The 51,901-nt window shown below is 33.2% G+C and overlaps 2 protein-coding genes and 1 long non-coding RNA gene across 3 annotated transcripts; 2 read left to right on the forward strand and 1 right to left on the reverse strand.

The window, feature by feature from the left end:
• Nucleotides 1-12,857: 12,857 nt before the first annotated feature.
• LOC136036997 (uncharacterized) lies at nucleotides 12,858-50,729 on the reverse strand. Its single transcript, XR_010619846.1, has 3 exons — nucleotides 50,538-50,729; nucleotides 30,029-30,218; nucleotides 12,858-13,061 (listed from the first exon to the last, which is right to left on the reverse strand). It is a non-coding gene; the product is annotated as an uncharacterized LOC136036997 (long non-coding RNA).
• Nucleotides 19,525-24,139, forward strand: LOC136036995 (uncharacterized). Its single transcript, XM_065719396.1, has 2 exons — nucleotides 19,525-19,646; nucleotides 23,429-24,139. The coding sequence occupies exons 1-2, from the start codon at nucleotides 19,632-19,634 to the stop codon at nucleotides 23,861-23,863; spliced, it is 450 nt and encodes a 149-aa protein (XP_065575468.1). The 5' UTR covers nucleotides 19,525-19,631; the 3' UTR covers nucleotides 23,864-24,139.
• On the forward strand, nucleotides 38,998-45,037 carry LOC136036994 (uncharacterized). The gene is made up of 2 exons (XM_065719395.1): nucleotides 38,998-39,133; nucleotides 44,334-45,037. Exons 1-2 carry the CDS (start codon nucleotides 39,119-39,121, stop codon nucleotides 44,790-44,792), a joined length of 474 nt encoding a protein of 157 aa, XP_065575467.1. The 5' UTR covers nucleotides 38,998-39,118; the 3' UTR covers nucleotides 44,793-45,037.
• Nucleotides 50,730-51,901: the final 1,172 nt, after the last annotated feature.

The following is a 51,901-nucleotide window of genomic DNA, read 5'->3' on the forward strand; positions in this document are numbered from 1 at the left end:
GAGGATTTCCAGTAGCAAGGTATTTTCCGTGAAGAGTATTTTCCAAGAGGTATTTTCTGGGGATAAGCGCTAGCCACTGAATAATATATCTCATCTTCAGTGTTTGAGCCATGATAAATAAACAGAAAAGACGATGGATAAAGTGCCGTAAAGCGGTACTTAAAGGACTCAAAATGGTATTTGTAAAGCAATCAATTAATCTATTTACATAGAGCAGAGAAAGCCCCATTGAGTGGTATATTTATTTTTTACCTAGCAAAGTAATCGAAAAAAAAGAGATGATAATATTTACCCCCTTAAAAACTCACTAAAGTACCAAGCCATCGGACGCCAACAAGGCCCTCCTTCAGTTTAGCTTATTCAGATATTTACTGTTTATACATCTAATAAATCTCAAAATTCTTATAAACCTGCTGTTATGATATCTTCTCACCCATTTGGATGACCTACTTTAAACCCAGTTTAATAATCACTGCATGTTTTCTATTTTGGGAGGGAAAATTCATATAAAAAAAAATAAATAAATTTGCTAGCAGCCCTGAATTGCGTAGAGATTATTTGTTAGCGTTTTCAAGTTTTCAAAGCAAAAACAGATGAGGAAGAGTAATATTGAGAACTCGGAAACTCATAAAATGTAATAATATTTATTCTGTAAAGTAGAATTTTGCCATATGTCAGTTTTTCCTCCTTGACAATTAAAACCCTTATTTATACAACTAAACAAGTTTTATTGTGTCAGAAATTATCGCTTTCATACAAAAATAGGGAATCAATTACTGGGAAGATTCGCAATAAAACAGAACGCACTTGAAAAAGAACAAATAATTGTCCTGTAGATACAGATGACCTTTTCCAGAGCGTCATTTTTGAGCAAAGTAATTGATGTCTATGAGTATAACAGCACCATCATGCTTTCCCTATCTTTCCATCTATTATCATCATCATCATGATCATCGCCATGCTGGTGTCTTCTTCTAAAGCTCTGTCGCTTCTGACGATGAACCTCTATTTCTGGTTGACTGGTTTCTAAACTTGGCAACGTTGTATGGGAAATTGTAGTTTCAGCCTCGATGGGAGCGGAGCCAGCTAGACCCGCAACGAGTAGTAGAGCAATTATGACCTAGAAAAGAAACTTGTTAAACAAATGAAATCGTTTGGATGTTCTAAGTATCTATGGTAAGGTTTAAACAACTTCTCAATGGTCCTCACTGTAATTAATACATTTATTAATATATTATATATGCAGCTGATAATACAATTCTTTTCTAAATAAGAAATGACTTGAGATAATAACAGCACATATTGCTATTGCATGGGTTTTAATTTTTTTGCCAATTTATTTTCACATCCTTTTCCCTGTTTTGTCCTGGGTATAACAAGCATAGATAGTTAACAGAATTTTTATGCTTAGAGCTTTACAGTTTGTGTTTTTGGAGGAAGGCTTTCATTGGAAGACTTTCTCTCAGTGCCAACAAAGTTTTATTTCTGGTTTTCTTACTTTTTTTACACATGTAACTTGCATAATAATTTTCGCGAGGAATGATCCCTTTGGATCATTCCAGGTTTCCATATATCGGTTTCCATACATCTGTACCTTTGATTATTACAACCCTTTTCAACTCGATCCACTTAACTGTATTTTTCTTCAAATCAATCCACGTTTAAGTCAACCCCCACGTAATTCAAACCCTGTCTAATTCAACGCCCTTTCAGCTTAGCACCAATGCAACTGTGCCCTCATTCAACTCGAACTCCCCCCCTCCAAAGTTCAACCCTTACTTAACCAAATCCTTTTTCACTCAACTCAACCAGCAACTCAACCCGCCTGAACTCAACTCCCGTTTAGCACAAACCCAGTTTTACTTAACTCCAAATTTCACTCAACTTCCATTCAATTCAACCCTCGATCAACCCAATCCTAATTGACTTAACCACCATTCAGCTTAAGCTCCTTTAGACTAACAACATAAATGGAAAAGATAATTTAGTCGGTTTTGTTGGAAGTCATTAAAGCTGACTCGAATGAAATGGAAAATTTGTCCTCCTGTGTTATATATTAGGTATTAGCAAAGTTTTTCATGCCCAGGACTCGAACAATCCTGATATCCATGGCTGTCACAGTAGGTGCAAAGTAGCAGAAAGAAATCTACATAGATCAATTCCTTAAAGTTTTTTTTGATTTGGAATAATTTCAAGGTTAGCCAGACTGCCAGATGGGTAAGCTTTAATTAATTTGTTAGTTGGACTACTTTCAGCTTAAACCATTCGATTCACCATTCAATTTTGTAACTGAATATTATGATTGTTGCCTTCACAATTGCGTCCCAGACCTAATACCCCCTGATGCCAGGACATAGCACTAGCCAATAAATACAAAACATGGATGATTTTTCGTTGTTGTTTGTTTATGGTGTTTTATTATCAACAGTCAATTTATAATACCAAATATTATCAACAAAAAAGCACTAACACACACAAAATAAATCAGCGACATTTTGAACATAGCCTAAGACTGCATTAAGGTATTGGGGGAGCTGGGACAAAATTACTTGGTGGCGATAGTTATATTTTGGATAAGCATTAGATGGTAAATTGAATAGCATGTTCACCTTTCAACTAGCCATTTAATTGAGCGTTCGATCTGAGACGCAATTACGTCGAGGCGATTGTTACATCTGGAAATCCCCGTGCTAGGTATCACCCTCGAAATATGTTTCGAAATATACTAACAGTTTTTAGTTGGAAAGCGAAAAAACGCATTAGACTTAAAATTCCTTTTCTCCAGACAGGCCTGAAGGATATTTCACTGAAAGTTAGTAAATTTAGGCCTACAAACGCAATTTTGATGTTTAAGCCATATCGTTAAACCCTGCTAATCAACTCTTAATTATAGCCTTAAAGTTGACATACAGCTATGTAATCTTAAAAAATAGTCTTAGCTTGATTAAATAATGAGGCTTTCTGTTAAAAATAAATGTTAGTTTAATATGAAATTTATCATCCAGGGACAAAATTTACCACAGTATTCAATGTTCTCAAAAACTGAAAGGCTCTGACTGATAGGTTTATGATAGTTTTGACATACAATAAAAAAAAAATGATTAGATTATTATAATTTGATAAAACAAAACAATTAGATAAGAGAAAGATTGAAATTTTTGCGAAGAAGAATTTTTTCACCCTGATTTTGAACGCAGCCATGTGGGTAGCCTCATGAATGTTTTCAGGATTATATTCCAAACATGCGGCATAGAATCTTTAATAAAACATGATGTACGAGCCTCCAAAACACATTTTTATACTAGGTTCCTCTTGTTCTAAAGGAATATGGCTATGATTTTCAATCTGATTGGGGCAAAATGTTCGTTTCTTGGACCCTAAACACAGCTCTTCCCAAGAAATATGCAATCCTCTTAGCCTAGCAAACTATATCTGAAAGTTTCAAGATTGCAGAAAACAGACGGAAAGTATGAAGCCATATTAGAGTTTGTCAACGTTCTAAATTTTGCACGAGAGATTTCATCAAGATTGCTCCGTGTTGGGGGAATTTTTTCCCTTTGCAAAATTTTAAAATAATTTCCGCATTTAATTATGTATTGAATTAAAAAATAGTTGTTCATCTGAAAGTAAGGGGCAATATTAAAAATTAAGACGAACAAGAATTATCCCATATTTAAGGGGACTTTTCCTCCCTACCCTTTACCCTTAACGCCAAAGTTCGACTACATTCAAAGAAATTTTTTCATCTAAAAGTAAAAACTAACATTAAAACTGAAAGTGAACAAAAATCATTCTCTACATGAGGAGGCTGCCCCTTCCTCGACCCTCACTCTATAAGTTAATATTGGAGTTCTTCAAAAATATATTCTATTAAAATTAAACGGCCCTTGTAAATAAGAAGTCCTTCTTAAAAATTTATGATGAAAATTCAAACTTTAGCGTATAAAGATAGAGGGTTAAGGAAAAGGTGGTCCCCTAATATAAGGAATAATTTCTACTTGTTATAAGTTTTAATCATGCTCTTTACTTTCAGTTAAAACCACTTGTTCTTTTTTATTTAATTCTTACCGTTTCTCAAATAATGCCCAGAAAGCCCCTTCCCTCCAGAATGATTCCTCCCATTGAAAAATTCTTTCTGTTGAAAATCTATCACACAGAAAATAAAATCTTTCACAGAGATGGATAAAAATTCATCTCTTTTGATGTGCCTATTGATATAATTTTTCTATATTTGTTTTATAAATCTTGTTCAATATGTAATCCTTATTAATTGTTGGCTCATTATTTGCTTGATAATCAGATCATCAAACAGTAATATCACAATTATTAAACACGATATAAAAAAAATAACGTATTCTTAATCTGAGTTTCGCTTGCTATTACAGTTTATTACCATGCAAGGCAACTTACCGTATGAGTATTCATATTGTACCCACATCGAAACTTTCGGATGGACTGATAGAGAGCGTTTGACAGTTTGGTGCTTTTATTTAGCTTTACAAAGATAAGAGAAATAAAACCGACTCTCCAGTAGGTTATTAGAATATTTCCGAAAGAATGACGTAATCTGTAACATTTTATTAAGACCACGAGAATTTATTAAAAATAAAATTCTTGCTTTGATTTCGTCACTAATTCCAGTTGCTAATCAGTGATGCATTGACGTAAAACCAGATTAAAAGTTTTCAGATCCGGTTATGTGTCAAGTTATATTTTGAAACAGTCGTATAATTACAATTGCATAGCGAGCTAAAGGGATCGTCATGGGGAAATGTTTAATTCTGACAACTTAGTTTAGAAGAATATTATTATTATCAATAATTCAAATTTCTTTAAATTAATAATTCAATAATTCAAAATTATTTTATTAATTGAATTTTATATATTAATTAATTAATTTACTTATTAATTAATTAAAAGTAAATTTTAAAAAAATTCACCACTTATTATTTAATTTTATTTATTTCTTAAATTGACAAATTTATAACTAAAGAGCAATTAATAATTCCATTAATATTATCCAAGCATCTTTAGATGCAAACAAGTGCATCAGAATGTTTCGTTTGCCAGGGAGAGGGAAGGCGGAAGAAGTTTTCTGGTAGAGATTGAGAAGTAGACTTTAGGCTACTAAAAAACTAAGACTCAAAAACTTTTTTTTCTTTTACTTGCTTGAAATTTATGTATAATCAGGCTTTGTGTTCTTTCCGCCAGCTCAAAATTTGAGTTTTTAGCAACTGGCATGCAACATTGTTGACATGCCTTTCAAATGTGGGCGTGTCGGGGCTTTCATCACCGCCAATCAGTTTTGCAAAAAAAATTATTTTGTGTTAGTTTTTATTAATTATTATTTTTATTAATAAATATTTATTGATAATTATTTTCCTAATAATCATTTTATTAATAATTAATGTATTAATTAGATTTTATTAATAATTATTTTAATTTTGATGATAATTAAAAATAAATAATTAAATTTCTAAATAATAATCATTTCAAAATAAACATTTTATTAAAGATTAAATTTTAAGAATGAATATTTATATTCATGCATTAATAATTAATTAATTTGTATGAAAATTGGTTCTGTATCATTAAAAAATTTATTTATTAAGGATGGTAAGAAAATAGAGTTGGGGGGGGGGGTATTTAGTTAATGTCACTTTGTTGGCATGCAACAAAGTTAAAAAGTAGGGCTAATGTACTATCCTGGTATAACACGGTATAATGGCAATAATCAAGGTATAGACTCTATTTTGGTTTATTTATCTAAGTCAAGTTTGAAAATTTGTCAGACTGACAAATAGATCCAGTGTAAATTCCCACTCCCATCTCCAAGAAAACAAAAAATATAGGAAACGGCAAAATGTTGTAGAACTGGAAAATATTGATCATCGAGAAAACAGTCCTGTTTCAAACATTCGGCCCCCTCCCCTGTGGATTTTCTTAGACTGTTATCAACTTCAACTCCCCATTCTGAAAATTTTCCACTTGTGCACAGGTATATTAGTAATATTAACCTTTAATATTAAAAATAATAATATGAAAATAGAATTTCAATTTTAGTCGATTAATTTAAGAAAACAATTGTGTACATAGGACGGAGGGGGATCCAAGGCTGCAGTCTTTAGAAAATCTTAAGATCGAAAAACTTCTCAAACTTTCGATGAAAGCTATTTCTTATTTAGTTTGACTGGGGTGACTCGTTTGATTCTCCGTCCGGTGTATAAAAGAACACCAACTACTATTGAGAAGGGGCTAGGGCTCCCGAAGCTTTAGAAAGTGCTTAATATTTTAACTGAAATTTACTATCTTTCCCTGAAAACCCACCTCAAATAATCAATTAGGGGGGAAGGGAATTGTGTTTTTATGTAGCATCCTCCCCAGGTAGTGGAAAGGGGTTTCATGTATTGAAACTTTAGGTACTGTTTTGATATGGAAGTAGAGACTATTGGGAAGAGACTCCAACCTAGGCTCTGGGGAAGGGGTCTAAACAAGTTTTGTCTCTCCAATCCACTTAAAAGTTTTTGCACTATAATCAGCTTGACCAAAGCAGAATTGTATGTAATGTCCTGTTAAAAACTTAAATGATTAAGTTGAAATATGTAGGGAGTGTTTGGGGTGACAAGATGACTTTGAATTTTAACTCAGAAGGAAGAAGGGGGACACAAGGATTTTGTCGCCAAGTTTGTATAGAATTTGACACTATTCACAACGTCTAAGGTCGTTAGTCAAAATTTCAGTCTGATTGTATATAATACGATTCCCCGCTCCCGTCCTTAACCCATTGTTCTTAAAGCAAAAGTTTAATACTTATAGATAGCAATTGTGTGTGCAACAAATGCACCAACAATTTACAGAAAGCCCTTACAGAAAGCAATTGTGGGTGCAGCAAATGCAGTTAATGACCAATTGCAAGTGTTTTATTTTTGAAACACCTTTTCAAATAGTTCAACTGAAAAAGATAAGATTTATTTCAACAAAGCGGCTATCACAAGCCCAAAAGGGCCGAATTCGCAATTTAGTGTCAGTGCAAAATCATAAAATTGCAATCGATAAAATGCTTAAACATTTTGAGCATTTCCCAAATAAATTCCTACATTTTTAATAGTGTGCTTGTCTTATTAAACGTTTCCTAGAAAGTTCATCGACTAACGATATCAGAAAAAAAAAAATCCAATTGAAAATATCCCTTATTTTTATTGTTTAAAGAAAAATACCAAATTCTGCAGAACATTTTATTAAATTTTTACTTGCCTGCATTGAAAATAGAAAAGAAATTTGAACTTTCCAAATCACCAATATCACACTATCACACCGTAAATCAAATTTTGTTCTCTAAAACCGCCTTAGAATTCAAAGTTCTGGGAAACTAGTAAAAGATTTCCTTGTTCATTTTCACTTTTTGGAACGATTCTGTAGTAATTCAGCTTTTTCAAAAAAAAAAAGTGTGATTTTTCTTAAAAGAAGCCATAGTGTGGAGTTTTTTCTTGCTCTCTGTTTACTAAATATTATAATAAATGCAATTTCGTGTATACATAAATACAATTAATAAATTATAATAGCAATTGTAAAGAATAGAATTTCAATTTCTAATATTATTTCTTACTAGTCCCTGCTCCTCACGCTAACCTATGATTCATAGACAAATTGTTTAAACATAGTAGAATCTGCCTACTGTTAGAGTACTTTTGGCTCCCCGATTTCTCAATGAAAGTTTGTATACTTTTGTTTTACAAGCTGTATTTTATTAGTTGCAATTAATTATTAATTATTACTAATTATTAGTAATTAATTATTAACTTGCAATTCTCTCTCTCTCTCTCTCAAAAAAAAAGTTGTTTGCTCTGTCAGCTTTATCATATCCCAAAATAAAAGTATTTACGTAAAATTGAATAAATTTTATAAATTATATATTACCTCAAACAACTTATTATGGCATGCCTTATTCACTTATTCTATTCGTAAGGCTAAGTTAAATTGCTGTTATGTGGTTTATTGTCATTATAATGGTTAGTATTTGGTTAGTTAATTACTAACCATTATAATACTTACCATTATGATGGTTAGTATTATTATGAAATAAAAGTATTCACGTAAAATTGAATAAATTTTATTAATTATATATTGCCTCAAATAACTTATTATGGCATGCCTTATTCACTTATTCTATTCATAAGGCTAAAATAAATTATTGTTATGTGGTTTATTGTCATTGTAATGGTTAGTCTGAAAATTAAAAATAGAACAAAAACGTAAAGAATTTGAACCCGGCATGAAAGATATTAATTAGCTTTCTTCCATTCTATTTTTAACTGAAAGTTTCAAGTATTCAAGTCTCGTTCAATACTGTCATTCGGAAGGCAGTGCATTTTGAACAAGTTGATAACGAGTACTAATTATTTTCGTCTGTTTTATTAGTAGAATTCAGATTAAGTTAGTAAATTACGAAAGCATGGGGAAAAGAAAAATGACATTTAAAAAGTTCAGATCTAAAATTAGAATATGCTGAAGAGTTTGATTCTCCTTCCTTTCTCTTATTGTATTCATAAGGCTAAGTTAAATTATTCTTATCTGGTTTATTGTCATTGCTATGGGTAGTCTAAAATAAAACGAAAACGTAAAGAAATTTAACCCGACATGAAACATATTAATTAGCTTTCTTCCTTTCTATTTTTAACTGAAAGTTTCAAGCATTCAAGTCTGGTTTGACATTGAAATTTTGAAGGTTAAAACGTTTGGAATGAGCTAGACACGTTTTTTTTTATATATAATTGTTATGTTATTGTTATATTATTATATATTATATTAATGTTATATTATTATAATATATTATTGTTAATAAATCAACATGTTTTACTAAAAGTGTCGAAGATGTATTTATAAAGTGACAGAGTCTAAAAATGTATAGATTTTTAAAATGTATAACAAAATTAAAAAAAGTAAAATAAGTTATATTTTCTCGGACGATCCGTCGTGAGTCTAGGCATGCACAGTATTGGCTTTCACAGTATTTTTAAAAAGGGTTTTAATAATCTATACTTGTTTTAATGTTGAAAATCTTAAACTAGATGAATACGTAAAAGGATTCAATTTTTATATTGCGATGTTATAGCTCGAGAATAATTTTACCAAGAATAACTGCTTATAGGCTTAATATTAGGCTTAAGAAAGTTTAAACTAAAGTTTCTTCACAAAGCGTTGCCCAGAATTTTCTTTTGACAGAATAGGTAGTATTGTCATTTTGAATGAAGATTTATTTCACATCAGAAGACGAATTTTTGGCCACGAGATGGACAAAATATCTTTAGTGGGTAAATGTTCGATTTTTGTCGGTTGAAGATTTGAGAGGTTGCATCTTTGTTTTATCGCAGATAAAAATATCTTTAATATATATATATATATATATATATATATATATATAAACCCTTCTTGTTTGTGCAGTGGTAACTACTGGTATCTTGATTTAAATGTGTACTAAAAATGTTTTTTTTAGGAATTTTAAAAACTATGTTTTTATTTGGATATTTTCAAAAGTATGCAAATTTTTCTGCAATAATAGCTTTTGAGAGTCAAATATAAAAATAAGACGATAAATAATAAATTTTGCAGCTGTATTTATTCTAGTCAAGATTTTTCTTTTTACTGTATGTGTTTCTATCAACAAGTGTCACTTTTCACGTTCAGGTTGTTAGTAAGAACTGCTTAATCCAATGATATAGTGAGGTAGAATACTAATCCCTCTTTTAACTCAGGTTTTTACTATCAGGTATATTATTAATATGATAGGGCTTCGAAAATGATTATTATCATCCCTGAATAAGAGTCTTCCTAATTTGAAGCCTCCTTAGCCTAAGGAACACAAGCCCGGAAGGCTCAATTTCATTTCAATGCTTTTGATAAAATATAAGGTTTTTTACATATAATTTGTTTGATCTTAGATGTCAAAAATATAATATCAAATCTACTCGTACTAACGCGCTTACCAGCATTGATATCATTTGGCCAGTGTTGGAGAGGAATCTTTGAAAGTTTGGAGGTTAAAATGGGAAAATATGACATCTTGGTCCGGAAATGATTGCACCATTTGGGAAAGTAGACACCCCCACCCCTCCGAGCTTTATATAGCAAATAGTACAAATCGTAACCTACGAGAAAAAAACAGAAGCAAATCGAGTGATCATGGGAGAGGTAACACATTTATTTTTTTTTTTTTATTTATCAAAATGGCAGTTGAATGACCAAACACAGCGTCAATAATCTATTGCTTTGATATTCTAGTTAATAATTATCATTATAAAATTAGTTACTTTGAAAACTATTATGGTCAAAACACCAGAGAAAATATATGAGTTTTCAAACAGTTCGTGGTAACGAGCTGTAGTAAGGAGCGACCCGGCTCAATAGTAAACGAAACTCTAAAAACACCCCCTAAAAGTCATAGGATCTTAACGAAAATCACACTATCGTGTTCAGCGTATAAGAGAACTCTATAGCATAAATTTCAAGCTCCTATCTACAAAAATGTGGAATTTCGTATTTTTTGCCAGAAGACAGATCACGGGTGCGTGTTTATTTGTTTTTTTGTTGTTTTTTTTTTGTTTTTTTTTTCCCAGGGGTCATCGTATCGACCAAGTGGTCCTAGAATCTCGCAAGAGGGCTCATTCTAACGGAAATGAAAAGTTCTAGTGCCATTTTCAAGTGAACAAAAAAATTGGAGGGCACCTAGGCCCCCTCCCACGCTCATTTTTTCCCAAAGTCAACGGATCCAAATTTTCAGATAGCCATTTTGTTCCGCATAGTCGAAAACCATATTAACTATGTCTTTGGAATGACTCACTCCCCCACAGTCCGTGGGGGAGGGGCTGCAAGTTACAAACTTTGTCCAGTCTTTACATACAGTAATGGTTATTGGGAAGTGTACAGACGTTATCAGGGGGATTTTTTTTTGGTTTTGGGTGGGGTTGAGGGGAGGCGGCTATGTGGGAGGATCTTCTCTTGGAGGAACATGTAATGGGGGAAGAGAAATTCAATGAAAAGGGCGCGGGATTTTCTAGCATTACTATAAAAAAAACAATGACAATATAAACACGAAAAAGTTTTTCAACTGAAAGTAAAGAGTAGCATTAAAACTTAAAACTAACAGAGATTATTACGCATATGAGGGGTTCTAAAAATGCTTTAGCATAAAGAGCGAGGTATTTAGGAGGAGATAAATACCTTGCTCTTTATGTTAAGTGTTTTTAGTAATTTCAACTACTTATACCACCGCCTTTCTGATTCAGGGGTCATTCTTAAAGAATTGGGACAAAACTCAAGATTTAGTGTAAAAGGCGAGGTATTAGCGAGGGTACAAACCCCCTCGTATACATAATAAAAACATAAGATTATGAAAGTTTGTTACGTAAGTTAATTCTTAAGTTACGTATATTTTTTACTAATAAAAACGAGGGGACAAACCCCCTCATATACATAATAAAAAATATAAGAGCATAAAAGTTTGTTACGCAAGTTAATTCTTAAGTTACGTATATTTTTGACTAATAAAAACTTTAGTTAAAAATTAGAAGTTCTAGTTGCCTTTTTAAGTAACCGAAAAATTTGAGGGCAACTAGGCCTCCTCCCCCACCCCTTATTTCTCAAAATCGTCTGATCACAACTAAGAGAAAGCCATTTAGCCAAAAAAATTAATATGCAAATTTTATTTTACTAATTAATGTGCGGAGAGCCAAAATCAAAAATGCATTAATTCAAAAACGTTCAGAAATTAAATAAAAAAAACTAGTTTTTTAAACTGAAAGTAAGGAGCGATATTAAAACTTAAAACGAACAGAAATTACTCCGTATATGAAATGGGTTGTCCCCTCCGCAATCTCTTGCTCTTTACGCTAAAGTTTGATTCTTTGTCACAATTCTACTTTTTAAAGCAATTAAAAACTTTGGCGTAATGAGCAAAGGATTGCGGAAGGGACAACCCATTTCATATACGGAGTAATTTCTGTCCGTTTTAAGTTTTAATATCGCTCCTTACTTTCAGTTTAAAAAACTAGTTTTTTTTATTTAATTAATATTTGAGGCAGAATGTCAAAAAGACGAAAATAGAGCTATGTAGCAGGTTGAATTTACAAAAACAATTTTATCCGTGAATTTACAAAAACGTTTATCCGTGATTTTTTTGTGAATTTACAAAAAAAATTTTTGGTTATCCAAATAAAAACATAGTTTTTAAAATTCCTAAAAAAAACGTTTTTAGTACACATTTAAATCAAGATACCAGTAGTTACCACTGCACAAACAAGAAGGGTTTATATATATATATATATATATATATATATATATATATATATATTAAAGACATTTTTATCTGCGATAAAACAAAGATGCAACCTCTCAAATCTTCAACCGACAAAAATCGAACATTTACCCACTAAAGATATTTTGTCCATCTCGTGGCCAAAAATTCGTCTTCTGATGTGAAATAAATCTTCATTCAAAATGACAATACTATATATTCTGTCAAAAGAAAATTCTGGGCAACGCTTTGTGAAGAAACTTTAGTTTAAACTTTCTTAAGCCTAATATTAAGCCTATAAGCTGTTGTTCTTGGTAAAATTATTCTCGAGCTATAACATCGCAATATAAAAATTGAATCCTTTTACGTATTCATCTAGTTTAAGATTTTCAACATTAAAACAAGTATAGAATATTAAAACCCTTTTTAAAAATACTGTGAAAGCCAATACTGTGCATGCCTAGACTCACGACGGATCGTCCGAGAAAATATAACTTATTTTACTTTTTTTAATTTTGTTATACATTTAAAAAAACCTATACATTTTTAGACTCTGTCACTTTATAGATACATCTTCGACACTTTTAGTAAAACATGTTGATTTATTAACAATAATATATTATAATAATAAAACATTAATATAATATATAATAATATAACAATAACATAACAATTATATATAAAAAAAACGTGTCTAGCTCATTCCAAACGTTTTACCCTTCAAAATTTCAATGTCAAACCAGACTTGAATGCTTGAATATTTCAGTTAAAGCTAGAAAGGAAGAAAGCTAATTAATATGTTTCATGTCGGGTTAAATTTCTTTACGTTTTCGTTTTATTTTAGACTACCCATAGCAATGACAATAAACTAGATAAGAATAATTTAACTTAGCCTTATGAATACAATAAGAGAAAGGAAGGAGAATCAAACTCTTTAACATATTCTAATTTTAGATCTGAACTTTTTAAATGTCATTTTTCTTTTCCCCATGCTTTCGTAATTTACTAACTTAATCTGAATTCTACTAATAAAACAGACGAAAATAATTAGTACTCGTAATCAACTTGTTCAAAATGCACTGCCTTCCGAATGGCAGTATTGAACGAGACTTGAATACTTGAAACTTTCAGTTAAAATTCTTTACGTTTTTGCTCTATTTTTAATTTTCAGACTAACCATTACAATGACAATAAACCACATAACAATAATTTATTTTAGCCTTATGAATAGAATAAGTGAATAAGGCATGCCATAATAAGTTATTTGAATACTTTTACGTGAATACTTTTATTTCATAATAATACTAACCATCATAATGGTAAGTATTATAATGGTTAGTAATTAACTAACCAAATACTAACCATTATAATGACAATAAACCACATAACAGCAATTTAACTTAGCCTTGCGAATAGAATAAGTGAATAAGGCATGCCATAATAAGTTGTTTGAGGTAATATATAATTTATAAAATTTATTCAATTTTACGCAAATACTTTTATTTTGGGATATGATAAAGCTGACAGAGCACACAATTTTTTTTTTTGAGAGAGAGAGAGAGAGAATTGCAAGTTAATAATTAATTACTAATAATTAGTAATAATTAATAATTAATTGCAACTAATAAAATACAGCTTGTAAAACAAAAGTATACAAACTTTCATTGAGAAATCTAGGAGCAAAAAGTACTCTAACAGTAGGCAGATTCTACTATGTTTAAACAATTTGTCTATGAATCATAGGTTAGCGTGAGGAGCAGGGACTAGTAAGAAATAATATTAGAAATTGAAATTCTATTCTTTACAATTGCTATTATAATTTATTAATTGTATTTATGTATACACGAAATTGCATTTATTATAATATTTAGTAAACAGAGAGCAAGAAAAAACTCCACATTATGGCTTCTTTTAAAAAAAATCACACTTTTTTTTTGAAAAAGCTGAATTACTACAGAATCGTACCAAAAAGTGAAAATGAACAAGGAAATCTTTTACTAGTTTCCCAGAACTTTGATTTCTAAGGCGGTTTTAGAGAAGAACAAAATTTGATTTACGGTGTGATACTGTGATATTGGTGATTTGGAAAGTTCAAATTTCTTTTCTATTTTCAATGCAGGCAAGTAAAAATTTAATAAAATGTTCTGCAGAATTTGGTATTTTTCTTTAAACAATAAAAATAAGGGATATTTTCAATTGGATTTTTTTTTCTGATATCGTTAGTCGATGAACTTTCTAGGAAACGTTTAATAAGACAAGCACACTATTTAAAAATGTAGGAATTTATTTGGGAAATGCTCAAAATGTTTGAGCATTTTATCGATTGCAATTTTATGATTTTGCACTGACACTAAATTCCGAATTGGGCCCTTTTGGGCTTGTGATAGCCGCTTTGTTGAAATAAATCTTATCTTAACACACACCATATGTGAACAATAAACGAATTGCCTAATTTATAGCCCTTGCCCTAATGGACGTAGGGGATCTGACATTCCTAAAGGCATAATACCTCACCTTTCAACAATGTTAAGCAAAATAGTTGTCTCAAAATTTTGATTGAATGACTTTTGAGAAGGTAAAGGTGTTTTGAAGGGGGGAAGGGCTTCATGCCTACTAATCACTTTTGACCCAGAAAAAGGGCACTAGAATTACCGACTTTTCCAATCAAATGAGCCCCGGCTCCATCCAAAGTTTATACGACCACCCATTCCAATATAACCTTATTTGCCTCTAGGGCATAGCTCATAACCCTTACTTCTGAACTTTGGAGGGTTTTTTCAACTCTGTAAACATTGATATATCTTCTTTGGACTATTTTGAACAAAATAGTTATCATAAAACTTCAATCAGATGCATTATAGGAGAAGAGAGCTTTGTGGGGGGGGGACTAGTTGCCATGCAAAACTTGGATCTCATTCGTGGGAACTGAAAATTTAAATTTCCAATCAAATGAACCTCCCTTAGAATTTATCTGTTCACTCCATCTAGCAGAATTTCATATATCCCCGGAACTTAATTTACAACCCTTGCCCCCAAGCTCTGGGGGTTTGTCTTGATCCTGAAGTGCTTTGAGCTATTTTGAATAAAAATGACCGTTTCAAAATTTCTATTGGATGCATTTGGGGGAAAGATGACCTGGGGGGCTAGTTATCCTCGGATCACTTTAAACGGCACTAGAACTTCTGATTTATAACAGAATGAGGCCCCTCCGAAGTTTACACGTCCATCTCTTCCATAAAAACTTTGTATGTTAATGATGAGCAGTGAGTACAACTTATAGCCTTTGTCCTGATGTCTGTGGGAAGGAGATCATCATTGCTAAATAGATAATTACTGGACGTTTCAACTATGCTTAACAGAATAGTTATCTCAAGTTTTTGATTGAATATGTTTGGGGAAATGTTATGAGTGGGTGGCTGGTTGCCCTTCCAATCACTTTTGGCTCTTGAAAGCCACTAGAACTTTCAATTTCCAATTGAATGGGTCCCTTTCGAAGTTTCTATGACAATTTCTTCTATACGAAGTGCTTTGGTAAGAAGATACAAAGAAAAAAAAAGAAAGAAATAATACATTGTGCTAACGTCGTTCTTTACTTTCAACAGCTCGAGGGAAAGACAGATCCCCACACTTCTACTTTTTATTACATTGTTACGGTGGTTTGTACTTCTATTAATCTGTCCGAATCATAAACTATCGAAGAAATTATTAATACAACTTCAATATGGCAAGAATTAAGTAGAGAATGAGCAACATTCACAAATATGAACGTTGTTGCAACTACTGAGGAATATGCTTTCCTGATTCTTGTACTGTAAATGTTGTAATTGCTTTGACTGGTGTATTTTAGCTCAATCTTTTCAAAAGGTAATCAAAGAGGTATGTTGCTGATCCCCCTCCTTCAAAAAAATTGCTATATTCTATACCGTGTGCCATATATTGTGTAAAGTATCCTATTTGACTTAGTTTCTATTTCTCCTAATTGTTTTTTTCGTGTCCTTTGGGCTGAGGGTTGGGTTGTCATAACGGAGTAAGATAAAGTTTAAAATAAGTAATTTGCTCGCTTAGGTAAAATATATTTTAATATATATAACGTTATATATAAATATAGCCGTTAATAAATTAGAAAGACCGTTAATTTAGAAAGCCGTTAAATTAGAAAGAGCCGTTAATAATTTAACGGCTCTTTCCGTCCTAAATTTTCTTCAATACGTTTTGAAGCTTGAACCAATATTAATGAAGCATTAATTGCCGTTATTGTTAAGCATTAGTTGCCGTTAACGGCGATATTAATTGCCGTTAATTGCCAATATTTTTGAATTAAAAAAAAGGGAATAGTTGTGAGAAAAGTCAAAGTCATGGCCAATTGTAGGAAAAAGCCAAGACAGATATTAAAAGCCAAGACAATATTTAAAGGTACTTAGATGGAAAAACTTTCCGAGATACGTCTAATGGACGCGTTCTCGTTTGCAAGGGACGAACTGGTATTATGTGCCCCATATATCAGAATCAGACTAAGTACATGGGAAGTGATTACTCGTATTTCTTAGTCCCATCCTGCGTCTCTGTTCAATTTCACTGTAAGGAAGTCCTTCTATAGCTGCCACTAATTTCATATTCTTGAATTGTTTACTTAAACCTTTATCTTACCTTGCTATATTAGACCAAAGACTCAAGTCCCAAAACTTTGAAAAAAAATTAAAAGTAATAAAAACAAATATTATAAGATATTCAACAACATAAATTACAGTTATGCTATGGAATACAGGTAGATAATTCCAAAGTTCCTTCTTATCTCCTTTCTTCTTATTTGTCTTACTCTTTCTTTGGTTGCTCAATTAAACCTGTTGGGAGAATTTTGAAGGGGGGGTAGTCCAAAAAAAGGGGGCCATTTTCTGGAAGTTAATTTTCTTTGGGGAATCAATCTAGAGATGATGTTATCAGTTTTTGGTTACCTGCGGTATATACATCTTCAGTCTAGAGCAAAATGGGGTAGTCAGAATCCTTTTACATTATGAAAGCGGTAAAGCTTATATCTGGTGCCTTGGTATCTGGGTCAAGGCTCTAAAGACATGATGTCGGGAAGCTTGCTTACTAAACCAAAGACATTCTTTGGTAAGAAAAATAAAAAAGTAACGTAGATAAGATTTTACACCGTTTATGTAATATTTTGGCCCTCTCCCTCCAAAATCCTAAAAAGTAATTCCATTAGCATAAGAAATTTATGAGTATTATAAAGTATTTGTTAGTTTTTTTAGCTGAGGAAAAATGCACAACAAATTTCACCCCAGCTCATGGAGACCAATTAATTAAGAAAATTTTCATGATAGAAATCCTATTTATTGGATTTCCTACGGTACCGAAATTAAAAAGCTACAGCCCTGACTTTAGTTGCTTTTTTGGCCCCAAATTAGCTAATCACTACTCTGGCATTAAATTCCAAAGAGCACTAGCCCTGGTACCGAAGACTCGTTTTAATAAGAATCTCCTTACAGGTGTTAGGCAGGGCACACTTAAGTCACTAACCCTGTTTGGTATCCCAATCTTTCTTGGTCAGATTACGCTAAAACCGACTTAAATATTTAGATATTATTATCACTATCCATATTTTCAGAGACTATTCTAAAATTTAAATTTTACATACTCCGATTGCAAACGGATTGTAAAATAGAAGATAAAAGATTATGGAGGACCGTGAAGCAGGATTTTAGTCTCGAATAAAACTGGTTGCAGTTGTTAACGATCACCGAGGTAAAACTGATAGAGTTACTTTCTCCTCCTGAAGTGACTTTTGTAAAAGTGTTGTATATTTTGGGATTTTTTTTTAGAAGCAATTTGCGTAAAAAGACCGGTATCAATGAGAGAAAAGGGTAAACATTGTAAATGTTTCCACTGCCTTTACTACATCACTACTAATGAGGAACTACTGATCAGCTCTGTTTATCTCTTTCGCTATTACGAATTAACTTACTGTTTTCCCTATCAGGCCCTTTCTCTCAAAACATATTAAGTCACAGGTATATTGCACCTTCTTTAAATATGTTAATTAGATTTCTTTTTACTTCCATGGACTCTCAATACTTACTTACGTAAAGAACATACTCAGGCAATATTTCAACGACTGACGAAAATAAAACTTCAGATTCAGACTATCCGAGGACTCAATTTAGCGTCACCAACACGGTACAATTGTCCTGTTCTTGTTAAAACTTAGATATGCTGGTACAATGCAGTGCATTTGAACACTTTATAGAGCCTAACAAAACTTTTAGTACATGTTTGATGAATTCACCTTGTTATTCATTTCTGATTAAGAATTTTCTGACTATACTAGGATCTTTTTTTACAAGGATCTTTTTTACACAGGATCTTTTTTTGTTATTTACATTTTTCCAAAATATATCTTCAGACTACTCGTTATTACTGGTTGTTTTTCGCTTTTTACTAGGTAGCAGTCATTAATGAATTCACGATGAAAATTTGACTGAAGAAAGTTTTCCTGCTCCACAATTTTTCTGTAATTTGGTTTGTCAAGTAAAAACAGGCGCAAGCACTATATTTGTACCACAAAGAATATTTTGTGGTGCATTATTTAGGATAGCCGGTATAATTTATCTCAAAGCGTTGACAACGCTGGCTCAGATATTCAATTATTGCCGTTATGTTAGTCTGTGTTCATATTTCTATTTATTTTCAACGCCTTCTTATATATTCTTTAGTTTACTCCATCATAAGGTTTTTAAGTCTTTTTTTTTGTTATTACGGATTATAAATCAATTAATTGGTCGATTTTTCAATATTTTTCAAATACTATAAACTCCCGTGGATTTGTATTGTTGCATTTTTTCATTTTTTTTTTAGCAAAGGAGTCAGTAAGTCCAGTTCCATTAAAGACACATGGCACTTTGTTTAATAAAGAAATATGTTTGTGCGCAGTCATTTGTTTTGGATGGGGCATATACTCGATAGGAACACAAAATATCATAATAAAAACATAAATAAAAGAAAATATAGGACACATCTTCAAAGTGTTAAAACTTTTTTTTCAGGGGGGAGGAAACAAAGGCCATCATATTAAATACGTGCGTCATACTGCGCACTCCAGTACACAAAAACGAGCAATCATTTATCACATGACGTATTATCCAATGATTTCCTTTAAGACAGTATTACTGCATCAGAACAGGGTCAGTCAAAGGCAATAACTAGTATTAATATTCTACAAATGAGCAAAATTTCACGAGCAGCTTTTTATTACGGAATTACAAATTAGACCGGTTTAGTTAAGGTATATAATTAGCGTCTATGCTTGGACTTTATTTAGAGAAAACTTGGAAGCACAAAAATGAACATTATTGTTGTAAGTTCATAGTATCTTTCATTTTTCTAAGCATATTTTTAATTAATGTAAACTCCATTTTAAAGTATCCCTAAAAAAGGAAAAACAATCTTGATAATGCTCAAAGACTACTTCCCTATCAAAAATAAAATGAGTAGTGTACATCGGTTGCCCCTTTAAATAAATGTACCAAATAGGCTTACTATATATTTCTCTGACGTAACTTGGTACAGTCGTAAAACGGTAATGCACCTGTAGAATTTTAAGGGAGTAAAATATATCCTTTGCTAACATTCCAAAGCTGTATTTTAGATTGTGACGGCTCATTCCTTAAACTCACTAAGGTCAGTTCTTCGATATCCGTTTTTGTACTCTTTCGGTTATATTAATTTGAGAAAAACTATCTTTCTCACTGTTCCCATGTAAACTAACCTCTCACGTTTGATTCAACCCTGTTCAACTCATTCCATTTATATTAACCTTATGCAGCTCAACTTCTGTCTTATTCAGTTCTGATTTAACTCTGATTTAGCTCAACTTCAGTGCAACTCAACCCCAATCCAGTCCAAACTCTGCAACAGATTAAGTTGATTGAATTTTGGGGGTGGGGGTTGAATTGTATGAGGTTTGGGTTAAATTTAGGTTGACTTGGATGGCGATGAACTTAATGAGTGTTGAAGTAGATTGGTGTTTAGTTGTATGAGTTTGAGTTAAATGGTGTGGAGTTCAAAGGGAATTGAGTTGTACGGAGGTTCAGTTGAATTTGGTTTAAATGAATGGCGTGACTTAAACGAAGTTGAGCTATACTGGTGTTGGGGGTTAAATGTGGATTAAGTTGAACAAGAGTTGAGCTGAACGAAGGTTAAGTTAAATGGGTGGAATTGAACAGGGTTGAATTAAACACGGATTGAGTCACACACACATTGCCTCACCTTCGTAAAGAGAGAAGTCAAAACTCAAAATCGAGAAAAATTATTGATTTGCACATTACATAAGCTATAACTAACAAAACTAGGTGTAATAAACTGACTCGGTGTTTTCCAACATCTGTAAAATTCTAAAACCAGAAAACTGAGCATTTAGAGTTTTTTTTTTAGGTAGTTTTAATCGTATACTAAAGTTTGATATCATAGTCAATGAAATACTATGAATGAATGAATGAATGAACTTTATTACCCGTAAAAGTAAAAAAAACACAAAGTACGGAGTATTATAAATAATAAAAAAATAAGATAAGTATTGAGGAAATTACAAATCATCTTCCATTTTCTGTAGGTTAATCATAGATTTTTCTGATCCTAATAATATCATCCTTTCTTTGCTTGTTTTGTTCTCTGTGTTGTTATTTGTAGGTCAGTTTTGCGTCTTCAGTAACGTGCTATTACGAAACAACTTATTTAAGGCCACGCAATACCGTAAATCTTATTTTGCGAGCCTCACCTTTGGCTGACCGTCTCAAAACAAGCCTCCGAGGGGACTAGCTATCATCAAAAGCTATTGAAAATTAACAGTTTGACTGTCAAATTTGGCTGACAAGACAGTAGAATTTAACTTCCCCTTTGTCAGGGAGTATCTCAGTGAAAGCGGGTGCACGAAATATAACTCCCAAAGCGGTCACAATGCTCAAATCATAATTTCTCCGAACTAATTATAGCTTTTTCGAGCAGGTATATTAGAATAGTTTTAGGGACCAGCCTTTCTTGCAATTAAAAACAAAATTTTGCTTCGTTTAACAAAAAAATAAAATACAAAATGTGACGATGCAAGTTTCATTGAAACTGAATATTTCTATATCCGATGCAAGATTGGTTAAATAGTTTATCTAAAGATTTCTTTGAAAGTAGGTACCGGGTTTTAGTTTTCTAAAGGATTATTTATCCAAAGGATTTCCTTTGAGGCAGAAAAACTGAGAGTTTTCAATATAATAAAAAAGCTGTTGATTTATCAGTTTTGACAGAAGGAGACTTGGTCTCCAATATTTTTTGTGATGTTCCTGCATCCGTTATGCGTAAGCAGTCCCGCTGTTAGAAAAAAAGAAAAAAAAAGTTTAAGATGGTGCTGATGCAGTAAAACAAGTAGATTTCAGAGGATCTTTTGGCTTTATCTGTCTTGGCTTTTTCTACAATGGGCCATGATTTGACTTTTCCCACAATTATTCCATTTTCAATTCAAAAATCAACGGCTGAGGGGTTACATGGGAGGATATTTCCATGGAGGAATCTGTCATGGGGGAAGAGAATTTCCATGAAGGGGGCACAGGATTTCTCCCGGTTGGAGAACTTGAGATTTATTTTGCAGAATTGAATTCTATAAGAAGATTATTGAATTATTTGGATTATTGAATCCGTTTTTTTTTTTGTATAAATTCAATTTAAATACATCATGGTCAAGTTATAGGTTATGACAAGACCGCCTAATCAATCGCTTGGCCGCAAAAATTAAAAATAGCTTGTTATGAACGAGATACAGCGATTTTGTAAGATACCGCATTGCCTTAAATCTAGTTTTGTAAGTATATATTTTGAAATTTATTTTTAATAATTCCATTTTTAAACATGTACAATAAGCCTTTTAAACAGATACTTGATTAACTTAGGCGATGAATCTAAACAATCAGTATAATTTTTTTAAAATACGACTTTAAATATTTGTGTTGCTTCCCATCTTCCTGGAACTTTCCCAATATGTGTGTGTGCAGCTTTATCACATATCTAAGAGGTCCCATGGGTTTTTCGTCAAGGGTATATTTTGTAAGTTTCATACGGATAATTCAATAAATAAGAAATAATTTTTTTTTGTGTTTTCTTATTTTTTATCTTGGGAATATCGGTGTTGAGCTAAAAACAGAAGAAAACAATAAATGAGGGCACCAGAAACAATTTTGGGAGGGCACTTTCCTCCTGTTCCCAATGGACCCGTCAATGTAAAAAACGGGTAAAAACGTTAGGTAAGAAATAAATGAGTTTTGGTTTTGTTTCATCTTTTATAAATTACTAGAATGTTTTGCCGGGTAAACCTAGGCTATGTTTAATTTCCTTCCTTTAGGACCAACTTGAGTTTCTTTTCCTATCAGTTTTTAATCCTCTTATTTGTCATTGATCCTGCTAATAGGAAAAAAAAAACTATGTTACTTGTGTATCATTCAGAACACACTCAATAAATGAAGTTAGGTTCTTTCGTGAAACAAACTACGATGCAGGTACATTTTAATTAAATATTTGGTACTTGTTCATTATTCAATTGATTCAATTCAATTCAGAACACAGTCAAGAATTTTGCTGAGAAAATCCGGTTTCATAGCCCCAAAGACAAAACTCAATTTAGTTTGCTACGCATAGTGATAGAAGATAGTGTCTGAACATGGATTTTGAAAGGAAGATTTGGGATTTGCCAAAGACTGAAAGAGAGGCAATTATATTTTTCCAGGATGAGGGGTTGTTCTCCACAACAAAACAGTGCATCAATGGACACAACATGACTTTATATTCTTACGAGAAGGAATTTTTGGAAGTGTAACAATAGGCCATAACTGAAAAAAGTCATTTTGCTTGTAAATAAGTGGTTTGGGCTATATATTTGCATAATAGGGGGTGGGGGTGCATTATATCAAATACCTTAGTTGACCTAATTTAACCACCTCTATATAAAAAAATATTTAGTTAAAATGTACCTGCATCGTAGTTTGTTTCACGAAAGAGCCTTACTTCACTTATTGAGTGTGTCCTGAATAATACACAAGTACCAAAACTATTAACATGAAATACTAATTTTTAATTTTAAATAAAGTAATTTTTTTTTTACAGTGCACTATGTTACTGCTTTTAACCATCACGGTGGTCGCATCTTTCCCTCTCAATCCAGTAAGGCACAAAATTATTTCCATCATAGAGCCTCAGGCTGTGGCAGATGAAACACTCAGTAGTGACTCGGACAACATTGATAAACAACAGGAGTCAAGCTTGGGATTTGAGATCACAGCCGTAGAGCCACTCAATAGTGATCCCGAAAGATCTGTCATCAACATCAATAGCCAAGAAAAATCCAACTTAGATACTGGATTCCATTCACTCAAAAGCTTCTCTGGATATGTCCTCGAAGGCATGGGAGAAGTAAAACATGAACCTAAAATAGAGGTTAGCAGAGCGAAACGATCACCAGGTCGAGGAAGAAAAAAGGGTTACGAATTTGTAAAAATTGATCCCCAATTGAAGAACTTGAGATTTATTTTGCAGAATTGAATTCTATAAGGGGATTATTGAATTATTTGGATTATTGAATCCGTGAATTTAAGTACTATTGCCTTTTTTGCTATAGCTATTCCGACTTAGTTTGTTATCTACAAGTGTTTCTGATTTCTACCGTTATATGGTATAATGTTTAAACATTTTTGTGATATACAAAAGTGACTATTGCTTACTAAGTTTTGTTTCAATCAAAACAATGTGATATATAATTATGAGAATAAATTATTCTGTATCTGAATTTAAGTAAGAATTATACTGTAGTATTTCAAATACTATCTATTCAATTTTTGGGCCGTTCATTCACCATAACAGGTCAGAAATGGGCGAATTAGGGAGTAATGAATGACAAAGTCATATTCAGAGAAGGGGTTAGGGGATCTCAGCCCCCTCCCGATGAATGTTTGCCCAACTTATAAAAGTGTAACAAAAATGTATCAAAACACATTTTTGATACGTTTTTAGTTTTTTTTGTAAACTCCCCTTCGGAACAAATACCCCCTCTTGTCGAACATCTATCTGGATGCGGCCCAGTTCATAAACTAGTTGAAGTTTTTCTAGACGTCAATTACAATTAGAGCCAAGCAGAATCTACCCTTATTATTTGAACTGATGCTCCAAAACCAGAATTTTAATGAAGATCTACAAAAGAAAAGCAAGCTAGTTTTCATGGTGATGTCAAAATACATAGAATTCAAGAAAGTTTGGACGTTTTCAAGTTATTTGCCTAGTTCAAACAGTTAGTGTTAACGAACTGTAAGTAAGGAGCGACACGGTTCAATAGTAACCGAAACTCTAAATACTGGGTTTTGATATCAATAGAAATATCGAAACCATCTATTTATTATACTGATTCCAAATATATAACTTTTTTTGCCAGAAGAAAGATAACGGATGTATGTTTCTTTTCCCGGGTAGACCGTATCAAACCAATTGTCCTAAAATATTGTGACATGGCTCATTTGAATTGAAATTGAAAGTTCTAGTGCCCTGTTCAAGTGACCAAAAAATTGCAGGGTAATTAGACCCCCCACGAATGCCCTTTTTTAAAAGTTGTCTGATCAAAAGTTTGAGGTAGTAATTTTGTTCAGCATAGCTGATAAGTACAATAACTATGTCTTTAAAGATGACATGACCCCCCCCCCCGAACTACTGGAGAAAGGACCGCAAGTTTATACAATTTTTCCTTCGTTTACGTAAAGTATTTGTTATAAGGTAGTATACCAATAATTTATAGGGGTGTGAGACTTTCTTGGAATGGATATTCTACGAGAAGAACTCCCCATTGGGATGGAAGTTTCCAGAGTGAACTTTTCGAGGGAATTTTTCACGGGAAGAGTCTGCCAGAATTTGCATACGAAACTCATTTTATTTGTCTTACTTTCTCGTTGGCAATTCCATTTTATTCGTGGAGATGCTTTGGAGGAATTGTCCGGGGGAATTTTCAGTGGAGTTGGAATTCTCTTGAGGATTTTTAAGTTCCCACGGGGGACATTCTCCATGGGGGAGTTATTACCAGGTGAAATTCTCCATGAGAAAATTGTCTACAGGAGAAACTTTCCATTAGGGGTGGAGTAGGTTACCAGGAAATATTTTCCACACAGGTGGGATTCGCCTTTGACCTCAAAAAGGATCAGAAATTTAATAAAAACAGGTCTTTCCTGAAATGAAAATAGGGGGGTAATTAGACCCCCCCACGCATGCCCTTTTTCAAAAGTTGTCTGATCAAAAGTTTGAGGTAGTAATTTTGTTCACCACAACTGATAAGCACAATAACTATGTCTTTAAAGATGACATGACCCCCCCCCCCCCGAACTACTGGAGAAAGGACCGCAAGTTTATACAATTTTTCCTTCGTTTACGTAAAGTATTTGTTATAAGGTAGTATACCGATAATTTATAGGGGTGTGAGACTTTCTTGGAATGGATATTCTACGAGAAGAACTCCCCATTGGGAAGGAAGTTTCCGGGGTAAAGTTTTCGAGGGAATTTCACACGGGGAGAGTTTGCCAGAATTCGCATACGAAATTCGTTTTATTTGTCTTACTTTCTCGTTGACAATTCCATTTTATTTGTGGAGATGCTTTGGAGGAATTGTCTGGGGGAATTTTCAGTGGAATTCGAATTCTCTTGAGGATTTTTAAGTTCCCACGGGGGACATTCTCCATGGCGGAGTTATTACCAGGTGAAATTCTCCATGAGAAAATTTTCTACAGGAGAAACTTTCCTGTAGGGGTGGAGTAGGTTACCGGGAAATATTTTCCACACAGGGGGGATTCGCCTTTGACCTCAAAAAGGATCAGAAATTTAATAAAAACAGGTCTTTCCTGAAATCAAAATAGGCTAAGGATTATTTTTTTCAGGCAAAATCGTAAGTAAGAATTTTTTTTTTTTTGGGGGGGGGGTATTGGATTCATAACGAGGATAAAATTGTTCCGGGGTAATTTCCCGGCGGAAAAATTTACACAGGAAGAACTTTCTGTAGTGTAATTTGTCGTTGGGATTTTTCACGAAGAGGGCAGATATCCTAGGATTATTTAAAAAAAAAAAAAAAAAACAGAAAATAAACAAACAAAAAGTTATATGTACTAAAAGTAAGAAGCACAGAATAAAAATAAAAAACAAAAGAAATTATTCCCTATATGAGGGGAAGCCCCGCTCTTTACGCTATAGTTTGACCTTTTGTCTCAATTCCTTAAGAACAATTCCTGAAACACAAGGGCAATGTAATTAGAGAAACATATTTAAAGCTCTTATACAACGTTAGCTTGAAGAGAGAGGCATTGAGGAGAGGAAAGCCCAGCCCATATATAGAATAATTTATTTTCGTTTTAAGTTTTAATTTTGCTCCTTAATTTCAGTACAAAACAAAAAGCCTATTTCTGCTGCACATCAATTTGAACCTACTAGCCTACTACTACTACTAACCTAAGGTCCACTAAGCCACCTAAGGTCAACACAGTAACGTATGCTCCTTCTCCATCCCAATCTATTTAAAAAGGTTTCCCTGTTTAGTCTCCAAATGAGTTATAATTTCCCATGAATCCTTTCTTACGACTTCCTCCCACTCAATTCAGGGCCGACCTGCTTTTCGTTTGGCTCTAGATAGTTAGTCAAAAAGGGCTACCTTTGGCAATCTATCATCTTTCATCCAATAAACGTGTCCTAAACCATTTCGACCTTTCTCTTATTATAGGCCTAGAAAACGAGATAGAGCCATATTTGTCGTACAGCTTACAGTTTGAAATACGTTCAGTTAAACGGGTGCGTAAAGTAATCCGTAAGCAATTCTTCTGGAAAATATCTAATAAGTAATCCTTCGTCTTTCAGTGCGCCCGCGTTTCAGAGCCTTACTTGACCACTGTCATCACTATTGCTTCCAAAGTTCTTATCTTGGTTCGTAGATTTATCTTCCCATTCTTCCGTTTCTTTCTACTGTCAAAAACGCTCTGGACCTTAAATGTTCTACTTTTAATACCTTCGCTACACCCACCATCTTTACTGTTGATACTACTTAGGTAGGTGAAGCTATCAACTTGATCGTTCTTACGAACGTAACCGTTCTTACGGTTAATCAACATCACCTCTTTACCTTCATCTAGTCCAACTCCAAGTGTCTAGTTTTCTTAACATTAATTTTCAAGCCTTTTTGTGTTCCCTGAGTTGTCAAAATCTCCAAAAAAAATCATTCATTTTGCTAACATTTTCATTCAGGATTCTCGTATCATCAAGATGTTCCAAGTCTAGGAGAGTCTTACGTTCCTATTTAATTCCATGCTTACCTTTAGCCTTTACCATGTTCCTTAGGACAAAGTCAATAAAAATGAGGAATATAAATGGAGATAGACTACAACCCTTCTAAACTCCTGATTCAATACAAAACCAGCTACTAGCCTCATTTCTAACCTTAAATGTTAACCTGGAAAGGATCAAAATACTATCTACCTGAAATTCAGAAATAGCCAAATCGTTGAAAAAGAAAAAAAACGGTTTAAATAATATCTCGGTTTTACTTGCGGTGAACCATTGTATGCTGTGTTACATTGGGGACTATGATAGACCACGATCGTTTATGACCTAAAATAAACCATTATGTACAAATAACCATAACCATGCTGAACCAATTAGAAGTTATAGGTAGATAGGATTATGGCAAACCATAAGTAACTACTAGGGGGAAGATTACTAGAAATTATTGTGGACGAATTTCTGAAGCCTCATGAAGCGCTGCTTGGGCTAGATTTTCAGGACGTCCATAAGAGTCCCGTAGAATAAATATTGAGGGGTAGTATGTCCCTTAGTCTTTTTGGATTTAAAAAAATCCGTTCGACCTAAGCGCAAATAATGTCCGACCTCTCTTCCTTCCTAAAAATATTTTTGGAATAGTCTGTTTCTATTGCAGTAGTATTCCTCCTGTGTAACATGAAACGTTATATTTATACGCTTGCCTGTTAAAAAGGAGGCTATTTGTGTGGGGGGGGGGGACAAAGAACAAAAAAGAGCTACCTGTAGCTTTGTTTTCGCTAAGATTTTGGTGGGAATATTTCTGATTTTCTTTTATATATGTATATTCAATATTGTCTTCCTTTCTAGGGGCCTTCAAAAATGTATTGAAAGGTTTTTCAGGGGGAGGGCAGGCAGGAACCAATTTGTAATCTTTCTTCATTTGTAGGAGTATTTTTGGAGTAACATTACAACATGGGTGCTGCGGAATAAAAAATCCTATTATTAAAGAAAGTATTTTCTGTGCAATATCGAAGATTACTTGCTTCATGGCACAAACGGTTGAAAGCTAGGAGACATCATAGTTGCCGTCAAAAAAGTTTCCTAGGAGGGGGAGGAGGGAAGTAAGTGCTATGAGCGGCTTTATTTTTATGAGATTTAGATTGGAGTATTTCTTATAGAGAGAGTCAAGACACAGGAGGTTTTGACTCTCTTACCCTCCTTCTGGCGCCCATGAAAGACATCACTACAAAAAAGACTATTTTGAAGCATGGGACCTTTAAACTCTGGAGATGAAGACTTTATATTCAGTTATAAAATGTCAGATCCCTTCTCCCTTCTAACAAATATTTGTAAGAGGGACTTTTCAGGGATGACTATCCTTCACAAAGCATTATTATACAAATACTGAACTTGGATTTGGAAAAAAAAAACAGGATTGAAAGAGGATGTAATCGCCTCCTTCACAATTTCAGAAAGCCTTGGTTTAAACAGTTCGTAGTAATGAGCTGCAAGTGAAGAGTAACACTTTTCAATAATGAATCCAAACTCTAAATAATTATGTTCTCACTAAAAACCTTCGCAACTGTCAATTCTGTTATTTATACTGATTCTAAACATGTACAATGTTTTGATATAAAACTTACTCGTAAAGTAATACTTACTAACAGCTCACTTCAGCACCAAGCCACCTGAGCCCCACAAGGCACACATTTTCCTCTTTATATCGATCTATTCAAAGGCTTCGTCATCAATAATAAAATATTGGGCCTCGTCATCAATAGTAAAATATACAAAATACGTATATTAGGGTCTTTTAGCAAAAGTAAGTATTTAAAATTTAGTCCTATGTATGTTATGAGTGAAAAAAGAAGAAAAAGTGAATTAGATTTTTCTTATTAACTCTTTTACTTTTCTTGGCAACAATAAACTAAGGTTTTGTTTTTGTCCCTTTTTTTTAGATACAAACTTGAGTTTCTTTTCGTCAAAACTTTTCATCAAAGCTTGAGTTTATTTTCATCCGTCCTCTATAGTTTTTATATTTTCTTTATACACATTTGTAATGGCCTTTGTTTATTATTGCTTTGCATACATTTATAACGGAAAGTACTATTGTTATTCTATTAAATAAGCATTATCTTAAGTAACTATATTTTTATTAAAGCTATTTTACAAAGACAGCAAAATTTATTTTCCTTGCCTACCCAAATCTAACACTGGGTTGAAGCTATTTAATCACATATAAATACAACATATTTGACACATGAAATTCACCTGTAGAACTTATTGATTATCAGTACTCGGAGGAGAGATTAAACCAGGTGTAAGTCATATTAAACAAATATATTAACATTTGCTAGTCTGCCTTTTTGTTCACCATCCACCATTAAGTTGTGTTTTCTTTATACATGTTAATTGATAAATTAAACAAAAATTTACCAAGTTTGTAGTTCTACTCCAAAAAAGGAGCAACAGCTTAGCTGAGAGTTCAACTGAGATAGGCGTCCGCGATCACTTGGATTGACCAAGAGTAATGCCCGTATTTTGAGGTCCTTGTAGTATGCAATGGTTAACCTCGTGGTGAAGCACTGAGAGTTCAACTGGTAGGGAACTTGGGAGGGCAGTTGAACTTCAGTGGAGAATAAAATAATAAAACACAGCAGATAAAAGTACAAAGGAAAATATAAAAAACATTAAAGTAAACAAGAAACACCTGGGTCTTCTTCTTTTAACTTTAGTGTTTGCTTTACGGTTATTTATTATTAGTATTATTATTGTCCTCTGGACTTTTATCTTTTTATTTATTAATAAAATTTATCTATTTTTAACCGGATTCTTTTATCTATTTTTAACCGGCTGTTATCATCCTCATATTCTCTTCTTTTATTTTTTTTTTGTTTTGTCATGCCTAACCAGTGTGGTCTTAAAAATTATTTACCAAATAGATTTTAAGGTGGCTAGCCCCCTCCCGTGCCCTTTTTTCACCAAGGAAGTCCAATATAATGCTCTGGATAGCTGTTTGATTCATCATAGTTAAAATGTCCAGTAACTATGACTCTAAGCCCTATGTCCCCACCCCAAAGCCTCTGGAGAAAGGGCAGTAAATTATGCGACTTTCCGATTGCCTCCATATATTGTTATTGGGAAACATACATAATTTTTTGGGAGAAGGGGGATAATTTCTTGCAAGGAGGCTTTCCACGGAGAGAATTTCTTATGAGGAAGAATGTTTAATGGGGGAGTTTCCAGCGGATATTTTACATGGGGGAAATAAAATTTTCTGGCATGATTTGAAATTCGGTCAGAAACTAAATAAAAATCTAATTTCGTCAGTTTAGAGTAAAGAGCAAAATTGAAACTTAAAACAAACAGAAATTATTTCGTATGCGAGGGGGCTGCCAACCCTCGTATCGAAGGGTTTTCGTCGAAGAATTTCGAGGGGGCTCAACCCTCGCCCTTTGTGCTAAAGTAATTATTTTCAAAATTATTTAATAAAGATCACTCAAACCCAAAGGCTGTTGAATTTGAATAACGAGTATTTTTAAAGAACTTAAGACTTTAGCCTAAAAAGTAAGGGTTGAAGAAAGAGCAGGACCCTTTATGTACAGAATAGCCTCGATCCGTTTAAAGTTTTAGTGTTAATCCTTAATTTCAATTTAAAAAAAATATATTTTTCTTATGTAAGTCAATGCTAGGCTGATGTTTTACTTAATAAGAAATAAGATAACGTTTATTTTCAAAAGAATATAACAGGTTCTAATTGAGCTGAATTTACTTCTTTTGTCAAGCTAAAGAGAACCAGAAACAAAACAAAACAACGAAACCCAGCAAATGTTAAAAAAAATGCAATAAAAATGTTATTAAAATGTAAATTTTAAAAACTAATTAGAAGAAGTCTAGCACATAAAAATAATCACTAATCAAATAAAATGAATTACTAAAATTTTACATATCAGAAAATATACCAAAAAATTAATGAAGTTAACGCTACAGAATTAATGGGAGAAGATCAAAGAAAGAGAAGGTGGATAGACTGAGAGATTATGCTGGTAAACAGCTATCTCAATCTTGGAAAAAATGAAATATTGTATTTTTAATTTTGTCATGACGTTTCTCTGTATCTTTTAACAACAGTACAAATTAAATCCAGAAATATATACTCTAGCTGAATTTAAAAAATTTTGGCGGCTGTATCCTTACTAGATTTGGTTATGAAAATTTAGTTGTCTTAGCTAAGAATTTTCATTACACCGTAAAAAGTTCCTTGTCTTATAACTAGAGTAAATTCAACTGGCTACTGTTCTTAGGGGTGCAAAACAATGTTAAAGATGTGACTCCAGTTCCAAGAAACAGGTTTAGGTATATTAAGGTCAATCTTATTGAATCAAGGACGTAGCATTGAGATAACAAGGTTATAAGGTTTTTTTCCAAAAATATTTTCATTCGGAAAAGCAAGGCTTAGATAATTCAAGGTCTTGGCAAAGAAGTTTTTAAAACTGTAATTTTTACTACCTATCTCTTGACATTCATTTTAAATTTGACAAGTTCTGAGTTGGACAAAGGCCTTGAATATCATTCAAGCTAGTGTTTTGCTTGTTTTTTTTTTTTGCACCTTTATGTCACTTTTTTCTTGATCTATTATTTTCCAAATTTCTACTTGAAACTCTCCATTGAGAATACTTAGAAACTTGACCCACTCTCCATTGTTGCGATACAGTATCATATGAAGCCTATGCCTTAGTTGTCATATACACGAAATACAGAGAGCTAATGTTGTCTCAATTTGTATATAATACGATAATAAGAGACCACACCTTCTTTTCCTTCTGAAGCAAGAGTTATTTTGAACTTTTCACCAAGTTATGGCCAGCCCAGACCTCCCCTATGGTTTCACTACTTCAATGAAGAAGAAAATGGATGGATTTTCGAAATAATAGTACTATTAACTTTTTTCACGCTATTGCCCAAAAACGAAGAACCCTTACTACCTAATCAGTAATTAAGATAAGCTACTACAAGAATTAAATCAAGTCTTTGGTTCCTTTTTTACAGATATTTGAACATATTTATTTGATATATATTTATCTATTCTTATCTATTCTATTAATATATATATATATATATATATATATATATATATATATATATATATATATATATATATATATATATATATATATATATATATATATATATATATATATCTATATATATAAAAATAAGTTGTGGATGGATGTGTGGATGGATGTGTCAGGTGACGTCACCTGAAAAAACTGGATCAGGTGACGTCAAAACTGAAAAAACTAAAAAAGGCAAAAACTACAAAAAAAACTAAAAACTAATAAAAAAAATAAAAAAGCTAAAAAACTAAAAAAACTAAAAAAAGGCAAAAACTACAAAAAAAAACTAAAAAAAAACTGAAAAAACTAAAAAAAGGCAAAAACTACAAAAAAAAACTAAAAACTAATAAAAAAAGTAAAAAAGCTAAAAAACTAAAAAAACTAAAAAAACTAAAAAAAGGTAAAAAACTAAAAAAAATAAAAAATAAAAAAAAACTAAAAAAAAGGAAAAAACTGAAAAATAAGCTAAAATAAAGGTAAAAACCAATAAAAAACTAAAAAAAAAAAGGAAAAAACTAATAAATGACGACACTCAAAGAGAAAAAAAGGCAAAAACTAATAAATGACGACACTCAAAGAGAAAAAAAGGCAAAAACTACAAAAAAAACTAAAAACTAATAAAAAAAATAAAAAAGCTAAAAAACTAAAAAAAACTAAAAAAAGGCAAAAACTACAAAAAAAACTAAAAACTAATAAAAAAGCTAAAAAACTAAAAAAACTAAAAAAAAGGCAAAAACTACAAAAAAACTAAAAACTAATAAAAAAAATAAAAAAGTTAAAAAACTAAAAAAACTAAAAAAACTAAAAAAAGGTAAAAAACTAAAAAAACTAAAAACTAAAAAAAACTAAAAAAGGTAAAAACTAAAAGAACTAAAAAAGAAAAAAATAAATGACGACACTCAAAGAGAAAGCGACCAGGACAAAAGGAATGTTCGATTAGCAATCAACAAAGCACCGGGACACAGGGAGTATAAAAAAAAGAAAAAAAAAGGAAAAAAATAAAGGAGAAAAACAAAACTAAAAAACGAATGTATATACAGACCGGTACACCGGGATACAAATGACGACCGGGACACAGGGAATATAAATGACGACCGGGACACAGAGACACAACTACAACGGGGACACCGGGGGAAACAGGGGGATATAAATGACGACCGGGACAAAAAAACTAAAAAGAAAAAAAAACTAAAAACTAATAAAAAAACTAAAAAATCTAAAAATCTAAATAAGCTAAAAAAGAAAAAAAAAGGAAAAAAATAAAGGAGAAAAACAAAACTAAAAAACGAATGTATATACAGACCGGGACACCGGGATACAAATGACGACCGGGACCCGGGACACAGGGAATATAAATGACGACCGGGACACAGGGACACAACTACAACGGGGACACCGGGGGAAACAGGGGGATGTAAATGACGACCGGGACACCGGGACAGGGAATGGTCGATTAGCAATCACCATCAACAAAGCTCAAGGGCAATCATTAGAATCATGAGGTATAGATCTGAATACAGATTGTTTTCCCATGGACCATTATATGTTGCATGTTCAAGAGTCGGTAAACCTGACAATCTATTTATATGCAAAGACAATGGGACAGCAAAGAATGTTGTATATTCGCAAGTTTTACGTAGTTAAAACCATATATATATATCTATCTATATTCACAGGTGGGACATAGGGACACAACTACAATGGCGCGTAACTATTATGGCGCGTAACGACTTACGCGCGCGGGGGGGCTTGGGGGGGGCGCGAAGCGCCCCCACCAACTAGGTGTTGGGGTGGCGCGAAGCGCCACCCCAACAGCTAGTATATATATATATATATATATATATATATATATATATATATATATATATATATATATATATATATATATATATATATATATATACATATTCTTTGTACTTGACAGAAGAGGACAGATAAAGAATTTCCAGAGCCCACTCATAAGGAGCCAATATATCGCCTAATCTTACAACAGTTAAGATTGAGATTCTGTTAAAGATTTTATTGACAAGTTTTATATTTTATCATGGAAAATAGCCCAGTTCTCTTTTTAAATTAATTAATTAAAAAAACTTTCCGAAAAAGAAGTTTTTTTTAAAGAAAAGTAAGGGCCATATTACATTTAAGATCAGCAGAAATAAATTCCTGTAATAATTCCAGTACAAAACGAGCATATATTAATTTTAAAGAATAAATGAAAAAAAGCGAATGGAACTTAAATAAACAATCACAGCAAACAAACATACAACAGGTACTAATATAAGTAAATAAATAAATCTTCAAACGAGTAAAACTTAAATTTAATATAAAAATCAAGCAAAAACAAAAAATACTACAAATAAGAGTTTTGCTGCTACCCCCTTCCTAACTGTAAAAGTCTAAAGTCTACTCCTGAAAACGAATTATATTATAAATATTTTCTTTTGTACTTACTACAACACAAAGAAAAAAAGAATTACAGTGAAGTAAAATCTTGAACTGATGAGCTTTCAAAAACTATTATCATTACTTTAACCAAATATTGAGTTTAATTTTATGAGAGAGATAGAGAGAGAAAGAGAGAGAGAGAGAGAGAGAGAGAGAGAGAGAGAGAGAGAGAGAGAGAGAGAGAGAGAGAGAGAGAGAGAGAGAGAAAGAGAGAGAGAAAGAGAGAGAGAGAGAGAGGGAGAGAGAGGGAGAGAGAGAGAGAGAGAGAGAGGCAAACACCACTCGGAAGCAAGTGTACAGAGAAGATAGACACAGAAAAAAGCAAACACCAGGTCACATACACAGGCACAGAGAGAGGTAGAGAGACAAAAACACATACAAACATACAAAATCGGACGCAAAAACACACAAAGACAGACAAAGAGACAAAAAAACACCCGGATCCCAGAGAGACAATTAAAACAAGTAATAACAAGTAAAAGTTTAGTGTTTTTCTTTTTATCTCGTGCTAAGGACACATAGTATAGATACAGGCGAAATATCAACGTTATTTTAGTCTTTCATCTCTTTTCTCTCAACTGGCCGCAGTATCATTAGAGATGTTTTTTTTGCTGTATTTCCTCTCTTTGTTATTTGTTATCATGTCTGACAAGTTTGGCTTAAGAACTTTCATCTGATCACAAGGAAGATTAATCAGCTTCAAAAGCACTGGTTTAGCACTGCAAAATAGATAATAAGCTACCCTGTTGAGTTTGGACACACAAGTCATCATTGAACTGAAGTCTTTTTCAGTTTAAACCTCAAACAAGTGCTATTTCGTTAGCCAGCTTTTTGAATGACATTAAACAAAAAAACAAGTTTTTTTACCTGAAAGTAAGGAGCGACATTAAAACTTAAAACGAGCGGAGATTACTCCGTATATGAAAGGGACTGTTCCCTCCTCAAGCCCCGCTCTTTGCGCTAAAGTATGATTCTTTCCCTCAAATCTACTTGTTAAAACAGTGAAAAACTTTAGCGTAAAGAGCAGGGCGTTAAGATTCTATGACTTTCAGTGGGTGTTTCTTCCTATTTTCCGAAACAAGGCAAATTTTCTCAGGCTCGTAGCTTATGATAAGTAAGACAAAATGTTATGAAATTTGAACATTTTAAATCAGCATAAAAATTCGATTCTTTTGATGTATCTATTACTATCAAAATCCCATTTTTTAAAGTTTCGTTTACTATTGTGCCGGATCGTTCCTTACTACAGCTCGTTACCACAAACTGTTTGATTAATTGTGTAAACTGTGGCCTTATTGAAAACCAAAATTTCATTGCTTAAGAAATAAAACTTAAGTGGTAATATAATTTGTTTTAATGTTTTATGTTTTTTTTTAGCTTTATGTTTAACAGAGGGGAGAAGGGGCTTGTACCAGAACCATCTAAGTGATAAATCATATGAAATAAGAGCAATTTAAAGAAAATAGAGACAGTATTAACATGTGAACTAAGGAGCTATGACGTGGAAGTCACGAATATAATTGCTGAAGAACTGGAAGAGGCAGCAAGACGGCACAATAGTAAAATATTGTACTGGTATGTTAATAAATTGAGAGCGAGTAGTCAATCTGGACTTGTTCAGATTGACAGAGGATTAAAAGACCAAGGGTTAAACCGGGGCCTTATTATTTTTTTTATCCAAAGGATTAAGAAATAATAAGGCCTCGAGTGCTTGTTTAATGCCGGGTGTATTAAACTAGGAGTTAAGTAGAATTGTGTTCTATCTTCCTTTATACGAATCATTTTACTGGACTTCGTCTTGAGGAGCACAGGAAAAGCAATGGGAGAACACGCAATCAATTGGAAAAGTAAAACTATGCTAGAACTAGATTATGCTGATGATTCAAGCATCCTAGATGAAAGTTTGAGCAAAATATATGAACTTCGAGAGGTATTGCGAGTTTAGGGTTTTAGAATAGGCTTGAAAATTCATGTTAAGATGACTAAGTGGCTAAAGCTTGGAATAATTGAAGAGGAAAAGGTGAAGTTGGATAATGATAAGATTAATAAACAGGACAGCTTTCCTTACCTTGATATTATTATTAGCAGAGATGGTGGGTACAGTGAAAATGTTAATAGTAGAATAGCCAAGGTCAAATGTACTTTATTCACAGTTAAAAAAAGAGTTTGGAAGAATATGAAGATAAGTCAGTGAACCAAGATTAGAATATTGAACGGTAAAATGATAACGGTGGTCAAATTTGGTTCTTAAACATAGGCAATCTGAAAAACGGAGTAAGATTTGCTGGAGATTTTCAAGAAAAATTGCCTGCAGATTTTAACTTGCTCACTGTATTTCAAACAGTAGGCTGTGCGAAAAGTCTTGTTCAGTCCCACTTCCTATGGCTATAATGAGAGAAAAGTTGAGATGGCTAGGGCACGTTCTGAGGATGAAGGGTGATATATTGCCAAAGATTGTCCTTTTCAGCCAACCACATAGGACTAAACATAAAGCATGAGAACAGGATAGGAGAATGTCACAAGGAAGAAATTAAGGGAAATGGAAACTTCTTGGGATATTGAATGGAGGAGAAGCTTGCGTAGCTGTGTTGGCCATAGGTCCTTGGCGCTGTAGTGAGTTGTTAGTAGAAGTAGTAAAAATAAGAAAACAATGCAGTATTGAGTAAAAAAAAGGGAGGTTGAAATATAGCATACTGGTAAGGTAGGAAAAAAATATTGATTGAAAAAATACTAGCATTAACACAAATTTCAGATAGTAGGAAATAACTCGTAATTAAGACAAATTAGTCGTTCTTCTAGACTTGAAAAGGCAATTGAAAGAGCTATTTAAATTAAAGCCTATATTAGATTAAAGGCTATATTAGATTAAAGACTATGTTTTACAGAAAAAAAACTTCTCCATAATCATCATTGTAAGTTACTTGTTTGCATCAAAAATCATTCTTTAATAGAATATCATTATTAAGTCATTGGTATTGGAACTAAGGAGCTATGACGTGGAAGTCACGAATATAATTGCTGAAGAACTGGAAGAGGCAGCAAGATGGCACAATAGTAAAATATTGTACTGGTATGTTAATAAATTGAGAGCGAGTAGTCAATCTGGACTTGTTCAGGTTGACAGAGGACTAAAAGATTAAAGGCTATATTAGATTAAAGCCTATATTTTACAGAAAACAAGTTCTCCATAATCATTATTGTAAGTTACTTGTTTGTATCAAAAATCATTCTTTAATAGAATATTATTATCAAGTCATTCGTAGAATACTAATACCAGATATACCAGGCACACTAGGTCAAATTTGCGGTCAAAGAGAGGGCAAACATCCTTCCCTAGTTCTAATTAATCTGGGGGACCCCCCCAGATTAGGAGTTTGACCCCCCCCAGAAAAAAATCTGCCCGGCTAAAAAAAAATCCAAAAATGCATATAAAAAAGTTTTGATACGTTTTTTAAAGTTTATTTTATGCTCTTTAATTCAGTTTTAATACCCTAATGTTATAAATCTCCACTGTATTTCGTCTTTCACTTTAATAGTCCCCCAACTGGATCCGGAAATGCAGGTATTTATTTGGAGGGGCTTAATAAAAAAAAGAAACTTAAAATAGTCCTTACATCTGAAAAATATAAGAAATTAATTATAAAAACTTCAAGACTTCTGAGAAGAGCCCAAAAACCTTCATTCTGCTTACGTGCCTGATCCCCAGCATTAGAAATGAACAGTATTTACCACACAAACACATTGTGAAATCATTTCTAATGATGCAGTATTACTGCATCAGTAACAGGGTCAGTCACAGGCAATATCTGGTTATTAGTATTCTACGAATGAGTAATAATTCAACAAACAGTTTTTTTTACTGAATGACAAATAAGGCTAGTTAAGAATGGGTATATATTCAGTGGTCTTGACTTAGATATTATTCTGATTCTGTGAATTGAAGAGCTAACTAGAAAATACAAAAATGAAAACTTCTGCAGTAAGTTTGCATTATCTTTTATTTTTCAATTTAATCCATATTTTGTAGTTATTTATTACTTTTCATTTTAATCATGGAACTTTCAAAATCTTTCCAATGTACATAACCCAGTTCTATTTTAGAATTAATAAAAATACTATGAATTGATTTCACGGTTTCCTAAAAAGTAAAATAAAACTTGAAACTATTCGGAGCCCTATTGGCTTTTAAGCCATTTAAAGAAAAGAAATAGAATGTAGGCATATATCTTGTAGTATCTACACCTGAAATAAACTTAAGGTATAAGCATCCCTAAAAAAAAAAAAAAAATCAGAATGGAGAGGATCAGACAAGTTATTTTTGAAGCAAGCACGACAAAAACGAGTGACTTAATAATGATATTCTATTAAAGAATGCTTTTGATACAAACAAGTAACTTACAATAATGATTATGGAGAACTTGTTTTCTGTAAAATATAGACTTTAATCTAATATAGCCTTTAATCTAATATAGGCTTTAATTTAAATAGCTCTTTCAATTGCCTTTTCGAGTCTAGAAGAACAACTAATTTGTCTTAGTAACAAGTGATTTCCTACTATCTGAAATTTGTGTTAATACTAGTATTTTTTCAATCAATATTTTTTTCCTACCTTACCAATATGCTATATTTTAACTCCCTTTTTTTACTCAATACTGCATTATTTTCTTATTTTTACTACTTCTACTAACAACTCACTACAGCGCCAAGGACCTATGGCCAACACAGCTACGCAAGCTTCTCCTCCATTCAATATCCCAAGAAGTTTCCATTTCCCTTAATTTCTTCCTTGTGACATTCTCCTATCCTGTTCTCCATGCTTTATCTTTAGCCCTATGCGGTTGGCTGAAAAGGAGAATCTTTGGCAATATGTCACCCTTCATCCTCAGAACGTGCCCTAGCCATCTCAACCTTTCTCTCATTATAGCCATAGGAAGTGGGATTGAACAAGACTTTTCGCACAGCCTACTGTCTGAAATACAGTGAGCAAGTTAGGTACCCAAATATATCTGCAGGCAATTTTTCTTGAGAAAATCCAGCAAATCTTACTCCGTATTTCAGATTGCCTGTGTTTAAGAACCAAATTTGACCACCGTTATCATTTTACCGTTCAATATTCTATCTTGGTTCACTGACTCATCTTCCTATTCTTCCAAACTCTTTTTTTAACTGTGAAAAAAGTACATTTGACCTTGGCTATTCTACTATTAATATCTTCACTGTACCCACCATCTCTGCTAATAATAATACCAAGGTAAGGAAAGCTATCCTGTTTATTAATCATATTATTATCCAACTTCACCTTTTCCTCTTCAATTATTCCAAGCTTTAGCCACTTAGTCATCTTAACATGAATTTTCAAGCCTATTCTAAAACCCTAAACTCGCAATACCTCTCGAAATTTATATATTTTGCTCAAACTTTCATCCAGGATGCTTGAATCATCAGCATAGTCTAGTTCTAGCATAGTTTTACTTTTCCAATTGATTGCGTGTTCTCCCATTGCTTTTCCTGTGCTCCTCAAGACAAAGTCCATTAAAATGATTCGTATAAAGGAAGATTGAACACAATTCTACTTAACTCCTAGTTTAATACACCCGGCATTAAACAAGCACTCGAGGCCTTATTATTTTTTAATCCTCTGGATAAAAAAATAATAAGGCCCCGGTTTAACCCTTGGTCTTTTAATCCTCTATCAATCTGAACAAGTCCAGATTGACTACTCGCTCTCAATTTATTAACATACCAGTACAATATTTTACTATTGTGCCGTCTTGCTGCCTCTTCCAGTTCTTCAGCAATTATATTCGTGACTTACACGTCATAGCTCCTTAATTCACATTTTAATACTGTCTCCATTTTCTTTAAATTGCTCTTATTTCATATGATTTATCACTTAGATGGTTCTGGTACAAGCCCCTTCTCCCCTCTGTTAAACATAAAGAACTTTCAATAATATTCTTAGCAGAGTTTTTAATTTTCTTCCCTAAGACATCATCAGCAACTTTCCAAGCAATTTTCATAAAATTATTCCATTCATCTTCTACTCTGTCAAATTTTAAACTCTCCACTTTAATATTCAACTGTTCCTTGAAATGTTCTCTTGAATTTTCATCCTGGAGTCTGCCAACGTCATAGCTATTTGGAAGGTATTTCTGAAATCGATTATTTTTTTAGGGGATGTTTTTTTGTTTTGTTTTTTTATTGATTTTTTGAATGAAAATACCAAAAAAAGAAATTTTTAAATATAAATAAAAAAAACATGTTTCTCAAAAGCAAGGGGGAAAGAAATAACAAAAAATAAAAGAGAAAAACCTTCACCTCCTCCCCTCTTCTCGAGAGTAACCATTGGGACTCGATCTTTTCTTTCACAAAGTGGTATTCACATGGGTGTTTAGGTAGAATTGTGTAATTTGGAAGGATAAGGCATTCATTTTTATAAATTGTCTATTATAAGCACAGATAAGCAGAATCCCTATTTTTAAGGGGAAAAATCGTCCAATAGCTTGAGAAAAAAGAAAAAATTCGATATCAAAGCACAAAATGGTATGAAATAAGAGATAATATTAAATTTGCTAACGAATGAATTAATACATAACAGACTGAATTGATAATTATTCACTGGATTTTACTTAAAAAAAAAGAAAAAGAAACAAAGAACACCCCCCCGAAGAAAAAGAAACCGATACCCCCGTATGGGGGTTTCGTCGCCAGCAGACGTCTCTTATGCCAAAAGTATCTCGCGAATATGTATAGCACTGTCGCACTGCCGCATATTCTGTATATTGCGCCATTTTGGAATTTATTAACTGACACACAAAAACGCTAGCTCTGGTCCCTTTATTTTGGGTTCGCGAAGTTCCTGCTGCGATGCCCCTTGTGGACGAGAAATACTTATATGATAGATAAACACAGGATTGCAAACCCCAGTATCGTGACAAACCGGTTGATTTCTAATTTCCAGGCAAAATGGAACCACCCCTGGCTTAAACATTTCTGCAGTTCTTGAATGTGTATTTTTCTGTGTTGTGTTTTACATTTCTCTCCGTTTTTCTTCTCCTTTTCTTTTATTATATTTTTTCCTTGTACTCCGTTTTGTTCCATGTGAAAAATACGGGCAATAAATATTTTACTTACTTACTTACTTTAAACTGTGTTTCGGCAAGATTTGTAAAAAAATAAACATGCTCCTCAAAACATAAAAATAAATTAAATGTATGGAAATATTAAAATAAGAAGTAAACACACAAAAAGAGAACTGGTGCTGGTAACAAAGACCAGGAAAACTATCGAAGTGGTTAATAATTTTTTTTTCAGTATTTAATGGTCAGTGGGGTAAATTATTTTCATATCTTGAAGTAAAATATCCAAAAGGGAGCAGGATTGTAGTAGGAGGAAAACAGCATTAGTCGGGTGGATTTTGAATAGGAGGGGTGATATCCTATTGAAAAAAATACATCATGTTGCATTTTTGGGATATCAAAGACACTAAATAATTTTCTTACACTTAAGCTTTTCTAGCCCAGCTTCTTAGAAGTAGAGAATAAGGGACTCTACCCTCGTTCAAAATTATTTTCAGGGTTCTTTTATAATTTACTCTAATGTCAAAATACTTGCTTGTTTTAACTTCAATGTTATGACAGTTTTGTTTACATGTAAAATTATGGGGTTGGTCTAAAGTATTAAGTACCAAAAGTACTAGTACTAAGGCATTCAGTTCTCGTGTCTATAACCTCGTCACTATGATTTCAAATTCTAATTATCGGGAAACTTTATTAACAGCCAAATAGGCCTATGCCACCTACACTTGAACGTGAATTTCAACGCACGTTTGATAGAACGTCTAAGCATGAGAAAGTGCAAGGCATGGTGCTAGTGCAAGGCAAGACACACACGTTTATATAAAAAATTGCTTGACCCGCTTGTAAACACCAGTTAATACAAACAAATTTTAGACAATTGGAAAGTATCTTTTGCTAAAATAAATCATAACATAAAGCGGATTCCTAAATATCACACGAGTTATTTGCTGCTTAAAAAAGCGAAGTCTAGTCTTTTGTATCCTCATAAGTTTCACCATATTTTTGAAGTTAACATTTATGTGGGAATTACTGTAAGGCAGGCCAGGGAACCTGAATAAAAGTTCACTCGAGAAATAAATAACTTGAACCTCACCCTCCACTTTTTCATTTGTCTGTCTAGCTGCTCCAGTTATTCGTCTTAAACAAAGAATTTAGGAAATTACTGCGACAAGAACCGGTAGCACTTTAAAATTTTCTAATTAAAACTAGTTTATATTCATATTAAAATTAGCAGCTTTCATAGTATTCAAAAATAAATTCTAAAGTATAGCCCCTTACTTTTAAATTCGTGAAGAAACCACACAAAAAAAGATCACTTTTTATATGTGCTATTAAAAGGGGCACGGGGAAGTTTTTAAATCTTTGCTAACCGTATAAAAAAGTGTTAAAAAACTGACAAGCTGTAATTGGTTCTGATGCCTGGTAAGTCTGCTGATCTGTGAAGAAGAGATATAAGATCAGTGCTTCTCGTCTTCTCGTCTGCTTCTCGTCTTTTTAAGCTTCATGATTTGATAATTTCCTTGGTTAAATAAATTGGGCAAGTTAAGGAAATCAAAGATGCTTTCGTAGTTGCTTATTGGGGGGTCCCAAGATTATTTAGTTGCACGTTCTAAACATCTTCAATATTACCGACCAATAGGGATTTTAATGACGCTAAGTGAGAAATTACTAATAATAAAAATGAAATATTTGAATCTAATCTAATATTTTCTGGATATAGACGAATTGGATTACAATTTAAAATATGTTTTTGTCCAACGTATAACAAAAGAAGAAAAGAAACAAAAGTATACTTACCGTGCCCACTTGGCAAGTTTTTTTAACCTTCAAAACCACGTCAGACAGAAGTAAAAAAAAGTATTTCAGATAAAACGAACAATATTTGTATGTAGTTCTTCATTAACTTTATAATTTTGCTTTATATGGCTAGATGGCGTTGGCTGTTTTTCTGTCAGACGGGCACTTAATTCTCATGCTTTGATACCCAGAGACGCTTTGGTTTTGCTATTAGGGTTAAATAACACGTATCAAAATTGGTTTCTCTTAGTTAGTAAAATTAACTGTTTATTAATAACCTTTAATAAAACCATTTTTTTATAGTATACTACGTTGCTGCTGATGGCCATTACGTTTGTCACATCTTTCCCTCTTACTCCAGTAATGCACAAAATTGCTTCTAACATAGAACCTGAGGATGCAGCAGTTGAATCACTAAGCAATGACTCAGAAATGTCCGTCACGAACATAAACAGTGATAAACTAGAAGAGTCGAGCTTAGAATCTGAAGTCACATCAGTGGAATCGCTGAAGAGTAATCTCAAAATATCTGTTATCGACACCAACATTGATGAGCAAGAGGAATCAAGGTTAGATACTCGATTGAACTCACTTAAAAATAAGTCTAAATCTGTCACTGAAGGTACAACTGAAGAAAAAGATGAACCTGAAGTCGAAGTCAGCAGAGCAAAGCGATCCCCTGGTCGAGGAAGAAAGAAGGGTTATGAAGCTTTTAAAATTGATCCTCAGCAAGAGAACTTGAGGTTTATTTTGCAGAATTGAATATTATGAAGCTGTATTTGGATTTTTGAATCCGTGACTTTAATTCCTGTTGCCGTTTTTTGGCATAAGTTTTCCGTTTTTTTTTTTTGTGTTATACACAAATTTTTCACTTTTTACCGTTGTATGGTATGAATATTTCGATGTTTTTGTTATATACAAAAGTGATAATTACGTGATATGTTTTGTTTCATTCAAAACTGTTTGATATATAAGTACAAGAATAAATTATTCTGTGTTTAAATTAAGTATGAGTTCTATCATAGTAGAGGAAACATTGACTTTTTAAAATGTTAATTTAAAAAAATATCTAAGTTTTTTCCTTATTTTTTTGAAGAAAAAATAATATCTTCCCGCAATCACAATCATAGAAAGGGAATGTCAACACTTGACGGAATTATGCGTCTCGAAGAAGCAAGGCAAATTATACTAGTATTATTAGTGGACTTCGAAGATGCATACGGAAATGTGACCAAAGAGAAGTTGTATGTAATCCTTTTTTCAATGGGCATTCCTGAACCATTAATCCATTTTGTTTGGAATTACCTAACAGACCGATCTCTCAGGGTTCGGGTAAGTCAGTCAATCTCATCAGTTTAAACATTTGAGGTGGGACTATTCCAGAGATCTCCTCTCAGCCTTCTGCCTTTTCTGCGTATGATATCTGAATTTGAATTTTTAGGTTCAACAATACCAAAAGGGAGTATGTGGATGATGTCACTATTTGGGAATGCCGATGCTCTATTGAAGAATTGAAGAATAATCTTCAAAAGGCCAAATTCGAACTAAAAACTTTCTCAGAAATGTTGTCCCTTCCAATATCAACCGTAAAAACGAAAGCAGCAATCATCCATAATAAACAAAATGTCTGAGTACCACAGCTTTACATGAAATGCTCATTAATTCAGCTTGAAGCTAACCCTGTGATTTTTGGATAAACTTTGGATCAATGGCTCACATAAAATGCTCAAGACAAAGCTGTGAAGCGACCTTGCGTGACAAGAATATCGATCCTTAGATGATTTAGTTCATTCTCCTGGGCAAATTCTCACAAAGTCCTGCTAAATTTTTATAAGAAGTTTATCAGATCAAAAATTGAATCTGGACTGATAATATACATCATTTGTAGTAAAATCACCGTAACAAAGCTAGAGACCCTCCAAAATATATCTCCTAAAACTGCTTTAGGGCTTTACCATCACTCAGAGTGAGCAAAAGTTCACCAGCTAGTTGGATTGTCTTTGATAGGTGAAGGGAGCCAAATGCTATCAGTAAGGTATTTTACAAGAATTCGGGCATGTGGCATAGACCACCCACTCACCCGTAGTATTTGGGAAAATGAGTACTCAATCTCGAGGAAGAATTGGGGCATGGGATATTTGTATTTCCATATGCCCAACATGGCAAAATGAACATTTATCTTTCCACTGTCTGTCTTTTTCCTCTAGCACTTAGGGTAACTCCTGTTAATATATGCCTCTGACTAATTGCGGGTAAGGAGAAAAATATCCAAACAGTAATAACTCAAGTGTAATTCCAAAAAATTAGATTGAAAAGTTCCATGAGTTTCTGGAAATTTTTACAGATGGCTCCGTACAAGCAGCTAAAACAGCTGCTGCAGTCATCCCCTAACTAAACCTCCGCATTCCAAAACTGCTCCCTGACGGCTCCTCCGTCCTGACGGCTGAAATAGCTGCAGTACACGGGGCTCTGAAGGTGGCCCACGCAAACCCTCCTCCCCGGAAAAAGGCAGTTGTATTCTCAGACTCCTAATCAACTCTAAAAATTATCAAAACAATCCATTTCAAAATTACTGACAGAGATGTCCATCGGTTGCGTTAATCGATAATATCCAGTGCCAAGGAGGGGCAGAACTAGCTTTCCAACATGTCCCCAGCCACCAGGGAATACGTTTTAACGAGCAGGTTGACAAACTGGTGAACCTAGCAGCCCAGAGGTCTTCTGGAATCAGCCAAAACAATATATATATATATATATATATATATATATATATATATATATATATATATATATATATATATACTATATATATATATATATATATATATATATATATATATATATATATATATATATATATATATATATATCACCTCTAGGGATGCACTGACTAGTAGAAACTGCTAACTACTTCACTATGGACCGTTGAAGCTCATATTTATAGACCACAGGGACTACTTGGCATTTCTATGGATTAAGACTCTAGCAATGATTCCTAGGAGGGAAGAAAACTTTTGGAAAATACGCCCAAGCCCTTCCTGTCACGAATGCGCATAAACTATTGAGACTATTCGGCATCTCCTGGTTGAATACCCAAAGTCTGCGAGCTTAAAAGAATCACCACAAAGGTAGGATTTCAGGAAGATATTAAGCTGTTGCTAAAACAGACCATCCAGCCCAGGAAGAAAGATTTATCTTCAAGAGGATAATTGACTTCTTCCGAAGTCTCGATGTTTTACAAAAGGTGTCATAAAAATGGTAAGAAGAAGGATTGACAAGCATAAAAGGGTGAGGGTCCTGTCGCAATAGCCGTAAAGGGTACCTGCCGAGTATTTGCTCTGAAATTGCGGGGAAAGGGTAGCAGAACCCTACGCTTTCCTTGTTTGGCTCTTATGAAAACCTCAATTATTTTTCCCCCTTGTAAGAATACGATTGCGAAACGGAGGTATTCGCGGGAATGCGCTACGACTGTTTGCCTCTTATCTTAATGATCGAGTCCTTTTTTGTGAAATCGAAGGTATATCAATTAATTGTAAGGTAAGATGTGGAGTCCCACAGGGGTCCAGTTGGGACCACTGTTTTCAATATATGTAAATGACCTATATTTAGCACTTGGTGGCCTGTATATTGATGTTGGAAGGGCCCAAAGACAACGAAACCCTAATCAAACTTTATTGCTGTTTTGCGGATGGTACATGTCTTACGGTGGCAGCAAGAACAGAAAGTGAATTATTAATTATGACAAGAGGTAGTATGTCAAGGTTAGAAAAGTGGATGAGGGTTATTCATCTAAAGATAAATTACAAAAAATCTCATTGGGTAATTTTTTCTAGATCGCCCGACTATTATCCTTGGTTAAAGAAGTTAAATGTCGGTTCTTACTGTATTGCGCGTGTACCGTCTGTGAAATATCTTGGAGCAATAGTAAATGAGACTCTTAGTTTCCCTAAGTACATACAACGTGTATTATCTAAAATTGCTCCAAATGTAGGGATTCTGAAGAAGTCGAACTATTTTCTCCCAGTTAATATACTTAGATTGATATATTATTCTATGATCCATCCTTATTTGATTTATTGTTGTTCGGTGTAATCATCTACTTTTCAAACACATTTGAAGTCATTATGTGCTCTCCAAAATTCGGCCATTCGGGTTCTTGTTAATTGTGATAATCGTATATCAGTTAGAGATAGCCATAAAAAATTTCATATTTTGCCTGTTTCAGGTCTTTTAATTTTTATAAGGCTCTATTTATGTTTGATATATTGCATAAAAATGCATCTGAATTTTCGGTAGGTGTGTTTGAGAGAGATGAGCCTGAACATGAGACAAGGAGCTCATCATCGATTAGAAAACTGATTAAAAGGTCTACAACATCTGCATTTTCGATTCGCCGTGTTCTTCCTTCTATTTGGGAGTCCCTTCCTTATGATATAGTTCAAGAGACTGATAGGCCGACTTTTCGTGGGTTGCCTAGGGACCATTGTTTTGATATTTATTATTTATGATTTTTTTCTTTATATATAGATAAAGTAGGGAAACGGTGCATAAAAGTGTTGTTATACTAGGTTAGTGTAGTACAGGGTCTCAAGTGATGACACTTTTTTTGCTTGTTTTTTTTTTTTTTTTGCTTTTTAGGGGTAACATTGATAACTAATTTGTTCTGTAGTTTCGAGAATGGCCGCACAAGTCATAAGACTTTTTGGCAAATTTTTCTTTTTTGTATTTTTTTGTATTTTTATAAATAAATTATCTCTCTCTCTAAAGAAAAAGCCACGGACGAAAATCAACCATCTTTGAAGCAAGAAGGACACCGAATGATAAAGTCAAAGTGTAAGGAAGAAGATGAGTTATTCATTTGCCAATGCTGATATTATCAATATCTTTGGTTTCTTCAAAGAAATGTTTAAAGGCTTAAAAATGAGAGAGTTAAAAATGGGATAAGACCAATATCATCTTATATTAAAATTATCTAGGCATTCAAGGTAATGATTATTGTTCGACACTGAATCTTTAAAAAACAGAAGTTTGAAAAAAAAGCACACACAACGAGCCATTTCCTTATGCTGACCTGCAAAGTGCAATTTTTCTTCGATTTTGCGTCACTAAATTGCAATTTTATTTCAAAAGGGGTCAAAACACTATAGAGGTAGAAATCTGAGGCAGCTGATTTCTTAAGACTATGATTAAAAAATCCTTTTGGGTTCCACTATACTATATCATAAATCACGTTTAAACTGTCATAGACAGTTTGTATGCAAGGAAATCATAATAGATGTGACCACCTAAAAACAGCTCTTAGGAAATATATTACCAGATCTGGCACTTGTATGATATACACCCTACCTAATTTGCTTCTAATATGTTTCTCTGACGCTCAATCCTAATGAAATATACCAAAGTAAGATAAAAAGTACAATACTTCAGAGACAAATTAATGGCATAGACTTTCACATCAGGGGGGTGGGTCAAGTATATCGGGTCAGCATACCTTTATGTTTTATTCACAATTATTCTGTATGTTATGTAGTAAAAATCGTTTTCTAACTTCACACTGTCTAAACACTTTACCCCCACCCCTCTCTAATTCACAAATATATAACCCAAATTATATATTTTGCATCTATTTTAGCACTTATATTTTTCTTGGCTCACGCTAAGCTGAAAGAAACTAACGAAAATAAATGGTTATATAATGCTTCAATTAATGAACAACTTGTATGGTAGGGCGGTTATCATACAAGTACCTTAGACCTTTTTGAGGGGTTGAGATTAACTTACAAAACACTATGCAGCCCCATATTTTCAGAGTATCGATAAAAGCCCTTCTGATCAGTGTTTGGGGCAAAATAACCCAATTAATTTTGGACATTAAGAAATATATTTCAGATAAGCACCCACTGTGGGGTAACGGCTTAAAAATGCATAAATAGAAATTTTATATAAGAGTTGAAAACAAATAGAAATACCCTGCATTTGAGGAGAGCTACAATTCCCTCTAGCCTCAGTGTTAGAGATTGAATTCTTTTCTATTACTTCAAGAATTATTAATCTGGCGTAAAAGTAACGTTATAAGAGTCTACAATAGTACCTCGAGAGTAAAATGACTCTCTTTTACTCGAGAGTAAAAGTATATCAATTTACTGCTACTATTTACAACTCACTGCAGCACCAAGCTTCTTAGGCCAACACAGCTACGTACACTCCTCCTCTATCCCAATCTATTCTGAGCCTCCCTCTGCACACCCTCCAAAGAAGTTCCCATTTCCTTTAAATCTTTCTTAAGAAAGAAAACGATCAAAAATAAAGGCCAAATGAAAATACTGAAAAAAAAAACACAGAAAGCGAATATTTCGAAAGAACAAAAACATCTCTTCTTCATCACGAACAAAATAATATGATTAAGGAAAAGGAAAAAAAACGCGGAAGGTTCAACAAAACCAATGAAAAAAAAACATTAAAAGCTAAATAAAATTCGATTAAAGACCAAAAATTAAAATCAAATACCTAACAACAAAAAGTGAGCTATTCACCAATATCCGTGATTTGAACAATATCCAAACAAATATGAACTGCCATCGACTGATGCTAACAAACAACTGAGAAACAAAGGAAAAAATTCATTCACTCAAACAAACGAAGCAGCAATTGAATAAATTGGAGAACTAGGTCATGTAATTTCTGATTTTAGCCATTGCATTTCTTGTGGATACCCTTTGAGACCTAAGAGGTTGATGACGTATTTGATTATGTGATTGGGGAAGTGGTTCAACATTTATTTTAAAGATTACTAAAGTATAAGATTCTCTTTTGAGAAAACCGAAATAGAACTCATTTATTTTTAAATCACCTGAATCTCTGTTTGGAGGTAGACCTAAATGTTGGTATTTATAAATTTCAACAGCTTCTCTATAGTGCTGGACAATACCTTTTCATGCAAAATTTGCCAACATTTAGGTCTAGCTTTGAACAGAGATTCAGGTAACTTAAGAATAAATGAGTCGTATTTTCTTTTCTCAAAAGACATTCTTCTGAACCTTTGTCCGTACTTTTTAATCGCATTGGGCTCATTTGATTGGAAATTGAAAGTTTTAGTGCCCTTTCTAAGAGTAAAAAGTGAATGTAGGGCGACACGTCCCTCCCACGTCTATCATTCCCCAAAATATATCCAGTCAGAATTTTAAGAGACCTCTTTTGTTTGGTATTGTTGATAGGTCCACTAATTATGTCTCTGGGGATGTAAACCTTCGCAAAGTCCTCAGGACAAGGGCTGTAAGTTAGGCAATTCGGTCACTCTTTACAAATGGTATATGATATTGAAAAAGGTATACACGCTTGAACCATAGTTTCCAGAAAGACGAAAGGTATCCAGCTGAGCCTTTCAGAGAGTGTCGTGGGGATTGTTGAACTAAATCAAAACGCATTATGTGTATACGGATTCTCAAAAGGTGTAACACAGGATAGATGAGTATATTGATTTGAGAAATTCTGGGAATGATAAGGGATATGATTAAAAAGGCATCATTTGCATACTTGTACTTCAGCTACACCCCTACTACAGCTACCACTACCACTTCTACCACTATACTACTCCATTTACAATGTTGAGGGGAAATTTCAAATAAATTCGAAGACGCTCTGAGCGTAAGTAAAGAGCTACAAAACCCAAAATGAGCAAAAAAAGTCAAATAAAATCCCAAGTGGAAAGTTACCACAAATCGCCATTAATAAATAAATGAAACCCAAAACGAACAAAACTTAAGAGAAATAAATTAGTCAAACTCAAAACGAGCAAAAATTAACACGAGTAAGGTGAAAACCCCCATGCCTTCTTAAGAGAAATTTACCCTCGACTGAATACAAAATACATT

The sequence above is a fragment of the Artemia franciscana genome, chromosome 16, assembly GCF_032884065.1.
Source record: "Artemia franciscana chromosome 16, ASM3288406v1, whole genome shotgun sequence".
In the NCBI taxonomy this organism is placed as follows: domain Eukaryota; kingdom Metazoa; phylum Arthropoda; class Branchiopoda; order Anostraca; family Artemiidae; genus Artemia; species Artemia franciscana.